Here is a 51,597-nt window from a genome sequence, read left to right on the forward strand (position 1 = left end):
TAAAGTCTGTGGTTATGCTCCACCCATTTCCATGGGTATGCTATGTTTCCGTAGTTACGCTACATCTTTTTTTCATGGTTATGCTACACTAGTTTGCATGACTTCGCTACAGCGCTTTCCATCGTTACGCTACACCTGTTTCCATAGTGACACTGCACATTTCCATGGTTATAATACACCTGTTTCCATAGTGACACTATGCACATTTCCATGGTTACAATACACCTGTTTCCATAGTGACACTGTGCACATTTCCATGGTTACAATACACCTGTTTCCATAGTGACACTGTGCACATTTTCATGGTTACAATACACCTGTTTCCATAGTGACACTGTGCACATTTCCATGGTTACAATACACCTGTTTCCATAGTGACATTGTGCACATTTCCATGGTTACAATACACCTGTTTCCATAGTGACATTGTGCACATTTCCATGGTTACAATACACCTGTTTCCATAGTGACACTATGCACATTTCCATGGTTATAATACACCTGTTTCCATAGTGACACTGCACATTTCCATGGTTATAATACACCTGTTTCCATAGTGACACTATGCACATTTCCATGGTTACAATACACCTGTTTCCATAGTGACACTGTGCACATTTCCATGGTTACAATACACCTGTTTCCATAGTGACACTGCACATTTCCATGGTTACAATACACCTGGTTCCATAGTGACACTGCACATTTCCATGGTTATAATACACCTGTTTCCATAGTGACACTATGCACATTTCCATGGTTACAATACACCTGTTTCCATAGTGACACTGTGCACATTTCCATGGTTACAATACACCTGTTTCCATAGTGACACTGCACATTTCCATGGTTATAATACACCTGTTTCCATAGTGACACTATGCACATTTCCATGGTTACAATACACCTGTTTCCATAGTGACATTGTGCACATTTCCATGGTTACAATACACCTGGTTCCACTCGTTTCTGTAAGAGCACGCTCCTCTTGTTTTCCCGGCTGTTTGATCTAATCTGTCTGCGTTGTTTCAGGAACTTTACTGGTCGGCCTGCAGTGTCAGATAGATCATAAACGCGTGCAGCGCTGCAGTGATTTCCTGTAGAGCAGCACTATTTGTGCGTTTTTTGTACTTGTGTGGATTCTATGAAGAGGTTCTGTGTCTAAGAACGGTACCACAATTACACTCAAGTATCATCTTTTTCACCATGTTTATGAGCCATGTTTTTTTGTTTATTATAATGTGAATAATTGTAGCTTAATATTCATAACCATTCTGTTTTTAATGCATGGTGTTGACTAAATCAATTAAACGGATCTAGGCTGGTACTGTACATGCATTCTTTCCCTTTTTGTGTTGTAAATAAATGTAAAGACCTATTTCCACAGTGTGCACATGGTGTAGTTTCTTCACATCTTTTAAAAGCTGAATGATATCAGTCATATACTACAAAGCTAACACAAATAACCGATATGCACACCGATAAAAGGACAGAAACAACTGTACGCTATACAGTACATTCAGAATTAGCCTACATTTACATTCACTTGTCTGCAAATGTTTGGGCGCCTCAGTCATGTTGGTTTTCTTATCCTCATACATGTCCTGCACCACCCTAACATACTTTTCAGCTACACCTGACTTCCTCATACAGTACCACAGTTCCACACTTGGCACCCTATCATCTGCCTTCTCTAGATCCACAAAGACACAATGCAGCTCCTTCTGAGCTTCTCTGTACTTCTCTACCAACACTCTCAACGCAAAAATTGCATCTGTGGTGCTCTTCCTGGGCATGAAACCAAATTGCTGCTAACTGATCTGAACCTCTCGCCTTAGCCTTGCTTCAACAACTCTTTCCCATACCTTCATGGTGTGGCTCATCAACTTTATACCTCTGTAGTTACTGCAGCTCTGCACATCACCCTTGTTCTTAAAAATGGGGACCAGTACACTGCTTCTCCACTCATCAGGCATCCTCTCACTCTCCAGGATTTTGTTAAACAACCTGGATAAAAAGTCCACTGCCTTCTCTCCTAAACATCTCCATACCTCCACAGGTATGTCATCTGGACCAACTGCCTTTCCATTCTTCATCCTTTTTAAAGCTTCCCTCACTTCCACCTCACTAATTCTCTGCACTTCCTGATCCACTATCTCTCCCCCCATTGTCCTCCTCTCTCTCTCGTTTTCCTCATTCATTAGTTCTTCAAAGTACTCCTTCCATCTACTCAACACTCTCTGTTCACTCACTAGTACATTTCCCTCTCTATCCTTTATCAGCCTAACCTGCTGTACATCCTTTCCAGCTCTGTCTCTCTGTTTAGCCAGACGATACAAGTCCTTTACTCCTTCTTTACTGTCCAGCCTCTCATACAGCTCATCATAGGCCTGAGCCTTTGCCACCATTCTTTTCGCTATGCGACTAGCCTCACAGCACTCCTGCCTACTTCCTTCATCTCTCTGGGTATCCCACTTTTTCTTAGCTGCCTTCTTCTTCTGAATACTCTCCTGGACTTCCTCATTCCACCACCAACTTTCCTTGTCTTCTTTCCTCTGACCAGACGAAACACCCAACACATTCTTGCCAGTTTCTCTCACCACCTTAGCTGTAGTTTCCCAGTCCTCAGGTAGCTCCTCACTGCCCCCAAGGGCCTGTTGCAATTTTTCCCTGAACTGCCTGCAACCATCCTCCTCCTTCAGCTTCCACCATCTAATCTTTGGCTCTGTCTTCACTCTCTTCCTCTTCTTTGTTTCTAATCTAATTCTACAGACAACCACCCTATGCTGCCTTGCTACACTTTCCCCTGGCACCACTTTACAATCTCCAATCTCCTTTAGGTGGCATCTCCTGCTAAGGATATAATCCACCTGTGTGCACCTCTCTCCATTCTTGTATGTCACCCTGTGTTCTTCCCTCTTCTGAAAATACATGTTCACCACAGCCATTTCCATTCTCTTAGCAAAATCTACAACCATCTGACCTTCTGCATTTCTGTCTTTCACACCATACATACCCAGCGCCTCTTCATCCCCTCTGTTCCCTTCACCAACATGTCCATTGAAGTCTGCACCAATCACCAATCTCTCCTCTCTAGGGACACCATCTACCACTTCATCCATCTTCCTCTTTCTCCTCTAACTGACAACCAACCTGTGGTGCATATGAACTGACCACATTCAAAATTACACCATCAACCTCCAATTTCAGGCTCATGATCCTGTCTGACACTCTCTTTACATCCAGAACACTTTTCCCAAGCTGTTCCTTTAGGATTATCCCTACTCCATTTCTCTTCCTCTCTACACCATGATAGAACCGTTTGAATCCACCTCCAATGTTCCTGGCCTTGCTTCCTTTCCATCTGGTCTCCTGGACACACAGAATATCTACCTTCCTTCTCTCCATCATGTCTGCAAGCTCTCTGCCTTTACCAGTCATTGTCCCTATGTTCAGAGTCCCTACTCTAACCTCCACACTCCTGCCTTTCCTTCTCTCTCGCTGCCGTCTAACCCGCCTTCCTCCTCTCCTCTTTGATGGTCTTCGACCTACAGTAGTCCAATTTCTACCGGCACCCTGCTGGTCAACAGCACCGGAGGCGGTCGTTGTTAACCCGGGCCTCGACCGATCCGGTATGGCAATCATATCTGTGATCCGCATGATAGTTTTGGCACAAGTTTTACACCGGATGCCCTTCCTGACGCAGCTCTCACCATTTATCTGGGCTTGGGACCGGCACCAGAAGTACACCAAGTACACCCCTAATGGCTGGTTGGTCATTGTACTATTTTCTAATAAATGCGTGGTTGTATTTTCTGTAAATTGTTTGAAAATCGGGTTGGAGCAGCATTTATAGTGGATGTCATGCAGTTTTCTGCAACTAAACCACGAAACATGAAATACTGATTGTTAATAAAACTCAGAAAAAGCTCCTCCCCCTCACTATATAACGCAATAAATTCTAATGAATAAATTCTTAATTCTTCTTTTACAGTAGAATTTCTGAGGTATTTTTAATGTACATAAAGTGTGACGTTAAAAATAATTTCTGTTTAATTTCTATGTTGTCGCCCACCACAAGCTCTGCACTTTGGCCCCCCCAACAGGCAACAGGTTTGTGCTTCCCTGAGCAGACTGGAAGAATGGGACGTTTCCAGAGCATGTGAGAATACTGCCATCGTGTGGTGGAAGTGAGCAATGTCCATTGACAGTTAGTCTGCCCTCCTAAAAATGATGGTTCTTCAAGGGTTCTTTTGTAAAGAAAATGGTTCTATATAGAACCATAAACACTCAAAGAACACTTTGCATGCTTAAAGGCTTCTTTGCATGGTGAAACATTTCTCTAGACTGATGGAAATTGTGTTGTAGATGGTTCTATATAGAACTTTTTTGAAAATGGTTCTGTATAGCACCAAAAAGGGCTCTTCTAGTGTTATTATGTCAAGCTTGTAACGATAGAAGAACCCTTTTTTGGTGTTTACAGAACCGTATACAACACATTCTCTATTCATCTGAGTAACCATTTCACCATGCAAAGAACCATTTAAGCAAGCAAATGGTTCTTTGGGTGTTCATGATTCTGTATAGAACCTTGTTCAAAAATGTTCTATATAGAGCCATCTACAGCACATTCTCCTTCAGTCTGAAGAACCTGTTCTTTAGTTCTATATAGAATCATTGACTTTGCTAAAGAACTCTCGAAGAACCATGTTTTTTGTATCATGTTTTTTTTGCATCAGGAAAGGGTTCTTCAGACTGATGGAGAATGTGCTCTCTACATGGAACCTTTTTGAAACAGGTTCCAAAAATAGTTCTTCTGCTGTTGATTTCATGCTTGTAGAACCCTTTTTGGTGTTTACAGATCCATATACAACACATTCTCCATGCAAAGAACCATTTAAGCATGCAAGCGGTTCTTTCAGTGTTCATGGCTCTCTAAGGAACCATTGTCTTTGCTAAAGAACCCTTAAAGTTTTTTTGTATCATGTTTTCTTTGTATCACAAAATGGTTCTTCAGACTGATGAAGAATGTGGTATAGATGGTTCCATATAGAACCTTTTTGAAACGTGCTATATAACACTGAAAAGGGTTCTTCTGTTATAATGGCATGCTTGTAGAAGAACAGTAGAAGAACCCTTTTCAAAATGGTTCTACACAGCACCACCTACAACACATTCTCCCTCGATCTGAAGAACCCTTTCACGATGCAAAGAACCCTTTAATCATGGAACATGTTCTTTGAATATTCATGGTTCTAGATAGAACCACTTTCTTTACTGAAGAAACCTTGAAGAACCACCTTTTTTAAGAGGGCAGTGAGAACTCAGGCAGCTGCATGCTGAGTCAGCTGAAGCTGTTTGTCCAGTTGAAAGACCCTTGACCCCCTTCAACTCCTTGGGACCACCGGTTGTTCCAAAGCGCACTCGGTCATGTTCTCCATAACGTTCATATTCCATGAGCTCCATTCAGAAGCTGGGCGTCGTGTGAGGCTGTAGCTCTTCTCTCCAGTCTAATAGACGGTGATGTCATTTTAAACCCTTATAATAAAAGAAGCTGAACTTTGTTTTTCTACTGAAAGTCGACCCGTTTTTCCCCAAATCTGGGCTCTAAACTATAAACAGACGGCGTCTCTTCAGTGATCTGCTCTGGAAACATCACTTTTAGAAAACAACACAAAGAGCGGCGGAGATTTTTGGCTTTTATCAGTAAATTATAAGCATATAGTGACATGTGGAGATCAGAAAACTCACGTTCTGTTCATTTGAGGGGCTTTTACAAAATAAATAAATAAATATAATAACAATTTTAAATATAACATTTATTTCATGCAGTTACTGAAAAATTGGCCTTACGATCTGGTCACGAAAATTCAGATGGACACACCAAACTGCACCCTGGAGAAGAAGAGGTTAAGATCAGTAACACCATTGATCCCGAGCTCAAGGGGTTAATAGCCCTCAGCACTATCAGTGAATACTACAAGCATGGAGCCTGTTTCACAACCCTGGAGCTGAGAGTGATTGGTGTAGTGGGAACTCCGCCTAAACTTGGCCTATTTATTCCTACTAGCAGAGGCTTAATCACAGTTCAGCAGCAGAGCAGAGGACACTGCACTCCACACCGACAGGTCGGTGACAGTCACGCCGCTCTTAGGGGGGATTAAGGAGAGGAATGAGTGCTGAGTGGGTTCAAAGTGAGCTGTTCTCAGTTTTTCATTGCTGGAGAGGTTAGTCTGCTCATTTCTCTCAGGGGGAGTGGACTCAGCAAGCTAATAAGCTAACAGCAGCCTTCTAACATCCAAGTTCTGTCCCGATTCTGAGATTTGGGGTCTTATTTATTAGAGGAAGTCTCAGAATTTCTAGCCGCAGCTTTTGGTTTGCAGTCTAACTGCTGCTTGGTCCAGAGGAAGGGACAATGAAAGTGTAGGGAAAGGGCAGTAGGCCAAAGTTGAGCAGCTGTGTGGCAGTGAGAAGACAGTGGGAATGACTGACGGTGACCAGTGTCCATTCCTCACAAAATAAAAGAACCGTGGTAGTGAGAAGCTTTATAAGGGATTTCTATAATGTGCTATGAGGCCTCTATAGCACTCTATAACATAGTCTCCTGTATTAAACTACAGCAAGTGTCTGAATTTTGGCGTCTGATTGTTTTTTAGGAATCCTGTAGAAATTTCCGCAGTAATATTCCAGAATTGTTTCGTAAGGGTCGACACAACTTCCCCTAACCAGCTGTTTTACAGTCATGGTCTGTATGCTTTGTACAGCGCCACCAACCTTTCATGAATTCTGCTTAATACCAGTGTTCGAGGTGTAAACAGAGAGATTCAGAGCGGTTTGGTGTGAAATGGTTCACACGTCTTCGTTGTATTCGTTTGAATAATTACATTTTTTATTAAATGTATGATCAGAAGAAGTAGACTGTTAGTGTGTGTGTGTGTGTGTGTGTGTGTGTGTGTAGGCTGCTGACTGGCTACAGCTGCTAAACGAGAACTTTATTCTGGCCACTTGGTAGTTTAAACATCTGGTATTTTTACATATTACATACACATTTTGGCTGTACTGATTGAAAGTAGGGGGCAGTCGTGGGCTGGAGGTTAGGGAACCAACCCTGTAACTGAAAGGTTGCCGGTTTGATACCCCCAGGGCTGACAGTACAAGACTGAGGTGACCTTGAGCAAGACACCTAAACCCTAACTGCTCCCCAGGCACTGTGGATAGGGCTGCCCACCGCTCTGGGCAAGTGTGCTCACTGCCCCCTAGTGTGTGTGTGCTCACTAGTGTGTATGTGGTGTTTCGCTTCACAGGTGGGTTCAATGAGGAGGTGAAATTTCCCCGTTGTGGGACGAATAAGAGTCACATCATCTTAATCTAATAAAATACAGTAATGTGGTGGGTCCAGCAGACCACCGAGTAACAAACACATTCAATATATGTCATATTTCTCATTTTCAGATTGTGATGTTATTATTAGGTTATTTATTTCTAATCCAGTGATTGTGTCTGAACGTCTGTGAGAGTCTGTGCTGAGGTTTAACCTCAAGTGCTCCTCCTTACTGACTCAGGCTGTGGGATGATTAAGACTGGACTTTGCTTGCTGAGCTGTCAGCACTCAGGTCATGTTTTGGTGACGCAGCGTGTCTGGCAGGTTTTCACGTTCGTGAATGGTGGCAAGTAAAATCATGTCACTGACTGGAAGCTGTTGGACTTTAACATCCGTGTCTGATGCTTTAATTTGGTCCGTGAGCTCTGAGCTCAGTCACACCATCTGACCGACAAGCTGGTGTATGGATAATTATACAGTCTCCCCGTCACACGGGATGACTAGTGAAAAAACTAAAGAAACTTTTGATTATTTGAGTTTATTTAAAGAAACTCAGTCATGATCATCATGCACGTTAAATATTCTCAGAGTGTGTTAGAAAACAAAAAGTTCATTATCTGCTCTGTTTTAAGGAATTTTTCTGCTTCTCGTTAATATTTAATATTTTTATCAAATTGACCTTGATTTCTGCTTTTTAATTACATTTGAGTTCCTGTTTAGAACCTTCCCCCAACATTCTCTCTCTCTCTCTCTCTCTCTCTCTCTCTCTCTCTCTCAGTCTCTCTCTCTCTCTCACTCTCACTCTCTCTCTCTCTCTCTCTCTCTCTCTCTCTCTCTCACTCTCTCTCTCTCTCTCTCTCTCTCTCTCTCTCTCTCTCTCTCTCTCTCTCTCTCTCTCTCTCACTCTCTCTCTCTGTCACTCACTCTCTCTCTCTCTGTCAGTCACTCTCTCTCTCACTCTCTCTCTCTCACTCTCTCTCTCTGTCACTCACTCTCTCACTCTCTCTCTCTGTCACTCACTCTCTCTCTCTCTCTGTCACTCACTCTCTCACTCTCTCTCTCTGTCACTCACTCTCTCTCTCTCTCTGTCACTCACTCTCTCTCTCTCTCTCTCTCTCTGTCAGTCACTCACTCTCTCTCTCTCTCTCTCTCTCTCTCTCTCTCTCTCTCTCTCTCTCTCTCTCTCTCTGTCAGTCACTCTCTCTCTCTCTCTCTCTCTCTCTCTCTCTCTCTCTCTCTCTCTCTCTCTCTCTCTCTCTCTGTCAGCCACTCTCTCTCTCTCTAACTTTCCAGTCTGGCTTGATCACAGAAAGAACTCTCTGTCTGATTCCCTCACATGCTGGGAAGATCTTATGATCTTGTGATCATTCACATTTACAAATTTCACACATATATACACACACACACACACACACACACACACACACACACACACACACACACACACACACACACACACACACACACACACTCTGCAGTCAGTGGACTGTGTTATAAGTGTTACTGTAGAAATCTGCTTTTCTGTAATTTTTTAGATTTCAAAATGTTTGCGTAGTTCTTACTAAACTTTAAGATGTCTGTGGAGTTTCTTTAGTAAGATTTGAAGAATTTTGATCCGGAATGGTTAGAATGGTTGTTCAGTCTGTATTGTTAGCCTGAGTGATAACATCAACAGAATCCCGTACAGAGAGATAAATAACAGTAATATGAATATGACGTGGAGCGTGAGGGTCTGAAAACAGGCAGTTTGTTCATGTGATGAATGAGATGAATGAGGTCCTCTTCACTGCATAGACCACTCTCTTATGTTTATGGGGGGCTTATCTGAGATCACTCTACACTTTGACCCCTCATGTGACCATTTCAGGAATGATTGTTTAAGGAATGTAATCCACCAGATTACAGATTACATGACTGCAAACGTAATCAATAAAATAATCGTTTCGATTATTCGCGTCCAGGTGACTGACACATTTGACTAAGGTCATTTCAGCACAGCATTCTTCCAGACGCTCACAGTGAATTTGTTGTGATATAAATACTTCATTTGCATATTTCAGTCTTCTGCATTAACAGATTAACAAACAATATATTGTGTTGAAGGGCTTATCATAAAATGTGATGTTTGATAATGTGATGCGGTACATTAGTATTATAATAGTGCAGACTTTTTGCCCATGTGAGCAGAAATCAAACTAACCTCTCCTTTATGCAAACAGCAGGATACTAAATTATAAGAGCACCACTATTTATCAAAATTCAACCCCATTTCCAAAAAGACGTTGGGACGCTGGGCAAAATGTAAATTAAAATATAGTGATGTGCAAATCATGTAAACCATATTTTTAAAGAAAAATAATACAAATACAACAAATGTTGAAACTGAGCTATTTTATTTATTTTTTTTTAAATATGGGCCCATTTTGAATTTGATGCCAAAAATATGTTCCAATAAACGTTCCTCGTCTATAACAGTAAGTGTTTGGGAACTGAGGAGATGCTGAAAATGTTTTCCTGTTCTTGTTTGATACAGGATTTCAGCTCTTCAGCAGTTTCAGGGGCTCATTTGTCGTATTTTTCATTTCATAATGTTCTCAGTGGTGACCAGTCTGGACTGCAAACAAGTCAGTTTAGCACCTGGTCTCTTAATACGGAGCAATGCTGCTGTAATACCTGCAGAATGTGGTTTGACATCGTCTTGCTGAAATAATCAAGGCCTTCCCTGAAAAAGACGTCATCTGGATGGCAGCTGTTGCTAAAACACGTGTATATCATTCAGCTTTAGTGGTGCCTTCACAGATGAGCACGTCACTCATGCCATGTGCACTAATGTCCCACTAAACCATCATGAATACTGGCTTTTGAACTGAGCACTGATAACAATGATTTCCAAGAATTTCAAATGTTGATTTGTTGGACCACAGGACACTTTTCCACTTCCCCTCAGTCCATTGTAAATGAGCTCAGGCCCAGAGAAGGTGGCAGCGTTTCTGGATCCTGTTTATATTTGGGTTCTTCTTTGTGTTTTAGAGTTTAACAGCGTTTGTGGATGCAGTGATGAACAGTCAGTGGTTTTCAGAAGTGTTTCTGAGCCCATGCAGTGATTTCCACTACAGAGTCATGTCTGTTATTAATGCAGTGCTGCCTGAGGGCCCAAAGATCACGGCCAGCTAATACTGGTTTTTGGCCTCGTCCCTTACATACAATGATTTCCAGATTCTCTGAGTCTTTAATGATATTATGTACCGCAGACGATGAAAAGCAAATGTTCTTTGCTGTTTTGCACTGAGAAACGTTATTCTGTTTTTTTTAGTATTACACAACTTTACCAGCCTTTTGTTGCCTCTGTCCCAACTTTTTGCAATGTGTTGTTGGCATCAAATGCAAAATGGGCAAGTATTTAAAAAAAAAAAAAAAGTTTCAACATTTGATATTTTGTCTTTATTTTCAATCAAATATAGGGTTTAGTTGATTTGCACATCATTGCATTTTGTTTTTATGTACATTTTGCACAGCGTCCCAATGTTTTTGGAAATGGGGTTGTAAAAAGAAACAAAACACTGACAGCTGCTCACATCAAAACTGAGTATTTTTGTGCATTGAAAGGCTGAGAAACAGTCAACATTACCTCAACAGCTTTTCTATAAAGGATTTTTTTATTTGTTTGTTTGTTTGTGACAGTAGCCACTAGAGTCTCACATGCCTACAACACAATGCTGGGTGTGAAAACAATCCTAACGTTTGATGCCTTTTGCTTTGTTATTGCCTGTTTAGCCTAGTTGTTAAGTCACTCGTGGGAGAGCAGCGTTCAGTCCCAGCTCTGAGAAGTGCTCATTAGGCTTCTAAAAGTTAATGCTGGCAATGTAATGATCTCTGCAAACCTGAGGTAATTTGATCTGTTCTGCCATCGCAGCTCTTAATGATGTGTTTATCGTGGAAACTCATATTACAATAACGATGAAAATATGATTTGTTGTGCCGTCTTTTTCCCCTCATTTATACCTGTATTGCACTTACTTTCCTGTCTATTATCAGGTTATCTTGGTTCACAATGTCAGAGAGTGAAAAATCAAGTCAGATGGAGACAGAAACACCAGCTGCCGCTCAGGATCAGCAGGTGAGTCCAGCCAGAAAAAAACATTTAAGCCATTCTGGGCTGAAATTGTCAGAGCAGAAAGGGTCATCATAAAATGGTAGAGCAAAGTTCACTCTGAAAACTCTCTCTAAATCACTGCTTTAAGCCCCCGATCCCTTGGTCCATAAACCGAAAGGAACGACAGATTTCTCAGAATGTAGGAGGAAAAAGTCGGATATTAGACTCTGAAATGTAGTGGAGTGAAAGGAAAAAGTCCAGAACGGAGAAACTTCAGTACAGATACACAAAAATACTAAAGTACAGAAACTAATTACATTTACTCAGTTACTCAGTTACTGTCCACCACTGCCAAAGTCTAAATAAACCTGCAGTTTGTTCATTTACTTGGTGTCCAGTGTCTGGTCTGGCAGCAGGTCTGGGGAGAGAGCCCACACTCATTCTCTGTTACTGCCTGGCCCTAAACTGGGCCTTAACACAAAGTTCCCAGAAATCGTTCTTCTCTCCTTGAAGGCCTAGACGTTCTCCAGCAACAGCATCAGTAAAATCAAGACATTAAGAGAAATATCTGAAAAGTTTAAACATATAGCAGAGTCGCTTGTTGTATATCTGAGTGCTTTTAAAGTGTAATGTTCTCTGGTCTGTAGAGTTTGATGTCTCGGGTCAGTAACCTGCCTCTGGTCAGCTCAGCGTGTGGCGCGGTGTCCAGCGCCTACAGTAGCACTAAAGACAACATCCCGCTCCTCAGAGGGGTCATGGACGCGGCCGAGAGCGGAGTCCGCACGCTGGGAGCGGCAGCCAGCACGGGGACCAAACCCATACTGGACAGACTGGAGCCACAGAGTGAGACTCCACTCCAACCTCACAAACTTCCCAATCACTATAATACACTGCTCTGTGTTTTGTCACTTAAAGACACTGAGTAACTCGGGTGCAGCACCTGAAAGCCAAGATAATAATGTGGTAGAAACTGCACAGCTTTGTCTACACCCATGTTTAATGAGTTTTAATGAATGGCCAAAAGTATGCAGACACCTGACCATCACACCTACGCTCTTAACAACGATGGTTCTTCAGGGTTTCTTTAGCACTTCCTCACTATTAAATATTCCAGTCAACTGTCAGTGGGATTATAACAAAGTGGAAGCGATTGGGAACGACAGCAGCTCAGCCACAAAGTGGTCAGCCACGTAAAATGGCAGATGCTGAGGGGCATAGAGCGCAGAGGTCACCAACTTTCTGCAGAGTCAATCACTACAGACCTCCAAACTTCATGTGGCCTTCAGATCAGCTCAAGAACAGCGTAGAGAGCTTCATGGAATGGGTTTCCATGGCCGAGCAGCTGCATCCAAGCCTTACATCACCAAGCACAATGCAAAGCGTGGAATGCAGTGGTGTAAAGTGCCGCCACTGGACTCTAGAGCAGTGGAGACGTGTTTTCTGGAGTGACCAATCACGCTTCTCCGTCTGGCAATCCGATGCAAGAGTCTGGGTTTGGCGGTTGCCAAGAGACGGTACTTGTCTGACTGCATTGTGCCGAGTGTAAAGTTTGGTGGAGGGGGGATCATGGTGTGGGGCTGTTTTTCAGGAGTTGGGCTCGGCCCCTTAGTTCCACTGAAAGGAACCCTTAAAGCTTGAGCACCAAGAGATTTTGGACAATTTCACGCTCCAACTTTGTGGGAACCGTTTGGGGACGGCCCCTTCCTGCTCCAACACGACTGCACACCAGTGCACAAAGCAGGTCCATAAAGACGTGGATGAGCCAGTTTGGTGTGGAAGAACTTGACTGGCCTGCACAGAGTCCTGACCTCAACCCCATAGAACACCTTTGGGATGAATTAGAGTGGAGACTGTGAGCCAGGCCTTCTCGTCCAACATCAGTGTCTGACCTCACAAATGCGCTTCTGGAAGAACGGTCAGAAATTCCCATAAACACTCCTAACCCTTGTGGAAAGCCTTCACAGAAGAGCTGAAGCTGTTATAGCTGCAAAGGGTGAGCCGACATCATATTAAACCCTCTGGATTAAGAATGGGATGTCACTCAAGTTCATATGCGTGTGAAGCCAGACGAGCGAATACTTTTGGCAGTATAGTGTAGTTCTTCAGATTGATGGAGAACGTGTTGTGTAGGTTTCTGTATAGAAGCTGCTGTTGTTACGACATCAATCTTGTTACAGTGGAAGAACTCTTTTTTTGGTGGTGCTATGTAGAACCACCTACAACACATTCTCTGTCAATCTAAAGAACCATTTCGCCATGCAAAGGACCAATTAAGTGTGAAGGAACCCTTGGAGAACCATCATTTCTTGAGAATGTTAATGAGCTTGTTGGCCTTCCCATTCCAAAATCATGGAATGAGAACAAATACTTAATTATAGTATATTAGTAACATTTTATACACTTCTTTTTAACAGAATATATTGGATAAAACTATGCAGAAATACCTTTTGGTGAATATTTTGTAATATTTAAATCCACTTCCACTTTTTCTCTGTATAAAATACAAAAAATTGTAAATATGGCAGGTGATTCCAAACTTTTGGACATTGCTGTCATAATAATGTAGTAACTTTTCAGAGAATGATGAAATGCACGTTAATGTAAGAAGATTCTACTGTAAATTTTTTTGACCGTTTATATTTTTGCTCCACCCACCAAGAAATATTCAGCCAATGTAAAGAACAGTGGATGTTTTAAAATGGAGTAAAAACAAGATTTTGCACAACAGCAAGGCCACACTTTCAATAAATAAGCTATGTTTATTGTAATAATTGTAATAAGTCATTTTTGTATGATTGGTATCAAGTTCATTTGCTCATTTGTCTGTTTACTTATTTATTTTGCAGTTGCCATGGTGAATGAGTATGCCATGAAAGGGCTGGACAAAGTGGAGGAAAAACTTCCCATCTTACACCAGCCAGCAGACAAGGTACAGCTGAGCGTTCTGAGCTTAGCTAGGAGTGCTAATGCTGCTAAACGCAGTGTCCACTCACTGTCCACTCTATTAGACACTCCTACCTCGTCGTTCCACCTTGTAGATGTAAAGTCAGAGACGACAGCTCATCTGCTGCTGCACAGTTTGTGGTGGTCAGACTCTAGTCCTTCATCAGTGGTCACAGGACGCTGCCCACAGGACGCTGCCCACAGGACGCTGCCCACAGGACGCTGCTGGCAGGATATTTTTGGTTGGTGGACTATTCTCAGTCCAGCAGCGACACTGAGGTGTTTAAAAACTCCAGCAGCACTGCTGTGTCTGATCCACTCAGACCAGCACAACACACACTAACACACCACCACCATGTCAGTGTTACTACAGTGCTGAGGATGACCCCACCACCCAAACAGTACCTGCTCTGTGAGGGTCCATGGGGGTCCTGACCACTGAAGAACAGGGTAACAGAGTATCAGAGAAACAGATGGACTACAGTCTGTAACTGTAGAACTACAGAGTGAAGCTATACAGTAAGTGGAGCTGATAAACTGGACAGTGAGCGCAGAAACAAGGAGGTGGTCAGAGTGTTATGCCTGATCAGTGTAGATTCTTTATTAGCTCTTTTACTGATTATTTACTGCTAAATTTGATTACTCTGTGTTTTTCCTCATCTCGTTTTATTGTTTTGTGTGTTTTATTATTGTTTTATTTATTATACTTAATATTTAGTTTATATTTATTATTTAAACTATTAAAACTATTATTTCATACTTTACAAGTATTATATAAAGAATTTTTTGTCTTGTGATTAAAATTATCTTTGTTTTGCATTTGCAACCTTACTGAGCTACGTGTTAAATGCATGAAAGGCAATACACAAGCTCCGATTTTTAGTAGTAGTAGCAGTAGTTGTAGTAGTTGTTTTAGTAGTAGTTGTAGTAGTAGTAGTCGTTGTTGTTGTAGTAGTTGTTTTAGTAGTAGTTGTAGTAGTAGTAGTCGTTGTTGTTGTAGTAGTTGTAGTAGTAGTAGTTGTTGTAGCAGTAGTTGTAGTAGTTGTAGTTGTTGTTTTAGTTGTTGTAGTAGTAGTAGTAGTTGTTGTTGTTTTAGTTGTTGTAGTAGTAGTAGTTATTGTTGTAGTAGTTGTAGTTGTTGTTTTAGTAGTTGTTGTAGTTGTAGTTGTAGTAGTTGTTTTAGTAGTAGTTGTAGTAGTTGTAGTTGTTTTAGTTGTTGTAGTAGTAGTTGTTGTTGTAGCAGTAGTTGTAGTAGTAGTAGTTGTTGTTGTTGTTTTAGTTGTTGTAGTAGTAGTAGTTATTGTTGTAGTAGTTGTAGTTGTTGTTTTAGTAGTAGTTGTAGTAGTAGTTGTTGTAGTTGTAGTTGCAGTAGTTGTAGTAGTTGTAGTTGTTTTAGTTGTTGTAGTAGTAGTTGTTGTAGCAGTAGTTGTAGTAGTAGTGGTAGTTGTTGTTTTTGTTTTAGTAGTTGTAGTAGTAGTGGTAGTAGTAGTAGTTGTAGTTGTTGTTTTAGTAGTTGTAGTAGTAGTAGTTGTTGTAGTTGTAGTTGTTTTAGTTGTTGTAGCAGTAGTTGTAGTAGTTGTAGTTGTTTTAGTTGTTGTAGTAGTAGTTGTTGTTGTAGCAGTAGTTGTAGTAGTAGTGGTAGTTGTTGTTTTTGTTTTAGTAGTAGTTGTAGTAGTAGTGGTAGTAGTAGTTGTAGTTGTTGTTTTAGTAGTTGTAGTAGTAGTAGTTGTTGTTGTAGTTGTAGTTGTTGTTTTAGTAGTAGTAGTAGTTGTTGTTGTAGTTGTAGTTGTTGTTTTAGTAGTTGTAGTAGTAGTAGTTGTTGTAGTTGTTGTTTTAGTAGTTGTAGTAGTTGTTGTAGTAGTTGTTGTTTTAGTAGTAGTAGTTGGTGTTGTTGTTCATAGTACCACACAGTTTGAAGAAACTGAAACTTTCCTTGAAGTGGATGTCAGATGTGGGCATTAAAGGGTTAATGTGGACGCGACTCTGTCTTTCTTTCTGCAGCTGGTGTCTGAGACAGTGGACAAGGTGTACCATTCTGTGACGGGGGCGAAGGACGTGGTGGTGGGGGCAGTTCTGGGGGGTGTGGAGATAACCCGTACGGCCGTAAATGAGGGCATTAACACGGTCATGGGCACCAGTCTGGGTCAGATGGTCAGCAGCGGAGTGGGTCTGGCTCTGACCCGCTCTGAGGACTGGGTGGACCAGCACCTTCCGCTTACTGAGAAGGAATTGGGTGAGTCCTGTGTGTAAGTGAGGTGACCTTCAGCAACGTTTCAAAGAAATGGTTCTATGGAGAATAATAATAATAATCATTTGCACAGTTGTACCCTACTCATCCCACTCATTATTTATGAATAAATAAATAAAATGTGACGTCAAAGCCTCATAACACACTTTACATTTCATAGGTTTTTTCGTAGGTTTTTTTGGTTAGCTCTGCAAAAAAATAGAAATTGTTTACTACAATTTGCAAAAAAATAATAATAGTACATGTGCCAGACTGCTTTTATCTTTACACTTATTTTCACTTACTTTCAAAGCAGCAAAACACTTGCCAGGGGGCGCCCAAACTTTTGTATATGACTATGTTAACACGATGCAGGCGAACACGACGTTAAGTCAGATTCTACAAGGGAAGTAGATTTCGGCGCACAACAGCTGCCTAAACAGGCTGTTCACGGCTACACGGTGACGTTTTTCTCATTTGTATAATTCACAATAAACCGTCTGTAGTGCTTTAATGTGGAGGTGGATGCAGTTAAAGTACTTAGAGAAAATGTTTGGGGACATAGTTACAGAGAAGATTTGGGTGACTATTGACTTACAGTGTTTGTCAGCTATATTAGTGTCATAGCTCTATAACCACTGAAGAACAGGGTAACAGAGTATCAGAGAAACAGATGGACTACAGTCTGTAACTGTAGAACTACAGAGTGCAGCTATACAGTAAGTGGAGCTGATAAGATGGACAAAGTGTAGAAACAAGGAGGTGGTCAGGATGTAACGCCTGATTGGTGTGTATCAGTAACAGTAACAGTCTGTTTCAAAGGAGGCTGGAAAATGGTCATGTAGAAATTAATTATGACTGTTCTGAGCAAGAAAAGTGTGGAACATAGGCACTTTAAATATGCCCAAAAGTATCCGGACAGCCCTTCTAATGAGCAAATTCAGCTACTTTAAGGTGGTGTTCAGTTCATAGCTTGTATAATCTCCATGGAAAAGCACTGACCAATAGAACGGAGCAGCCACACATGAGCCTAAGGTCACCAGGTCCAATGCCGAGTGTGGGCTAGAGGGGTGTAAAGCCCCCCAGCATTGGGCTGTGGAGCAGTGGAGCAGTGGAACTGTGTTCTCTGGAGTGATGGAGCTCCATCCAACACCTTTGGGATGAGTTGGAGTGATTCACAACTGACCATCCAACATCAGCACCTGACCTCACTAATGCTCAATCAACTCCTCACAGCAATGTTTGGTGTCAAATGGTTCAGATTTCCTTACAGTGGTGGTGATAGGAATTTATTATTTTTAATAATTCAGGTATTACAGTATTTTTTTGTGTGTATTTTAAGCGCAAACTAAACATAAAACTGCTATCACAGAACAGTTCAACAGTTCTTTTATAGTTAGTGTTTTCCAAAGGCTCTTATTAATAACCTTTATTATTAGCTATTAATTCAACTTCAGCAATTAAGCAACCTATATTGGATCAATTAACCACCACCTCAGAACCTCATCAGAGCAGTTATGTTCTCTATTTGTGTGTTTACAGCTGCTCTGGCAGAGCCTCTGCCCAATGAAGAGGGCGGTGCTGCTCTGAGCTCTGCCTCCAGCTACTTCGTCCGCCTGGGTAAGCTCTCGGCCCGCGTCAGAGAGCGAGCGCTGGAGCTCTCCCTGATCAAAGCCCGAAACGCCCGGGACGCCACACATGCAGCCGTGACCCAAATCACCAGCACGCTGGACCTTCTGGAGGCCGCCCGCGCTGCCCGCACCACTGCCAGCCAGATAGGGGGCGCTCCAGAGCAGCTGTTGAAGCGCTGGAAGGAGTGGAAAGAGGGGCAGCCCAAAGAGGAGGAGGAGCAGGGGACAGAGGAGGCACAGACTACCTTGGTGGAAGATCAGGGGGAGGTAGGAGAAGATCTAATGATGTGGAGGTTCTTCATGCTCATTCTTACCATACACCGATTTTTGAAAGTTACTGAGTCAGAACTGTTCACAGTGGTGGTGATAGGAACCAGACGTCCACCTCTAAAAGCTCCCTCACAGAAAGCTCCTCCATGCCATGTAATGAGCCGTCTGATGTTTGAGACATCATTTTATGATGGGTTTGAGAAGACTTTTAAAACTCAGTCAAGGTGGAGGGATACATGCAGGGCATTGGGAGGCAAAATAGTCCCCCCAAAAAATTATTTTTTGTAACTGAAGCACTATTTTACCTTATATTACATATATAAACTCAGAAGACTTGTGTAGGCTCACTGGTGGTTCTGGATAGTAAATAAAATGTCTATATTTGTGTTGTAGACATTGGGACCCCTGGTTCCTAACACCACCACTGTAAAGACATCAAACACGGTAAGTTTCTCCACAATGATTTTGTTTGTTTTTGTAAATCGGTGGAATTCCCCTTTAAAAAATCCTCTGTTGAAAGCTTTTAATAGGACCAAAAGTGGTTCTCCTAAAGGTGTTGGTATACATGAATGTGTGCATTTGCACTGATCAGGCATGACATTAAGTCCACCTCCTCGTTTCTACGTTCACTGTCCACTTTATCAGCTCCACTTACTGCATAGCTGCACTCTGTAGTTCTACAGTTACAGACTGTAGTCCATCTGTTCCTCTGATACTCTGTTACCCCCTTTTACCCCATCAAAATGGACCAGCCCCTACTGACTTGATGGTAATGGTGAAATCTGGAACTGGACCACGAGCCCTTCGAGCTTCGAGTGCAGCTCGGCTTGACCCGCCATCCTTCAAGGCGCGTGGAAGACGGGCGTCGAGACTGTTCTCTGTACTGGAGCCCAGGTGGGGGAATGAACTCCCCCTGGCTGTCTGAACAGCAGAGTCTCTCGCAGCCTTCACACGCAGACCGTCTCTTTGTGTAGTGTATTGTAGTGTAGTGTATTGTAGTGTGTTGTAGTGTATTGTAGTGTATTGTGGTGTAGTGTATTGTAGTGTGTTGTAGTGTATTGTAGTGTATTGTGTTGTAGTGTATTGTGTTGTAGTGTATTGTAGTGTAGTGTGTTGTAGTGTGTTGTAGTGTATTGTAGTGTGTTGTAGTGTATTGTACTGTATTGTAGTGTAGTGTGTTGTATTATATTGTATTGTGGTGTAGTGTATTGTAGTGTATTGTGTTGTAGTGTATTGTATTGTAGTGTGTTGTAGTGTATTGTAGTGTAGTGTGTTGTAGTGTATTGTACTGTATTGTAGTGTATTGTAGTGTGTTGTATTATATTGTATTGTGGTGTAGTGTATTGTATTGTATTGTATTGTAGTGTATTGTAGTGTACTGTAGTGTGTTGTAGTGTGTTGTTTTATATTGTAGTGAGTTCTGTGTTCAGCTCTGCTCCTTTTCTCTCTCTGTATCTGCAGGGACTCTGTTTCTGTCAGTATCTGAGCTCAGGACCGTCTCTCTCTCTAACCTGTTGGTAACTAGTAAAGATCCTTTCTCTAGACAGACAGAGCTCTTTCTGGATAAGAGCGCCTCCTACATGCTGTAAGTGTAAATGTAGATAGATAGATAGACAGACAGAGCTCTTTCTGGTAGTCGCTCTGGATAAGAGCTTCTGCTGAATGCTGTAAATGGTCAGGACCCCCATGGACCCTCACAGAGCAGGTACTGTTTGGGTGGTGGATCATTCTCAGCACTGCAGTAACACTGACGTGGTGGTGGTGTGTTAGTGTGTGTTGTGCTGGTCTTAGTGGATCAGACACAGCAGTGCTGCTGGAGTTTTTAAACACCTCATTGTTGCTGCTGGACTCAGAATAGTCCACCAGCCAGCAGCGTCCTGTGGGCAGCGTCCTGTGGGCAGCGTCCTGTGGGCAGCGTCCTGTAACCACTGATGAAGGACTAGAGGATGACCAACACAGACAGCAGCAGATGAGCTGTCGTCTCTGACTTTACATCTACAAGGTGGACCGACAAGGTAGGAGTGTCTAATAGAGTGGACAGTGAGTGGACACAATGTTTAAACACTCCAGCAGCACTGCTGTGTCTGATCCACTCAGACCAGCACAACACACACCTCCTCCACCACCACGTCAGTGTTACTGCAGTGCTGAGAATGATCCACCACCCAAATAGTACCTGCTTTGTGAGGGTCCATGGGGGTCCTGACCACTGAAGAACAGGGTAACAGAGTATCAGAGAAACAGATGGACTACAGTCTGTAACTGTAGAACTACAGAGTGCAGCTATACAGTAAGTGGAGCTGATAAAGTGGACAGTGAGGGTAGAAACAAGGAGGTGGTCAGAACGTTACGCCTGACTGGTGTAGCTTGTATTCATTTGCCTTTATTTGTTTACTCTCTGTTCACACAACCATCAGTTTCACAAGGGCTAAATTCCTCGTCGATGCCTTGTGGTTTGAAATAAAGCTGTTCTGATTCTGTTCATGCTCTGCAGCAGCTGGAGTGGCGAACTCTCTCTATGGTTCGTGGCTTGAGTGAGCAGTTGCGGATGGCCTGTGCGAGTGTAGTGTCCAGCACGCAGGGTCTCCCCGGAGCCGTGCAGGAGCAGCTGCAGAACGCCCGCCGCACGGCCGAGGACTTGCACTCCTCTCTGGGCAAAACCAGCACCCTCACACCCCTGTTGCTCCAGCAGAGCCGTCAGCAGCTCACACAGGTACAAACAGCATCACCACGCAGAAGATACACTGTGAAATATAACATGGCCCCTAGACTATGGAACTATATTTCACAACTGCTCCACCTTGTCCTTCTTCAAAGTCCACCTCAAAACATTCCTGTTTTCTCAGTACTTTCATTCTTCTTCTCTCATTTTCGTTCTACTGTGATTATGTTAAGTCCTTATTGTAAAGTGGCCTTGGGTATGTGAATGGTGCTTTAGACACTGAACTTATCATCATTATTATTATTATTATTATTATTATTATTATGATATTGTGAGACAAGTCAGCGCACGTTTATTTGCATGTCACCTTTCATAGTGGTAGGTCAAAGTGCTTTACACAAACAGAAAAATAAAACATTAGATCTGAGATAAAGTGCAGTGACAATAAAGAAGCTTACCACATCCTGAGATCTAGCACCCTAGAAAGGCTTTTGCAAAGATAATTATATTATGTATATATGTGTGTGTGTGTGTGTGTGTGTGTGTGTGTGTGTGTGTGTGTGTATATATATATATATATATATATATATATATATATATATATATGTGTATGTACATAAATACATACAAAAAGAGAGACAGAGAGGGAGAGAGAGAGGAACAAGGGTTTCTGTGGGCCTCTTTGAAATTAGTCTGAAAAGTCACAGACCAGCACAGTTTAATAACTGAAATAGGCAGTTTAAAGCTTTGATAACTCAGACTGTATATCTGGATATAACTATATTTAATTCAAATCCACATATAAATAATATATATATATGTCGGATCAAAACCTCTTTTCTCCAAAACGGCAACTTTACAGGAGAAGGAAAAAACCTACTTTACTTTCAGTGTAAGTCAATGGAACCAGACGTCTTTCTACGTCATTTTGGGTTGTTTTTTTTGTCCTTTCATCATGAAATTTAGAAGCAACGTAAAGGCCGACAGTTGCTTCCAAAATATAAAAAAAACTGAAAAATGACAAAAATGGAGATGCAAGGTTTTGTTCTGACAGCAGCGATATCTCCATATATACACACGCTGACTGGCCACTTCATTAGGGAGACTGATGCCTGTGTCAGCAACAGTTGCACCATAATTACTTATTAACCCATAGTTGTTATTATTGCTGTAACCTGCTGTTTCTCTCCCGTCCTGTCAGGTGCGACAGTCTCTGGACGGAGTCACAGAATATCTACTGAACAACACGCCGCTCAACTGGTTGGTCGGCCCGTTTGCTCCCCAGCTGACGGAGAAAAGACTGAGCACTGAGTAGATCAGAGCCAAACACTCCTTCACGATGCGCAGAAATATTAACAAATGCTGTAAATGATCGGATTTAAGCCTTTTATTGCACCATATCTGCAGTACATACTAATTTCCCCCTAATTACATTCATAAAGCATTTACCATAGAAATAACCAGCAGATGATTTGACTCTGTAAAGCCTTTTTCTGACGGGATTCAGTCGTTTCTGTGTTTCCAGGTGCTGCTCTGGGATTTCATTTCGCTCCAGATTGGCCATGTCAGTGTTTTTATCATCAAACTGTAGCTTTTTAGAAATATTGACCACAATTATATGACAGTGTGTTATGCAAACATACAGGTTTATAGAAAATACAACCTAGTAGAAATTCACTCATGTTGAGGTCACTTTATCACTGAGGAGACTTGTAAAACTTGGATTACTGATGATGATGAACTGATCCAATCCCAAAATGACTGAAGTCTAATATTTTGTCGCTGTTGGAACAAAACTTTTACTTTACAGTAGAACCAGGTTAACTTATAACCTCTTATTCTCCAGGATATATTTTGGCTTGTCCGTCAGAATTTACATGAGCAAATTATGAGGCGAATTTTTGAGTAACTGCATGAAAAAAATGCAATTTTTAATTTATTTTTAGTTTTTTTTGGTAAAATCTCCCCTCAAATGAACAGAACGTGTGTTTTCTGATCTCCACATATCACTATACGCTCACAATTTACTGCTGAAAGCCAAAAATCTCCGACGCTCTTTGTGTTGTTCTCTAAAAGTGATGTTTCCAGAGCAGATCACTGAAGAGACGCCGTCTGTTTATAGTTTAGAGCCCAGATTTGGGGAAAAACGGGTCGACTTTCAGTAGAAAAACAAACTGAGTTCAGCTTCTTTTATTATAAGGGTTTAAAATGACATCACCGTCTATTGGACTCTATTAGATTTATTGTAATTTTGGCCCATTTCTGTCCACACAGTGTAACAGGCAGCTGTTTTTTACAAAATATGTAAAAATAATCAACACACATTTTTGTTCCAGCAGCGACTACAAGTCTCATTTTATCAACTGCAGTATTTTAACTAACAATATGGAGACTTTGGCTGATTTAAAGGTCACAGTTGGTGGAAAACTAACCCATATGTTTAAAATCAACTGTCATTCTGTTTATATGATAACAGGCTCCTATAAATAGCAACTTAATAGCCATCTAATAGTTTGTTAATGATAGATAATAATTATATAATTGTTCTTGTGCATTAATAAGTGGTACTATTTGAATTATTAGCCATTAACTCAGTGACATACCAATAACTAAAGCACATGTTTTTCATAAATGTGTTCATGAAATTGTTAAGTATTAAAACATTACAAAGTCACAGCCTTGTAAATAGGGATAGGGACCCAGTAATTAATCATTAATGTTTAAAAAAGAAATATATATATATATATATTCCTATCCCTATTACCATTTATTAAGTGGTTAAAATATATATATATATACCCAACACCATTCACCAAACTACATGTACTGTCAGGAGCTTTACAGACCGGCTGGAACAAAACAACATTAATACTGATTTGGAGAAACTGACCAAACTGAGCTGAACCTGATATTGGGTCAGTTTTATGGTTCAGTCTGATTTGGTCCGACTCTGAAGATCAGACACGTCTGGCGAATGGTGTTGGGTTCATTTCTGGCTGATTCCAGGTTGTTCAGCTGTTCTTCTGTCACGGCTGCCGACTGAAAAGCTGCTCAGTGGAGACGACAGTTTGGGAATTTAGTGTAAGGAGCTGGAGAACGAACTGCCGGCTGAGCAGCGAGTGGGCGGAGCTCGTTACTCTGACGAGTAGCTCGTTAAGGAGCTATAATTTGGTGAAGGAGCTGAACATTAAAACATATTAAACGCGGCGTTCACGGCCAGTTTATTAACTTCTTACTGTATTTATTTCACTGTATTAAAGCAGTAGAAACACTTGAGGAGTGAGTTATCACCAATAACACACTCCCTCTCGGGTTCTGCTGCTTAATTAACAAACTATTAGATAATTACAGTACTATTTATTAGAGTCTGTTATTCTAACATGTTGCCCAGAGTATTGTCTCACAATTGCTATAATACTATAATTAACATAGTTCTAATTACAAACTGTATGTTTCATGTTTGAGCTTGTTTTGAAAGTAAAATAAATAAAAAATGTCCAAAAACAAAACCATTTCTTTTCTAATGGAACCTGCTTGTTTTCTTTAGAACGTCCAGAGTGTTCTTATTATCAGGAGCATGTGTTTCTTGTGGAAATAAGCTTCATCCAGACCTCCAGCAGGTCTTCCTCTCTGACTCAGTGTTTATCTTCTGAAGATTCAGAATTTGAGCAGCAGGGGGGACGTAGCTTCGTGTGTGAGTGACTGAGTTCAGACAGACGGTCAGATCTTCAGACTGCAGCACCTTTTGACCTCGATCAGATGGTTTCCGAACAGCTGAAGTTGTTTCCTCTGAAAATGGAGCAGAGTGTTATATCAGAGCTCTGCTATTCAGAGTACAGTGAGGTTAATGCTGTTGTGAGGGTGGGGCAGTGGACATTAGAGGGCAGGTGTGGCCGTTTGTGTCATAAAAATCTTTGAAAATATAATTTAATAATGAAAAAGATTGATACACTGACCAGTCACTTCACTGGTGGACCAGCCCACCTCCTCGTTTCTACGCTCACTGTCCACTTTATCAGCTCCACTTACTGTATAGCTGCACTCTGTAGTTCTACAGTTACAGACTGTAGTCCATCTGTTTCTCTGATACTCTGTTACCCTGTTCTTCAGTGGTCAGGACCCCCATGGACCCTCACAGAGCAGGTACTGTTTGGGTGGTGGGTCATTCTCAGCACTGTAGTGACACTGACGCGGTGGTGGTGTGTTAGTGTGTGTTGTGCTGGTCTGAGTGGATCAAACACAGCAGTGCTGCTGGAGTTTTTAAACACTGTGTCCACTCACTGTCCACTCTATTAGACACTCCTACCTTGTCAGTCCACCTTGTAGATGTAAAGTCAGAGACGACAGCTCATCTGCTGCTGCACAGTTTGTGTTGGTCATCCTCTAGTCCTTCATCAGTGGTCACAGGAGGTTACAACTGGGCGATATACTGTATAGATCGGTATATAGTGATACTGATATATTGCTTTTCAGTTTTAACGGTAATTATTAGTGACATATTTGCTATTTATGTTCAGAATATAATGCTGACCAAATTGCAGATTGCATTGCTCTGTTGGCCCCTGATAATGTTAGAAACGGTACAATCTCTATAGTGCTGTATGATATCCTGTGGAAATTCCTCATCTTTTTCATACGGGAAACTATTAACTTCTTTCGTGCTAACTTAAATACACTATATGGACAAAAGTATTGGGACAACTACACATTACAACTACAGGAGCTTTTATGGAGCTGTTTGTGCACTGAGGCTCAGTCAGGCTGGAACAGAAAAGGCTCTTCCCACAGAGTTGGATGTGTATAATTGTCCAAAGCATTTAAATTTCCCTTCCCTGGAACTAAAGGTTCTAGGCCAACCCCTGAAAATCTGCCCCATCTCATTATCCCTCCTCCACCAAACTTTACAGCTGGCACAGTGCGGTCAGGCAGGTAACGTTCTCCTGGCATTCACCGAACCCAGACTCATCTATCAGACTGACAGATGTCATGTTTCCACTGCTCCAGAGTCCGGTGGTGGCATGTTTAGCAACATATGTACATATTTCCAAAAGTTTTCACTCACCCATCCAAATCATGGAATTCAGGTGTTTCAATCACTTCCATGGCCACAGGTGTATAAAACCAAACCCCTGCAGACTGCTTTTACAGACATTAGTGAAAGAATGGATCGCTCTCAGGGTGGACGAGTCTGGGTTGCCAGGAGACGGTACTTGTCTGACTGCATTGTGCTGAGTGTAAAGTTTGGTGGAGGGGGGATCATGGTGTGGGGTTGTTTTTCAGGAGTTGGGCTCGGCCCCTTAGTTCCAGTGAAAGGAACTCTTAAAGCTTCAGCACCAAGAGATTTTGGACAATTTCATGCTCCCAACTTTGTGGGAACAGTTTGGGGACGGCCCCTTCCTGTTCCAACATGACTGCCCACCAGTGCACAAGGGTTTTAGTCTGAATGATAAAGTTTATGAGGTTAAGCTGTAGATCCTAATGTTTTGTTTTTTTACCACTAAAAAGTAACAAGAGTTACAAATAATATTCAAGAACTAAAAAATATACATACATTCATAGCCCAGGGTACATAGAGAAAAAAACCCTCACATTATATTGAATTCTTTGAATTCATTGATCATCTTTAAGGCTTTCTTATGTTTTGAATACTATATAAGGATGACGTATTGTTTGAAATCTTCCAAAAGGTGTATAAAATTAGGTTTGGAGAGACACTATTTTACTTCATGAACATGAAACCTCCCTCTATCAAGGCCGCAAATGACTGTTGAGGCCACGTTACTTTATTTAGGCTAGAAATGACTGTATTAGGGCCACAATTGAATACATCAAGGCCGCAAATGACTGTATTAGGCCAGAAATGACTACATTAAGACCATAAATTTGTATATTGAGGCCATAAATGAATTTATTGAGCCCTGACTTAGAAGAAACTTAACTCTTGCCCTCAGTATATTAATATGTGACCACACCTTATAATAATAGAACCATCACCATGTCACCTTAGGGGCTCCGTATTTTGGTTTTTACTGTTGGCTGAAACTTTTGAAGGAATTCACTGGAAGACAACTGGCCATTTGCATTAGCTGTGGTTTCTAATGGAGCTGGCTGGCTTGCTGCTCCGCCGCTGACGTCACGGCCGTTGTTTTCCAATGACGGGCGTTTAGCCGGGGAAGGCCGCAACTTACACTGATTAGCTCTCCGTTTCTGAGGATCAACAGCGCCAGTTTTCTCCTCTCCGGTCGCTTTTAATTGCAGGTAAAGATACATTTCATTAGAAAACGGCGCCAATGACGTCTTACGGGACACTTTATACTTTACGGTGGTCGGGTTTTGCCTGCGTGCCTTCACGCAGCCTAGCAGGCTAATGCTAACTCGGTTAGCTGGGCATCGTTGGCTGATTTCGCCGCTAAAAAACGAGCCAAAATAAAACGGCGGGAAGCCGAATCGTGATAACTCTATTCAGCGAAACCCACATGTTCTTGAATTGATTGATAAGTGAATCGCTAACGGCGTCGTCTGGTGTGGTGTAGCTAAGCTAGGCTACGAAACTGAAATTCGCCAGCTTCTTGTTAGAATTCCCCGTTCCACCTTAAATGCTGCGGCAGCTACGCTGTGGTGCCCGAGCGCCTGCACGTAGTTGCCGCTCCGTTTAAGGTGGAACGGGAAATTCGAACAAGAAGCTGGCGAATAGGAAGCTAACGCTGCTTGTCCTGATAGCTTGGGGTCAAAGACAAACATTTCCATTTTCTTTTCTGCTTTTTTGTAATTTGAGCAAAAAAAAAGCTGAACCGCTATCATGTGCGATTCCTACTGGTCTTATTTATCCACTCTGTAGGGATGAAGTGGCTTGTTTATGTCTGCAGGAGAAATTTGAGCTTTATTGATGTTTTGGTTAAGTTTCAGTGAAGCTCTCCTGGCCGTGACCGTTAGAAAAGGACTGTTTTGAGGGGAATCCTGTGTAAATGGCTGTAATCAAGCCACCCAAATTCGTCTAATTCCACATTTTTCTCGTTGGATATCCACACCACCGGTAACCCAGATCATTCCTGTCTTTGTTCCACTGCTGACAACAAAACACTTTTGCTTGGTCCATAACATTGTCCTCCTCACAGCTAACCAGACCTCTACAAATGACCCGAAGCACTTTTGTCTCGGGTGTTTTGTGGCTCAGTGTAGTGATATGGAGAGGAACTGGTGCCAAACTGAACAGCAACGCTAGAGCTGGGCGGTTTGACCGTGCATGTCGTTATTGTGATAAATTATGTCGCGGTACAGAGCCGTATGCTTTTCTGAACTTTGTCAGTGCTTAGAACACAGACCATGTGCACGCTTCATTACAAAGAGAGCAAAATTAGTCCTGTTTAACTACATCAAGGCCACAAATGTCTGTTTAGGCCACAATGTACAGTATTGAAGCCACACTTTACTGTATTGAGGCCAAGTTGTACTATGTTTGGGCCACAAATGACTACTTTTGGGCCATACATTACTATATTGAGGTCACAAATTGCTATATTGAGGCCACAATTACTGTACTGAGGCCACAAATGGCTATGTTTGGGCCACAAATTACTACGTTTAGGCCATACATTACTATACTGGGGTCACAAATTGCTATATTGAGGCCACAATTACTGTATTGAGGCCAAAATGTACTATGTTTGGGCCACAAGTTACTATGTTTGGGCCACAAGTGGCTATGTTTGGGCCGCAAATTACTACTTTTAGGCCAGACATTACTATACTGAGGTCACAAATTGCTATATTGACGCCACAATTACTGTATTGAGGCCAAAATGTACTACGTTTAGGCCACAAGTGGCTATGTTTGGGCCACAAGTGGCTATGTTTGGGCCACAAATTAGTACTTTTAGGCCATACATTACTATGCCGAGGTCACAAATGGCTATATTGACGCCACAATTACTGTATTGAGGCCAAAATGTACTACGTTTAGGCCACAAGTGGCTATGTTTGGGCCACAAGTGGCTATGTTTGGGCCACAAATGACTACTTTTAGGCCATACATTACTATGCCGAGGTCACAAATGGCTATATTGAGGCAACAGTTTACTGTATAGAAGCCACAATTTACTGTATTGAGGCCAAAATGTGCTACGTTTAGGCCACAAATATGTAAAAGGGGGCTAACAAAGTATCAGAGAAACAGATGGACTACAGTCTGTAACTGTAGAACTACAGAGTGAAACTATACAGTAAGTGGAGCTGATAAAGTGGACAGAGAGTGTAGAAAAACAGTGTAATAGAGGTTTTGTTTTTTGTCTTGGCCTCTATTCTGCATGTCGCTATGGAGAGTAATGTCGTATGTGCGCCACAGGTCCACTCTAGTGATCACTTTTCACTTTGGAACGAATTCCTATCTATAATAGTAATGCAGCAAAGCTGGCAAACAGTCATCACTTTTAGGGGAATGTTTTCTTTCTCACTGCCTGGCCTGAGTCATAAATCAAACCGCTGAGTGCAGAGAGATCAAGATGTGCTCTTTCTATACATTATGAATGTAGGAAAACATATTCTATGTTCCCTAATCCTACACCTGTGTCCTCTGCATTACACACTTCAGTGCTTTTTAACCTCGTGAATGGTTTGGAAATGAGCTGTTTAGTTTAATTGAGTGTGTCAGAGCAGGAATTACCTTAAAATGCACCGTCTGCGTTCTCATAACTTGATCGCTGAGATGTAAACAAAGTCTTTCAGAGCGGTTTGGTGTGAAAAGCTCCGTTCTAGAGTCAGAACTGTTAGCAGTGGTGGTGATAGGAACCAGACATCCACCTCTAAAAGTTCCCTCACAGAAAGCTCCTACATAATATGGGTATGAGTTCACTGCCATTCACTGTCATTAATGGTGGAGGGATTCATGGATTCAGTGTTTTGAGGCAAAATAATCTCCAAATAATTTTTTCCCCCAGATTTATCACTTTTTGAACAACATACTGCAAATTTCGTATCAGGTTTAATCAGATTTCAGGAAAACAGAAGCAGCTGTCCACAAAGCAGTAAATGCTACACAATTGATTCAGTTCTGCTACACTGAAAAGCAGACAGATGACAGCATTTGCCATTTGAAAGCTTGAAAATTCCCAAATATGTATTTACCAGTAAACAACATGGTAAAAAGGAAAACAGTGCCTGTTAGTAAAAAATCAGGCCTTGATTATTTCAGTTCTGTATTTTAGTTTATTGCAGTTGATGTTGAATCTCTATGGCAGCAGTTTGTTTACTTCCATGTCTCACTACGTTTATCAAAAGGCTTTTAAGGCCATATTCTGGCTCTCCCCATCTAAAAATCACTGATAAAGCCAGCACAGAACAAACGCATTAATATTGACATGTTTTAACCACATCTCCCAGTCCTTCTGAATAGTGAAGTACTGGCACCTCAGTTAACCTCAGGTAACCAAGTGCACAAGTAGCTGTGAGTTGTAAAAGAAACTCTTTCGGTTCTACTCTGTTCTCTGAAGGTAGTTCAGTGACTGTAGTAGGGCTGAAAGATTAATAGTTTTTACATTGAAATCACGATTAACCCACTGCAGTTTTCAAATTGCAGGACCTGTAACCTAACAACACAGAGCTTGTGAGCTGCCAGTAGATGAGTTAAACCAGGGCTCAGCACCATACAGCTCCTTTACTGGCCTGTTGTGGCTCCACAGCTGAATCAGATCAGTAGGTAATAATAAAATAATCCTCCTCTACAGTAAAATAAAGCTCTGCTGATCCTTCAACACAGTTTAACAGTAAATGGTCTTAAACGCTGGAGTTAATGTAGAACTGCTGATTCACCCTCTAACCCTGAAGATCAGCGCAGACGGCTGGTCGCCATAGCAACAAAGACAACAGTCTCGCCCAGCTAGTAGCTACGAAACGGCAAAGAGAGAGATTTAAGACGAACGTCGATAAATTGGAGACGAATGGACTGATTAGTGTTAATAATCAGTCCAGCTGGTTTCCTGATGCGTTTAATCTGCAACAAGAAACTGAAACACTAAAAAGTCGCGAAGCTGAAGTCAGTTTCTCATTCAAATTCTCCAGTTCCACCTTAAATGGTGTGGCAGTTACATTCTGGCACCTCAGGTAGCATTTAAGGTGGAACGGGAAAATTCGAACAAGAAGCTGGCGAATGAGAAGCGACTTCAACCTCGTAAAAAGCCAAAGGTTGAGAGATGTTTTACAAGAAACTGTTGTACTTTTGAGGAAACTTTCCTGCTAGAGATGTGAGAAAAGTGACTATAGCTTAACTACAGCTTAAAGCAGAGCAAAGTAAGTCTCGGTTTCTGTTTATACAGGGAAATTCACTCGAAAGAGGCCCCGAATACTCTGTAATAACTCTCGCTGGGACAAAACAATCCTAACGGAACAACGTGCAATGTGCTCCTTAGTTTTAACCTCCGTTTGCAACTTCTGGGTACAGACCCTTGTACCCCTTCATGTGTCTGGCAGAAAACGGAGATCACTTCCAGCATCACATGCAATGCAGTTGATCACACACACGTCAAAGTATGTAGTGTAGGTTTTTTTTTTGGTTCTGGTTGCTTCATCATAACGGGAGTTACAGCAGAATATTCAGGGCCTCCTTCGAGTGAATCTCCCTGTATTACATTTTTCAGTCTGTACTAGGATTTTAGCACATACTGAGTCATATTTACAGCCAAGGTGGTAAAATGTTACTTCAGTTAAATGGACATTAAATGTTGTGGCTCCAAAGCTGGTTTGATTTTTGTTGAAAGGACACAGTGGCTCTTCTTAATGTTTGGGTTGGCGACTCCTGAGCTAGACCAATTAGATCCAACCAAACCTCCTTGTGTTGTGACATCACAACCACAACTTCATGGCAGTCTCGCACACCAAACTCAGGGGTCGAACCTCAATTCAGGAAAGGCGGATATTCTGGTCTTCTTGGCCAAAAAATCAGGCCTAAACCTTAATATATAGAATATAATCACAATATTAATATTATAACCAATTAGATATTTTCCACAAATCATTGTTCTAGACCGTAGGACGTGTTGTTCTACATGCCATCCCTGATCCTTGTCTACGTGATTAATTAGGAAGCCGTATTTAATAAAATGCACAGTGGCTGTAACATCTTTAATTCATTTATTTTTCCAGAATTGCAGTGTCCCACCCCCTCGCCCCCCCATCTCAGAGAGCATGGCTCAGGAGACGAATCAGACGCAGGTACCGATGCTGTGCACTATGGGATGCGGTTTCTACGGTAACCCCCGCACCAACAGCATGTGCTCCGTCTGTTACAAGGAACACCTGCAGAGGCAGCAGGGAGGGGGCCGGAGCAGCCCCCCAGGTGAGAAAGGTAGGCTGGAGAGAGAAGGACCAGGTAACCGTGGATGTTGTTCATGGGTCCTTCCGCGTTTTTCCCAGCTGTTAAACGTTTTAGGTTCCACATGCATGGCTTAGCTGATCAATTGAATCAGAAGCAGAATATTATCATCAAATATTGATTTGAAATATTGGTCAAATCTAAACATCCGAGCGATGCCGATATTATTGCTACCAATATCATCATGCATCCCTATTATGAGCTAACCTTCGCATGGTGGAGAATTTGTTATTGTTGGGCTTTTCAAGGTTAGTTTTGGTAGAATAAACAGTAAAATCTTGCTCAGTAGCTTAGCATTTTATTCTGGAACAGCGTTCGTGAACCAGAAGAACTGAGTCAGGTTTAATGGGATTTTCACCAGCAACGTGAAGCTCGTCCAACCTCATGACCGTAGCTAAGAAACAATGATTTTGTGGGTGGGGTGTGGATGGATCAGACGTTCCTTTGTGGATTTAGATGTAAATCCTTTTCATCAGTATTTCTTTGTACAGTCAGGGTTGGTGTATGAATGTAATTTAACTGACCTCATGACCCTTTTTCCAGCTGCCACTTCTCCAGCAGGGTCTCCAGGAGCACCTACCGTAACTGTGGAGACGACCCCAGAGCCCACGTCAGAAGCAGTCACCCCATCAGTGGAGCGCACATCCAGGTCCGTCAGGCAGTTAGAGAAGTTTCAGTTTCACTGTTCTCATGTACAGTTAGCTGTAGCTACAGAGCCATTTCGTTACTTTAGATCAATCTGAACTCATTCTGTGGATTTTTACCAACTAGATTCAACTCTACTACATTGAAAAGCAGATAAATGACACCAGTTTGAAACCATAAAAACTCCCAAATGAGTGTTTGTCAGTAAACAACACCTATAAAGGAAGCTGGTGTAAGCCATTTCAGTTTTGCAGTTACAAGGTGGTGCTAATTTGTGGCTAGATTTACGTTCTCTGGAGTGATGGAGCTCCATCCAATACCTTTGGGATGATTTGGAGATCCAGGACTGACCATCTAGCATCAGTGCCTGACCTCACTAATGCTCAATCAGATCCTCACAGCGATGTTCTAGAGTAAAGCCTTCCCAGAAGAGTAGTGGCTTTTACTGCAGCAAAGAGGGACGAACTGGCTATTAATACCCTTCGTTTCAGAAGAAACTGTGGAGGAGCAGGGGTCTCCAAATGTTTAGATGTATAGTGTATTACAGGGCTGAAACGATTTTGTTTAATTCATGTCACCAAACTCCATCTATTTTAAACGTCTCTGTTATCGTGTCACTCCCGCTTTGTAGACTCATGCGCAGCCCCCGTATCACTGTTTGACACGGACTGTTGTAACTGATGCACTTTTCAAAGATTTATAAGGCGGCGCGATTTGTTTTGCGCTGTGTGGCAATGGCGGAAAATAAAGATACAGCTGTGCATAAAAGGCCGAAAATGTCTTAAGTGTGGGACCATTTTACGCTGCGTACGGTGGACAATGTAGTGCAGTGTTTACACTGTAAAACGGACCTGGCCTACCACAATAGTACATCGTCAGTGCTGCAGCACATGAACCGAAAGCGTCCTCACGTGAGCTGCACATCTCCAGGCGAACTCGGAGCCTCTACAGCCTGTTTACGATTGCTGACTGATATGAACACCAGCGCTTGGTAGAACATACAGTATCTGTAATTATTTGTAGCCCGTGTTATGAGTCGATAGTGACCAGGCATAATAAGTAGCAAGACAGCAAATGCACCAAAATCTCACTCATTTAATTTATCTCTCCTCATCTCTCCCTCCCACATACGAACACACACACACACACACACACACACACACACACACGCACAGACACTCTCACTCTGATAGGTTACATCTCAGAACACGCCTTCCCCATACATAAGGTAGTAATAATAAATGCAACAGAAGGACAGATTCATTTGACTACGTTCACTACACCCGTTTTCCTTTTTTATTCAGATAAAACTGAGGATGAATGGGCTAACCTGCTTGTGAAGTTGTTTCATAGTTTTTTTCCATGTACATCATAAAAGTTTCTCGGGAAGGTTGAATAAATGGGCTTAGTTCTGGAGCCAATAAACCAAAGGGTTTAAGCTTTGATCTAGTAAAAGTGTTGAGTTTGAATGAAAACGTGTTGTGAGGAATAACAGCCAGTTGCTCGCTCATTTTAAGAGACCTTTCATGTTGCATAACACATTATCAATGTGCTTGTTTAAAAACACAAAAGTGATTTATCCGATTCCTCGATTAATCGATGAAAAAATCGACAGAATAACCGATTCCAAAAATATTCGATAGTTGCAGCCCTAGTGTATTACCATCGTCCTCCATTGTGCAGGTGCCCGAAGGTGTTCTTTGCACAGTGCTATAGAAGAACCACTTTCAGTTACCTAAATAGCTTTTCAGTGGATGTTTTCTGTTAAGAGAAAAACTTCGGTAAATGAGATGTTAGTATGAAGAATCTGGGAAGGAAAAAGGGCTTTGGCTAATATTAACGTATCATAGTTGCTACTCACAATGCACAGACAGAGTGAATGGGTGCACTGGTTCTAGTTGGCTAAAAAACAGTAGCACAAAGAATATTTGGTAGCTATACATTCAAAAATGGTTTATATACACAAGTAGCCAAGGGAGACCTGCAGCAGGGACCGGTAGGCTGTAGCTGTAGAGATGTTTCATTAATTTAGATCAATTAGAACTCATTCTGTAGCATTTTTCCTCGTCCGTACTATGTGTAGTTATTCGTCATGATCGGGTTCAATGCTTGTTTCACTGGTGTCATAACAGGTAGTGGTGTTGTCCTACGTGTGGGGGTTTGAGTGGTCTTTAGTGAGAATATGTTGTAATTGCAGCTGCTCCCCCAGTCCGGTTACCCAACAGATGACTGCCATGAGCATCTCCCAGGACACTGCAGCCACTGACTCGGACAGAGCTGACGCCGAGGACGAAGACGAGGATGAAGGCTCATCCAAAAGCTCAGGTCAGCTATACTCGCTCATGCACATGCACGCAAACACATGGACCAGTATGTCGTTCACACACACATTACAGACCAGTATGTTTGTTCCCTTTGCCCTGTATGTCATTCATAAATACGCTAGGGTCCAGTATGTCGTCCACATATGCACTGTGGGCCAGTGTGTCAGTTAAGTATTCATTATTAAATATCATGAGGCCAGTATGCAGTTCACATATACGCCAGGGGCTGGTAGGTCATTTCTGTATATGCTAGGGGCCAGTAGCCGTTGGTGTATGTGTCAGGGGCCGCTATGTCATTAGCGTTTATGCCAGGGGCCGTTATGTTGTTACCGTGTGTGACCGGTGACAGAACGTCGTTGACATACGTGCCATGGGCTGGCATGTCTTTGGCGTATGTGCCAGGGGCCAGCATGCAGTTGGCGTATGTGCCAGGGGCCGGTATGCCGTTGGCGTATGTGTTAGGGGCCGGTATGCCGTCGGCGTATGTGCTAGGGGCCGGTATGCTGTTGGCGTATGTGCCAGGGGCTGGCATGTCTTTGGCGTATGTGCCAGGGGCCGGTATGCCGTCGGCGTATGTGCTAGGGGCCGGTATGCTGTTGGCGTATGTGCCAGGGGCTGGCATGTCTTTGGCGTATGTGCCAGGGGCCGGTATGCCGTCGGCGTATGTGCCAGGGGCCGGTATGCCGTCGGCGTATGTGCCAGGGGCCGGTATGCCGTCGGCGTATGTGCTAGGGGCCGGTATGCCGTCGGCCTATGTGCCAGGGGCCGGTTTCCCTGTCGGCGTATGTGCCAGGGGCCGGTTTCCCTGTCGGCGTATGTGCCAGGGGCCGGTTTCCCTGTCGGCGTATGTGCCAGGGGCCGCTGTGTTATTTGTGTGTATTAAATTCATGTCAGTGTAGTAAACGCTAGAGGCCGGTGCCGCGCGTCGGCGTGGTGAACGCTAGAGGCCGGTGCCACGCGTCGGCGTGGTGAACGCTAGAGGCCGGTGCCGCGCGTCGGCGTGGTGAACGCTAGAGGCCGGTGCCACGCGTCGGCGTGGTGAACGCTAGAGGCCGGTGCCGCGCGTCGGCGTGGTGAACGCTAGAGGCCGGTGCCGCGCGTCGGCGTGGTGAACGCTAGAGGCCGGTGCCGCCTGTCACGCATTCAGTAGCCTGTTTACATGTTTACATGTACGTTATGAACCAGTATGTAGTCTAAATATTTCACAGGGACCAGTTTGTCATTTATTTATACACTCGCACAATAAACAGATTTCACAATACCGCGTTGTCTCATCATATGACACATTTTCTCAGCAAGTTAGAAAGAAATCCTGACCTGTCCCAGTATAATTGCCAAAATGAAGCTGTAGTACACGGTGAAAGCGCAGGGAAGATGGTCACTCACTTATTTATTTATTTATTTATTTATTTATCTATCTTTGGAATATCATGGAGTATTGTTTAATAATCCTATTACAGTTTTCATCATTCTGTCTGATGTCCAAACTATTTTTATATAGGCCGAATGATTTGGGGGAAAATAGCTGTTTGCGATTTTTCTGATTAACATTGCGGCGGCAGTTTAAATTGCAATTATTTTCTATAAAGTTCAGGCCTGTTTTGGCCGGTGCTCTTATAATTGGAAATCTGCGCTCTAACTGGGTTTGACTTCCAGCATATGTTGTGACGCAGCTCCCTTGTTGAAAATGAATTGTTCCTGGATATCTCTAGAATACATCCCTACATCTATATGCGCTGTCTTGTGTATCTGTCTGTCTGTCACCCTTTTCTTACCTGCTCTTTCTCTTACTCACTGTCTCACTCTCGTACACACTTAATCGCACCACCCTCCCTTAGTTCACCTTCTTCTTTTCTCTTCCATTTGTTCTTTTATGTGACAAATAACCACAGTGATTGCCCTACAGTTCTGTTGTCTGCATGTGTGCTGCTTTTGTACTGCTGTTGTTTTTCATTTTGCCCGTGCTGTGCATTAGGTTATGCTTATTTATTTGGACGGCGAATTTGGACTTTGATTGTTACTGAATTGGGTTGTAATTATGTGTAATTGCATAGTGAAGAAAAGGCTCAGAGCATAGTTCAAATTGCTGCCACACAGATCTTTCAAAACTAACAAGCACTTCTTTCTGTTCAGCAGGAAAGATTCAGCAATACTCATTATTCATCATAACGGGCTTGTATCCTGCATTTTCTCCTCACTTCTGTGTGCTTTTCTATGCCAAAACCAGCCATCATTTCTTTTTTACGTGATATTCGGATCCTCTAGTATTAAAAAGACGTTTCTGTTAATGCCTTACTTCAAGACTGATATGTAAATGAGCTCTGTTCTGATTGGCTGGCCTATATTGTTCCTCTTTCAGAAAGCAGTCCAGGCTGAAACTCTATAACATTGGTGTGAGTGGGCTAATCTAATGTAGGCTGTACATCTGGAGATATGCAAATGGGTTGTACTTTGTGACGTCACATGAGCAGTTTAGGCCAAATTGGCAGCTTCATTTTTGTATATGGAGTGAAAGATACACTTGAAACAAGTTTACACACAAAACCAAGCTTAAATATATTATTAGAAAGGTGTGAGGAAAGTTTCGTGCTGTGGGTCCTTTAAAGCTGCTAGTCCGAACAAGCAGGGAACTACAGAGGAGAAGATCTCCGCGCAGTCAGACCCGAAGGGACGGGGTCGATGGGGTTGATGAGTCAGGAGATGAGACGCTGACCGTTTCTTTCATCGCAGGTCCAGTGGGAGAGGCAGCGCAGGCTTCTTCAGACGGAGATCAGACTCCTGACAAGAACAAGAAGAAGAATCGATGCTTCACTTGCAGGAAAAAAGTAGGCCTCACAGGTGAGAGAAGGGTGGACAAGAGCCTTTCTTGTTATTTAAAGCAGCTGCCGAAGGGTTAATAGTAGGGCGGCTGCACAATAAATCCTATTTTTATCGCTGTAACGATGTGAGCTTCTGCGATAAACACATCGATCAGCACATTCAATCGATCAAATAAATGAGTGCTTCTCTGCGCTGGAACTGAACGCTGCTCTACCACATCCAAATCCACAGTACACGTTTCTGCTTTACAACCAGCCAACAAACGCACAGAAGAAGACGCGGCAAACATAACGTAAAACTTTATGCCGCGACTTTTATAAAACAGATAACCGACTATTGAGTGCATGTAAACACACTTGATCTTCTGTATGTACTTGGACTAAAGTACATCACATGGCTTATAACAGTAGCAGCTAACTTGGCTGAGTTTGTCTGTGTGTTCTGTGCTAGAAACCCCAAACAGGTCTGCGTTACGAGGCAAAGGGAACGTTGTTTTTCATCTCCAGGCTTCAGTGCTGCTATAGTGAGGGACATACTGCAGCCGGGTGCAGCATTTCTCATGCTGCTGATCTTAGCACTTTTCCAGTCTCGTCCCAGCTCTTTCACTAATGTACCTCACCTCAGTAGAGCCTGCAAACTCTGTAAGCAGAGATGTTCATCTCTGACCGATTCGATTCAGTCACAGAATGAAATTCCATCATGATTCATTTGTGCTGTATATTATGGTTAAGAATAATTCTTTTTAAATGTTGGATGCACAAGTGGGTGGAGGAGCGGACGACACAGCGTGGAAGTCGGGATGAGAGATACAGACATCTGGACCCAATCCCATTTCACCCCTCGCCCCTACCTCTTAGCCCTTAGCCTTCTGTTTTGCACGTTCGTGTTGGGGGGTAGGGTGTCCCGATTTTTATTGAGATAGACGGGTGGGACGAAGTGTTAGGGCTACGTGACGGAGGTTTTTCAGAGACTCCAAACGGAGTGTTATCAGGGATGCTGGCTGAACAAAAGACCAAAGAAACCCACAAATGTGAGAATTTTCTCAGCTTAAAAATTGATAACCACTGTATTTTCTTAGTTTACTGTCATTTCAATGTATTATTGGTCATTTTCTTCATAACAAGCATAATGAGACCCTGCTATTGTCTCTGTAGCTAGCTAAATAACTTTCCTGTTCCACCTTAAATCGTCCGGCAGTTCTGACGCCTGAAGCCCCAGAATGTAACTGCTGCACCATTTAAGGTGGAACGGGAAAATTCGAAGAACTTACAGAAATGTTTTTGGTAAAATCATAGGTAAGAAAATGGCCCAAGCTCATACTTTATTATTATTATTATTATTATTATTATTATTATTTATTTTTATAATGATTTGCACTGATGTTGCAAAGTTGCCTGTCTTGGATGAAGTTATGTGTGAGTGATTCTGCCCCCCCCCCCCCCCCCCCCCCCCCTTTTGCAGGCTTCGACTGTCGTTGTGGCAACCTGTTCTGCGCAATCCACCGCTACTCGGACAAACACGACTGTCCCTACGACTACAGAGGCGCGGCCGCCGCCCGCATCCGCAAGGAGAACCCCATCGTGGTGGCAGAGAAGATCCAGAAGTTATGAGGACTGATAACGTCTGATTGAAACGGCGGAAGATAAAAACAAAAATTTGTTTGACCTGCAAGTTTTCCGAACTATGGCGGCTTCAGAATAATAGCGTTCTAAAAACGGCTCCATTTCTTCATGGTGGGATCAGGTGGGTGGAATCGCACCTGTCCGGCCGCTCCCTAACCCGGCGTCTCCCCACCTCTCTCGCGGCGACTGTGAGTGTGTGTACGTGTGCGTGTTGTATATTCTGGCTGAGAGTCGGGGAGAGCACCCCTGGGTCGGGTGGGCTTCTGCGTGCTTTTATGGGAGGGAGGAAGTTTTTTTTGTTTACTTTTTTAGTTTTTAGCCTTCTACGATTTCGTTTTCTCGGGATTTGCATTCATTTTGATAAATAACGCTCTGAGATAAGAGGGCAGAAAATGGGGAACGTATGGGGAGGGGGTGCATTCCTGATTTTAGTCCTTTGTTTTTTCTTTATTTTTGGTTTAAAATATTCATAACACCATCAATTCCCAGTGTATTTACAGCTGATTTTTTCTCTTTGATATAGGCTTATTGACTTATACTAACGTTTGGGGTGCATGAACCCTTCTGGATGCAGATTTTTGGGGTGGGGGTTGGGGTGGGGGGTTCGATGGGGTCATAGCAAAAGCCTTGACGTAAGTGAGTGTTTGAGTTGTTGTTTTTTTCTTTTTTTCTTTCTTGTTCTGTTTTAATGAGCGTATGACATCAGAGGATCTATATTAATATATTGTAGTTAGCTTGAATTGTGTGATTGCTTCCTATTTATTTTATTTTTATTATTTTTCTTTTTAATTTTTCAATTGGTTGGGTTTGTACTGGCGGATTGGAAGCATGTGTCTGGTTTAAAGAGCTGAAAAAATCATTTGCTTTGTGCTTAATCTCTCCAGCATAGTTCAAAGTTTCAATATCGATTATGTATCCACTTAAAGACAGAAATATGTACGATGAGTTTGAGTTCTGTTGATATCTCTTAAAAAGCTACGAGCATTACAGATTTTTCATTCTGGAATCAAAGCACAAACCATTGTCTCCTCAGTATCTGAGCACAAACAGAGTAGCGGCGTCTACACTCTTAGGTAAAAAGTGCCAAATGGGTTCTTTGGAGCCGTAGAAGAACCACTTTTGGTTCGTTTGTCCATAAAAAAAAGACAAGAATTTGAAACCTCTCAGCTGAAAGTAAAGGTGGGCGATACCACGATGCATCAGTTATTGTGGTAAATTGCATCATGATACTGTTTTATCTTTACTTGCTTGAAACCTTCATGGAGCTAAATTACACTTGAGTTCCGTAATGCAAAGCGTTCCGCAACTCATTTGAAACTCGGCCGCTACAGTTGCGAGCATGTCAGCTGGAACAACCAACAAGTTTCATGAAATAAACATATTTTCAAAGAGTTGATTTAGCGAAGAAACTCAAACAGTAGGCAGGTTTTTGGACGAAACAAAATGAAATCGTAAATGGCTTTTATGCAAATTAGGTCGTTTTTTCATTTTTCTGAGCCAGAAGCATGAACAAGCGTGAGTTTCTCAAAGCTGACAGCTGGTTTAACCAGCCAGCTAATGCTAGCAGCGGTATAAACAGAGTCTATTCCTCTGTAACCTGCTGTTATTGTGATCTACATAACTACGTTACTCACTTTGTCCTCTTTCTTTCTCCAGTGCTTCTAGGACAGGATGAATGAGGGCTATAAAAATGTGGCAAGTATGTTAACAACACACCACACAGATGCCTTTAAATAGCAAGAACGAGATGTTGTACCAAAAACATGAGCTGCCAGTTTGGCCAAATAGTGGAGCGTTCGAACGATTGTTGTTTTTTTTTTTTTTTTAACTGCTGTGAATCTTTGAGTTGCGTCATGTAATGGTCAGGTTACGTGGAAATTATGTTGCATGCAACTAGTTGCACAAAAGCTTCATCTTGTAAAGCCAACCTTAGACCTGTTAGAGGGCCTGTAAACAGCGACCAGCCGTGTCCTACTGCCCAGTTAAATCTGCATAGCGGCATGTAAGCATGGCCCGAACATCACTGTACAGCATGGTGTGCATCTCCGGTCCTAGAGGGCTGGTGTGTTTAAGTAGGGAAACCTCCAAACTGTGCTGGGCCCTGTAGGACCGGAGTTGCGCACCTCTGCTGTACAGGCTTGAGATGCTTGTTATTTCCAGACGAGTGCTATAATTATTCTTAATTCACCTTAAAAACCTTTAGTTTCAGACTTGAGCGTTATTCTCAGTAGGATCATTACTGCAGCTCAAAACGTGTCCAGTAGGTGGTCTGCGTTTCACCATGTATTTATAGTGGATAACAGCAATGGCGTAATGGTCTTCCGGGTTTCTCAAACGCTAGAGGGCGCTCCCGAGCGAGTCCAAAATGGACGGGTTAAGATGGAGCTTTTGGATAAAATCAGTTTATAAATGCTGAAATATTTTTAATGTAAAAGAACGCAGTCATTTCCTGAACACAGAGCAACATAAACCATTTTATCACCGCCGTTATATTTTTAGGAGCTTTTAAACTCCTTTATTTTCTAATCTTTATAAACTCCTTTAGTTATAAGAGATTTAAATGGGGCCTCATCTACATTCATAATGTCTGTGAGCAGCCAATGGGTGAGATTTCTTTGTTTTTTAGTGAAATACATCCGTCTACTGCCTAAAATTAAAGGAAAGTTCTGGGTGAGTGATTTAAAATATTGTAACTTGGCGTTTTTAGCCGTTGAGCTCCGTTCACTCCCGTTCATTGAGGATTCACTCATTGATATAATGAGGGAAATAGGAAGTGGCCAGACAGCTCATAAACCGCCTCTGAACCAGCTGTTCTAATAAGGATAACTATGCTGTCTAGTGAACTATTGCTGTTTTGGCTAGTCTTATAAAGGTATTAACTGCACGGTAATTTAGGCCTTTTTTTTTTTTTTTTGTTTACCATTTTCGTGGCTTAAAATTCAACTTCCGAAAACTAAACAGAGAAACGAATACCAAACACAAGTGTTCCAGTTATTCTGGTGTTAGTAACGTAGTATTATTGCATTATGACTTTTTTTGTCCTGTTTCTAACACTGAATATCACTGTCATGAACTTGGGGTATAGATTTTATTCACTGATGTGACTCCACGTTTGTCGTAAACCTCAGAAAAAGAAATAAAATGCGTCATAATGTCCACGTCCTGCAGTATCAGCCACCTGTCGGAAGGTTCTTCAGGAAACCCAGAATGGTTCTTCTATGGCGTTCAGAGATCCGTTTTTGGCACTTTGTGGTGTTTTTTTGTTTTTTTTTGTACATCGTTGTTGGTGAACTTGCTCGTTAACGAGCCGGATTCCGCGGAGCGGCGACGTCCGCGTGTCTCTTTCAGGACATCCGTCGTTGAGCGAGTCGAAGTTTTTCCACAGATATTCCTGACCACCAGCAGACCGACGAATGATGACGACCCCCGCGATAAATCGCCGCTTCACTGAAAAAACGTCCAACGGCTTTAGCTACGCGAATGCGCCGCGTTTTGACGACGTCACATAAGAAGACGTAAGCGCTTCCGGGAAGACGAGGCTGGCGTGCCTGCGCAGGTGTCCGTGCAGACGCTGCGTTTTTCATGTGACCGCGCCTTAGAACTGAGCTAGAATGTACGAGTTTTAACGTTAGGACATTAACGCCGCATGGAGTCCGAGCTGACTGAGGACTCTGTGTAACAGCCCAGTAGGGAGCTCTGTGTTTTGTTCAGATGTATATACCGCGTCACTGACCAGGTCATCTGACGTGGAATGTCTTGAGGTCAGTGAGCGTGACCGCAGAGAACGGGTTAAATACAGTGCGCGTCTGTATCCAGAAATGAAGGCGTGGGGTGGGGGGAGGTGGGGGTGGCAGGGGGGGGGGTTGGGGGGGGTTAGCTATTCTCTTTTGCGTTTAAAGGGCTGATGTCACTGAAGGGGCGGGGTTTCTACAGTATTTGTCTTCAGTGTTCTCCACGATGCCGTTGCAGGATTCTTCAACATGTGGGTGTTTTGCGTGACTCAAAGCCGAGCAGATGAAAGATGAAACTTAAGTCCGGGAACGTTTTTCCCCCAAAATGATTCATTAGAGTTTCGGTTTTATCTGAAAAGAAAACAGTGACGGTTTGAAATAACAATGTTATCACATTAATGATGCATTACACGTTAGTGACCTCGTTTATATAAACAGAAGGTGATCTCGGCCCGCTCTCTTTCTGTTTCTCTTTCTCTCTCTCCTTCTCTCACTCCCTCTCTCCTGCGCCCTCTCCCTCTCTCTCACTCCCTCTCTCCCGCGCCCTCTCCCTCTCTCTCACTCCCTCTCTTCCTCTCTCTTCCTCTCTCTTTCTCTCTCACTCCCTCTCTTCCTCTCTCTCCCTCTCTCTCACTCCCTCACTCCCGCGCCCTCTCCCTCTCTCTCACTCCCTCTCTTCCTCTCTCTTTCTCTCTCTCTCCCTCTCTCTCACTCCCTCTCTCCCTCTCTCTCACTCCCTCTCTCCCACGCCCTCTCTCACTCCCTCTCTCCTGCGCCCTCTCCCTCTCTCTCACTCCCTCTCTCCCGCGCCCTCTCCCTCTCTCTCACTCCCTCTCTTCCTCTCTCTTCCTCTCTCTTTCTCTCTCACTCCCTCTCTCCCTCTCTCTCACTCCCTCACTCCCGCGCCCTCTCCCTCTCTCTCACTCCCTCTCTTCCTCTCTCTTTCTCTCTCTCTCCCTCTCTCTCACTCCCTCTCTCCCTCTCTCTCACTCCCTCTCTCCCACGCCCTCTCTCACTCCCTCTCTCCCGCGCCCTCTCCCTCTCTCTCACTCCCTCTCTTCCTCTCTCTTCCTCTCTCTTTCTCTCTCTCTCCCTCTCTCTCACTCCCTCTCTTCCTCTCTCTTTCTCTCTCCCTCTCTCTCACTCCCTCTCTCTTTCTCTCTCTCCCTCTCTCTCACTCCCTCTCTTCCTCTCTCTCACTCCCTCTCTCCCGTGCCCTCTCCGTCTCCCTCTCTCTCACTCCCTCGCTCCCGTGCCCTCTCCGTCTCTCTCTCCCTCTCTCTCACTCCCTCTCTTCCTCTCTCTCTCACTCCCTCTCTCCCACGCCCTCTCTCTCTCCCTCTCTCTCACTCCCTCTCTTCCTCTCTCTCACTCCCTCTCTCCCGTGCCCTCTCCGTCTCCCTCTCTCTCTCTCTCACTCCCTCTCTCCCGCGCCTTCTCTCTCTCCCTCTCTCTCACTCCCTCTCTTCCTCTCTTTCTCTCCCTCTCCCTCCCTCTTTCTCTCCCTCTTTTTCCCTTTCTCTCCCTCTCTGCTGTGTTTGCTTTTGTTTTCTCTTTCTTTTTCACTCATTCTTTTTTTTTCTTTTTCATGCTTTGCTCTTTTCTTTTTTCCTTCCTTTTTCCCTCTCACTCTTTCTTTCAATTCAATTCTCTCTCTCTCTCTCTCTCTCGTCCATTAGGCACTGTGAAACCATTAATGTCTGTATCTGAGATTTTACATCCGATACATATGAAATTGTTCAAATTGATAAAACTGCATGGCTAAAGTTTTTAGTCATTCATCATACAAATGAATCGGTTTATAAAAAACAGTAAATAAGTAGATGAAACTTTGCTTAGGCTGTTGACCCTTTGAAAAGCAGCAGTTCTCCATTTCAGAAAGCTGCCTTCACTTTGTTTAGTATCAACATCTAAAGAAATCATCTTAAATCTACTCAGCATGTCTAAGGTTTCTCCCTGTAAGAACATTATATGATTATTCAACCTATTTCTCAACATTTCATTCCTTCAAACATTAATTCTCATAGAAATATGAGAAATATTGACTAGATATTTGTTGCGATGTAGCTCCAGCCCCACGTCTCTCTGAGCCAGTGACTGATGACCAGTCCTGAATCTGAACTATGAAGAGAAAGATGTGCTTCTGTGCCGACTCAGTCCTCACTGTGTCTTTGTAACGGGTGCTTGGACCCCTGTCATTGCACCCTGAATGTTGTACCATGAACCTCACAGAAGAGCTGAAGAACCTACTGCAGAAACAGAGCCGAGTCAAAGACTTTGAAGGATTTTGCTGTGTTCGTATGAAAAGTCCAGTTGCCGTTTTCCGTCCTGTGTGCCCGAACACCTCCGACACACACCAGTCCCCAGAGACAACACCAGATATCCTTTAATTTCTTTTTCTTTTCTTTTTAAATTTAGGATTGTATGATGTGTAAGAGTAAGTATCAAAACAATAAAATCACAAAGTTTATTTTAAAATTACTTGGAGTGTTTCGTTTTCTTTTTTGGAGACGTCCAAAAAACCAATTGTTACTTCATGTACTCCCTTGAAAATGATGGTTCATTAATAAAGACAGTGGTTCTGTATGGACTACAGTCTGTAACTGTAGAACTACAAAGTGCTCCTATACAGTAAGTGGAGCTGATAAAGTGGACAATGAGGGTAGAAACAAGGAGGTGGTCAGAATGTTGTGCCTGATCCATGTAGAACCATATACAGCACATTATCCATCAATCTGAAGAACCATTTCACCCTTTGAGCATGCAAATAGTTCTCTGAGTGTTCGTCATTTTGTATAGAACTATTGACATTACTAAAGAACCCTTGAAGAACCATTTTATTTGTTTTGTCTATTCAAGCTCAGAGAACCAGCTAAACATCTGCCTGGTTGTGCACGGCAACTGAAGACAAAAGCAGCTTTTTGAATAGAAAGAAAATCGTTAACAGTCGTCGTTGTGCAGGTTGCGGTTAATCACGAGTAACTACACTCTAAAAACGATGGCTCTTCAAAGGTTCCTTAGTAAAGAACATGGTTCTATATGGAGCCATGAACACTCAAAGAAGTCTTTGCTTGGTGAAATGGATATTCAGATTAATGATGAATGTGTTGTGTTTGTGGTCCTATACAGAACCTTTTTGAATAGGATTCTGTGTAGGACCAAAAAGGGTTCTTCAAATAACCCTACTTACTGTACAAATTTGCCCTCATAACAGTAGAAGAACGCTTCGGTGCGATAGAGAACCATATACAACCAAATACAAGCACAATTTCTGGATAGTCATGCAGAGAATTCTTTGAGTGATCATGGTTGTAAATAGAAGCATTGTCTTCACTAAAGAACCTTTTGAAGAACCATCATTTGTGTACACAAAATAATGAGGTTTTGCTGTGGTGGATCAGTGAAGATGTTAAAGCTGAATTCAGAGGAAGCAGATCCGAGTTTACGGACACACCCGTCATCTAGAACCACTGCACCAAGGGCCACAAGTGGGTCATGGAGCACCCCTTGGTGGTTCTTCAAGGGTTCTTTAGTGAAGAAAATGGTTGTATATAGAACCATGAATGCTCAAAGAAACCTTTGCATGATTAAAGGGGTCTTCTCATGGTGAAATATGCTGTGAAGCATCCCTTGGTGGTCCTTGGGCCTATGCCGAGGAGGGCCAGTGGTCCATAGTGGGCCTGTGATGGCACTTTGTCGTAAGAATCGGTGAAATAAAACGTAAAAATAAAAAAGAAATATGAAATGTTTTCAGAGAGTTGATAACATTCATACAAGAACAGCGCATGAAGGCAGCTTTGTCAGTTGTTTTGACCTGTAATTTCTTCTTCTTTTGTGGGCCTTCATGCTTTCAAGTGACGAACAGGTGGGCCTTGAGGTGGAAAAGGTTGAGGACCTCTGATCTAGAACAGGACTCCACACATCCACGTCCATCCAGCAGTGTTTATGCAGTCAGCAGTGGGATGTGGGACTATAGGATTCTTCAGCAGTAGGTGTGAGGTTTACTGTGCTGCGCTGTGATCGGACGCCACCTGGACAGCAAGTCCAGTCGTGAAATTTCCTCCCTACTAAATATTCCACAGTCAACTGTCAGTGGGATTATAACAAAGTGGAAGCGATTGGGAACGACAGCAACTCAGCCACGAAGTGGTCGGCCACGTAAAATGACAGAGCGGTCAGCGGACGCTGAGGGGCATAGTGCGCAGAGGTCACCGACTTTCTGCAGAGTCAATCACTACAGACCTCCAAACTTCATGTGGCCTTCAGATCAGCTCAAGAACAGCGTAGAGAGCTTCATGGAGTGGGTTTCCATGGCCGAGCAGCTGCATCCAAGCCTTACATCACCAAGCACAATGCAAAGCGTGGAATGCAGTGGAGTAAAGCGCCACCACTGGACTCTAGAGCAGTGGAGACGAGTTCTCTGGAGTGACCAATCACGCTTCTCCATCTGGCAATCCGATGGATGAGTCTGGGTTTGGCGGTTGGCAGGAGACGGTACTTGTCTGACTGCATTGTGTCGGTCTTTCTCTCTTTCTCTCTGTCTCCTCTCTTTGTCCTCTATCTCTCCAATTTCTCCTCTGTTTTCTTTTTTCTTCTCTCCCCTCTCTCCTCTATTTTCTCTTTTCTCCTCTCTGTCTCTTCTTTTTTCTTCTCTCTCTATTATCTTTTTCTTCCTCTCTTCTCTATTTCCCCTTTTATTCTTCTCTGTCTCTTCTCTCTCTTTATCTCTGCATGCTGTACAGGAAATCTGTTCTCACCAGAGGAATGTCAGTCTTCCTTTCTTTCTTCATCCTTTTCTTTGAAGCTTTGCTCCACTTTTTTCACTTCAGAGGCCACTGAGACCTACAGTGTCCAAACGTTTATAGACGCTGAGGATTTCTTCTGAAATAAAGATGTTAATAGTGAGTTTGTACTGCATTGCTGTGAAGATTTGATTGAGCATTAGTGAGGTCAGGTACTGATGTTGGATAATCAGTTCTGGATCTCCAGCTCATCCCACTGGTGTTGGATGGAGCTCCATCACTCTAGAGAACTCCACAGCCCAGTGCTAGGGGGGCTTTATGCCCCCAGATACACTATATTGCCAAAAGTATTCGGTCGTCTGGCTTCACACGTATCTGAAATTGAGTGACATCCCGTTCTTAATCCATAGGGTTTAATATGATGTCGGCCCACCCTTTGCAGCTATAACAGCTTCAGCTCTTCTGGGAAGGCTTTCCACAAGGGTTAGGAGTGTTTATGGGAATTTCTGACCGTTCTTCCAGAAGCGCATTTGTGAGGTCAGACACTGATGTTGGACGAGAAGGTCTGGCTCACAGTCTCCGCTCTAATTCATCCCAAAGGTGTTCTATCGGGTTGAGGTCAGGACTCTGTGCAGACCAGTCGAGTTCTTCCACACCAAACTGGCTCATCCGTGTCTTTATGGACCTGCTTTGTGCACTGGTGTGCAGTCGTGTTGGAGCAGGAAGGGGCCGTCCCCAAACTGTTCCCACAAATCACGGTACCACGCTGGAATTCACTGAGCTCCTGAGAGCGACCCATTCTTTCACTAATGTCTGTAGAAGCAGTCTGCAGGCCTAGGGGCTCGGCTTTATACACCTGTGGCCATGGAAGTGATTGGAACACCTGAATTCAATGATTTGGATGGGGAGTGAAGACTTTGGAAGTATAGTGTATTCGTACAGTTAAGCGTGTGTTTCAGTGATGGGTGAACTTTAAAGTGGCTGACTTTGCTCTTAGCTGAACTGTCTGGGTATTTGATCATCACAGTAAGTCTGATGCAGTGACAGTGACATGGTGGTGGGGTGTTGGTGTGTGTTGCACCGGTGCAAGTGGATCAGAGTTTTTAAACACCTCAGTGTCACTGCTGGACTGAGAACCAGAAGCATCCAGCCAACAGCGTCCTGTGGGCAGCGCGTCCTGTGGGCAGCGCGTCCTGTGGGCAGCGCGTCCTGTGGGCAGCGTCCTGTGACCACTGATGAAGGACTAGAGGATGACCAACACAAACTGTGCAGCAGCAGATGAGCTGTCGTCTCTGACTTTACATCTACAAGGTGGACCGACAAGGTAGGAGTGTCTAATAGAGTGGACAGTGAGTGGACACAGTGTTTAAAAACTCCAGCAGCACTACTGTGTCTGATCCACTCAGACCAGCACCACACACACTAACACACCACCACCACGTCAGTGTTACTGCAGTGCTGAGAATGATCCACCACCCAAACAGTACCTGCTCTGTGAGGGTCCATGGGGGTCCTGACCATTGAAGAACAGGGTAACAGAGTATCAGAGAAACAGATGGACTACAGTCTGTAACTGTAGAACTACAGAGTGAAACTGTGGTCAGTGGAGCTGATAAAGCAGACAGTGAGTGTATTTGAAGGGGGATTGAGTGACTGTCTATACAGACATGTATGGAAAATGTCCACATCTCTAAAAAATATATATATATTTTAATTTGTCATCCACTTACACTAGAAACAAAACCATATATCATGTTAATGATGAACTTTGGACGCTTATATTTAAGGTTGAGAAACACTAATCAGCAGATTTGTGACTCGAATACACGGCATCAAATGTTGTGGCACTTTTTTATGGAATATCCCACCTATTAGTAAGTTTTATTTGACATGGTACTCATTTAGAGAGGCCTTAAGTGATATAGTGATAAGGCATGGCCACAAATTAATATATTGAGGTAACAAGTTACTATATTGAGGTTGCAACTTAATTTACTGTGGCCAGAAATAAATATATAGAGGCCAGAAATAAATATATAGAGGCCACAAGTTAATTTACTGAGGCCAGAAATAAATATATAGAGGCCACAAGTTAATTTACTGAGGCCAGAAATAAATATATAGAGGCCACAAGTTAATTGACTGAGGCCAGAAATAAATATATAGAGGCCACAAGTTAATTTACTGAGGCCAGAAATAAATACATAGAGGCTACAAGTTAATTTACTGAGGGCAGAAATAAATATATAGAGGCCACAAGTTAATTGACTGAGGCCAGAAATCAATATATAGAGGCCACAAGTTAAATTACTGAGGCCAGAAATTAATATATAGAGGCCACAAGTTAATTTACTGAGGCCAGAAATCAATATATAGAGGCCATAAGTTAATTTACTGAGGCCAGAAATTAATATATAGAGGCCACAAGTTAATTGACTGAGGCCAGAAATCAATATATAGAGGCCACAAGTTAATTTACTGAGGCCAGAAATAAATACATAGAGGCCACAAGTTAATTTACTGAGGGCAGAAATAAATATATAGAGGCCACAAGTTAATTGACTGAGGCCAGAAATCAATATATAGAGGCCACAAGTTAAATTACTGAGGCCAGAAATTAATATATAGAGGCCACAAGTTAATTTACTGAGGCCAGAAATCAATATATAGAGGCCACAAGTTAATTTACTGAGGCCAGAAATAAATATATAGAGGCCACAAGTTAATTTACTGAGGCCAGAAATAAATATATAGAGGCCACAAGTTAATTTACAGAGGCCAGAAATAAATATATAGAGGCCACAAGTTAATTTACTGAGGCCAGAAATAAATATATAGAGGCCACAAGTTAATTTACAGAGGCCAGAAATAAATATATAGAGGCCACAAGTTAGTTTACTGAGGCCAGAAATAAATATATAGATGCCACAAGTTAATTTACAGAGGCCAGAAATAAATATATAGAGGCCACAAGTTAATTTACAGAGGCCAGAAATAAATATATAGAGGCCACAAGTTAGTTTACTGAGGCCAGAAATAAATATATAGATGCCACAAGTTAATTTACAGAGGCCAGAAATAAATATATAGAGGCCACAAGTTAATTTACAGAGGCCAGAAATAAATATATAGAGGCCACAAGTTAATTAACAGAGGCCAGAAATAAATATATAGAGGCCACAAGTTAATTTACTGAGGCCAGAA

At 42.7% G+C, this 51,597-nt stretch overlaps 2 protein-coding genes across 6 annotated transcripts; both read left to right on the plus strand.

Moving 5' to 3' along the window:
* Window positions 1-5,991: 5,991 nt before the first annotated feature.
* On the plus strand, window positions 5,992-23,170 carry plin3 (perilipin 3). 4 transcript variants are annotated; one of them, XM_037535715.1, is made up of 10 exons: window positions 6,108-6,128; window positions 11,096-11,207; window positions 11,357-11,438; window positions 12,062-12,257; window positions 14,261-14,343; window positions 16,359-16,590; window positions 18,127-18,482; window positions 18,879-18,929; window positions 20,980-21,198; window positions 22,349-23,170. In XM_037535715.1, exons 2-10 carry the CDS (start codon window positions 11,188-11,190, stop codon window positions 22,460-22,462), a joined length of 1,353 nt encoding a protein of 450 aa, XP_037391612.1. In that variant the 5' UTR covers window positions 6,108-6,128; window positions 11,096-11,187; the 3' UTR covers window positions 22,463-23,170. The 4 variants fall into 4 exon arrangements, with proteins under 4 accessions (XP_037391613.1, XP_037391612.1, XP_017540283.2 ...); XM_037535716.1 differs by lacking the exon at window positions 11,096-11,207 and having other exon boundaries at window positions 5,992-6,128; XM_017684794.2 differs by lacking the exon at window positions 18,879-18,929.
* Window positions 23,171-27,253: 4,083 nt separating this feature from the next.
* Window positions 27,254-43,076, plus strand: zgc:77486 (uncharacterized protein LOC405808 homolog). 2 transcript variants are annotated; one of them, XM_017684796.2, is made up of 6 exons: window positions 27,254-27,405; window positions 32,281-32,482; window positions 33,053-33,158; window positions 35,352-35,479; window positions 38,209-38,316; window positions 39,760-43,076. In XM_017684796.2, the coding sequence occupies exons 2-6, from the start codon at window positions 32,323-32,325 to the stop codon at window positions 39,906-39,908; spliced, it is 651 nt and encodes a 216-aa protein (XP_017540285.1). In that variant the 5' UTR covers window positions 27,254-27,405; window positions 32,281-32,322; the 3' UTR covers window positions 39,909-43,076. The 2 variants fall into 2 exon arrangements, with proteins under 2 accessions (XP_017540285.1, XP_017540286.1); XM_017684797.2 differs by having other exon boundaries at window positions 32,281-32,473.
* Window positions 43,077-51,597: the final 8,521 nt, after the last annotated feature.

This window comes from Pygocentrus nattereri, chromosome 28 (assembly GCF_015220715.1).
Source record: "Pygocentrus nattereri isolate fPygNat1 chromosome 28, fPygNat1.pri, whole genome shotgun sequence".
NCBI classification, from domain to species: domain Eukaryota; kingdom Metazoa; phylum Chordata; class Actinopteri; order Characiformes; family Serrasalmidae; genus Pygocentrus; species Pygocentrus nattereri.

Coding starts and splice junctions, on each gene's coding strand:
- plin3 (XM_037535715.1), top strand. CDS start 11,188: ATGATCTCTGCAAACCTGAG. Junction 14,344..16,358: donor TACACCAGCCAGCAGACAAG/GTACAGCTGAGC, acceptor TTCTTTCTGCAG/CTGGTGTCTGAGACAGTGGA. Junction 18,930..20,979: donor CTGTAAAGACATCAAACACG/GTAAGTTTCTCC, acceptor CATGCTCTGCAG/CAGCTGGAGTGGCGAACTCT.
- zgc:77486 (XM_017684796.2), top strand. CDS start 32,323: ATGGCTCAGGAGACGAATCAGACGCAGGTACCGATGCTGTGCACTATG. Junction 32,483..33,052: donor CAGCCCCCCAGGTGAGAAAG/GTAGGCTGGAGA, acceptor CCCTTTTTCCAG/CTGCCACTTCTCCAGCAGGG. Junction 33,159..35,351: donor TCAGTGGAGCGCACATCCAG/GTCCGTCAGGCA, acceptor TTGTAATTGCAG/CTGCTCCCCCAGTCCGGTTA.